Source organism: Tiliqua scincoides, chromosome 1 (assembly GCF_035046505.1).
Source record: "Tiliqua scincoides isolate rTilSci1 chromosome 1, rTilSci1.hap2, whole genome shotgun sequence".
Taxonomy (NCBI): domain Eukaryota; kingdom Metazoa; phylum Chordata; class Lepidosauria; order Squamata; family Scincidae; genus Tiliqua; species Tiliqua scincoides.
In genome coordinates this window covers 238933008-239005096 of record NC_089821.1, presented here as the reverse complement: position 1 = coordinate 239005096, position 72089 = coordinate 238933008, and the positions used below count along the sequence as shown (strand labels likewise).

The 72089-nt window shown below is 44.7% G+C and overlaps 1 protein-coding gene across 2 annotated transcripts; it reads right to left on the bottom strand.

Annotated features, from left to right (window-relative positions):
- Positions 1–29747: 29747 nt before the first annotated feature.
- VEGFA (vascular endothelial growth factor A) lies at positions 29748–62762 on the bottom strand. 2 transcript variants are annotated; one of them, XM_066618579.1, is made up of 8 exons: positions 61823–62762; positions 55362–55413; positions 48236–48432; positions 43472–43548; positions 42830–42862; positions 39714–39785; positions 38477–38608; positions 29748–36351 (listed from the first exon to the last, which is right to left on the bottom strand). In XM_066618579.1, exons 1-8 carry the CDS (start codon positions 61886–61888, stop codon positions 36330–36332), a joined length of 651 nt encoding a protein of 216 aa, XP_066474676.1. In that variant the 5' UTR covers positions 61889–62762; the 3' UTR covers positions 29748–36329. The 2 variants fall into 2 exon arrangements, with proteins under 2 accessions (XP_066474676.1, XP_066474684.1); XM_066618587.1 differs by lacking the exon at positions 39714–39785.
- Positions 62763–72089: the final 9327 nt, after the last annotated feature.

Here is a 72089-nt window from a genome sequence, read left to right as displayed (position 1 = left end):
GGGGAGTGCTCACTTGGAGAGACACTGGAAATCACCTTCAATCTCCCCCCCCCCCCACCTCGAGGATCACTTCTCAGTCTCAGGAACCACCTGTGCTCCCCAGACCACAGGTTGGAAACCACTGTTTTAAATAAATAAATTACATACTAAAGTCATTGCAACCACATGTGGACTTGTTCCTTTTGTAAATATGACACCTGAAAGGGTTGGCACCATAGGAGGGACCGATCCAATCCTAAAGTAACGTTATGCCGGTACAGGCCCCCTGCGCCAGCTCTCAAGTGTTGCAAACATGCTGTAAGGCATATTTGCATCAACTCAAGAGCCAGCAGCACTGGCCTGCTGGCACCAGATTCCATCCCTGCACCTGTGAAGATCCCATCCTTGCCTGAGAAGGTGAGTTTGTGCTGGGCAGCGAAGGAGTGGGAAAGGATGGGGACATTTCTGGGCAGGAGAGGGTGGAATGGGGAAGGATTGGCCCGCAAGGAGGGCGGGATCAGTGGCAGCAGCACATGCCATATCCTAATCCCCACTCCTAGGCCTCAGAGCCCTACATGGGCTTCTTGGATTTGCGCCAGCTAAATAGGTGCAAGTCCAAGTATCCTGATAGGACAGACTGGGGTGTTACATGGGGTAAGAAGAAACTTACTCCAAGATGACCTCCAGCCTGATTCTAACCTGTGTTGTTTACAGTGCAAGCCATGCACCCTGACTGTGCCAACACAGGTGAGGACTGCCTTTTATACAATTAGAGTGAAGATACAAGTAAGATGCTTCAATCCCATTCCACCTTCCTTTTTATGCCTGTGCAATATATGACAATTCACTCTATATTTCTTTTTTCTCCCATATCAAGTAATTATTTACTCTTTGCTAATGTTTTATCTACTTTTCCTAGGCTGCGATGGAATATGTTGATGTAACTAAAAAAAAAAATCACTAAGGGCACAATCCAAACCTGCGCTGGAGCAGGCAAGCCAGGAGGCTTGCACTGCATCCAACGCAGGTTCATTGGCTGCAGCAGCTCAGCCAGAGGCAAGGGGAAGTTCTTCCCCTTACCCCTGGGTAAGAGCTACTCACCCCTATGGGTCCCCTTGGACCTGCACCACCTCTGGAGGTGGCACAAGCCGCTTGAAGCCGCTCCGTTCTCCCCGGGGACGGGGGTCGGGATCTGGCATAACTGCCGGGTCCCAGCCCTGCCCCCAGGGCCACCCATCGCCTGCTCTCCCCTGCCCAGAAACACCCCTCCTGCTTCCTCCATGCCCCCCACACCCACCTTCGCTGCTTGTGTTGGTGCGGGTGCGCTGGCACAAGTGGCAGTGAGGAAGCTGCCGCGGAGGCTTCCACTGGCCTCCATGCATCGGCGCATCTAGATGCACCAATGCAGCTTCCTCTCACGGAGGCGCAAATGTGCTTTGCGGCACCTTTGCTACCCTCCCAGGGCATCTATGCCAGCCTAAGTGCTGGTTAGGATTACGCCCTAAAGTGCTTTATTTAATCTTTTAAGGTTATCTTTATATACATTTTCCTGATGAGAAAAAAATCCTATGCAAATGCAGGGCCCAATCCTATCCAACTTTCCAGCACCAATGCAGCCGTGTTAACACAGCATGTACTGCATCCTGCAGCAAGGGGGACAATCACGAAGGCCTCCTCAAAGTAAGGGAATGTTTGTTCCCTGTGGCAGCATCTGTGCTTGAGAGTGGGATAGGACTGGGCCTTTAAGTGGTACTTATCTCTGAGTTAACATGTAGGGTTGCACTGTAAGATTTTTTTCAATAGAAAATGTTATTCTCCCTTCTATTTCCCCTTCTTTTTTCATGGATGAGAGAGAGAGAGAGAGAGAGAACTCTATTACGTCTACAGTAATGCCCAGCAGCATTATCAAATTCTGTTACAGTGAATAATTTGCTTAATTTGTTGTGGTCAGTTTTGCACTTTAAAAATTTCTGATTCCCAGTTCCAAGGATGTGCCCTGTGATTTCATCAGTCTGGTGACTGATCAGCCCAATTCTGAGCTGTCCAGCTCAAAGGGTTCCTGTGGTGCCAAAATAGCTACTGGAGGATCCTGAATGCACCAGGCAGCTGCCAGTGGCTCCTTGGGAAAGGGGACTTTTATCCCCTCCCCCCCAGTAAGGGAAGTAGTCCTGCAATGGGGCTACTCGATTCTGCAGTGGCTATTTAGCTGGCGCAGAATCAACATGCCTTGTGTCGGGCCGCGTGACCTGACACAGGGCTCCAGATCTGGCAAAGTTGAGTTCTTCACACTGGGCTAGCTCTGGGCTAACTCTGGTGCTGGCCTGTGGTACTGCTTGCAAATGTGCCTTATCGCATGTTTGCAACAGTGTGTGTCGGTGGTGAGCTGACGCACAAAGCACAGGATCCCTCAGTAAGCAACAAAAACAATATACTACACTATACAGGAAACTTTCTACTGCCACAAATGATAACTGCAGAGTATCTCTTGAATCACATGCTTCAGAGCTAGTGTGGGATAACAAAATGTTTTGGGCTGATCCCTTATTGAATTGCCTACCTAGCATCAGAAAAGGAGACTTACTTTCAACTGGTCACACCTTTTCAGAAATAAAGGACTTGGCAAAACTGTGGGGTGTGGAATAATGGATAACTATTCATTTTATAACTATTTCTCTCAGCTTGGGGTGGTTCAGGGATGCATTCCCTCCCTACACAGCTAATTTTACCCAGATTGCAATGGCAACAAACAGCAATTGGATGATGTTCAATATGCTAATAAATCAATTCTGACTTCTCATCCTATGAGAGATATAATTCAAGAGGAACTTTACCCTACCAAACACAATGAACTGTCTGAGGATGCACTGTATTGAAAATGCCCCTCCCAGAGACTTTCTTTGTGTCAAATACATGACTAATGGAGGAGTGACCCACAATATGGAGAGTTTCTAATCATTAAAATAAACAAAAGTAACCACACCTGCCACACCTCAAGTCTCTAGTGGCTGACAGCCCAATCCTATGCATGCCTACGCAGAAGTAAGTCCCATTAGAGTCAATAGGGTTTACTCCCAGGAAAATGTGGATAGGATTGGGCTGTGAGACTCTTTCACTTCATGCTAGAGGAGACAAAAGAAGAGCAGTGAGCTCATCCTAAGCAACCTGATTTGCATAACAGCACTAAGAGAGGAGCCAGAAGTGAATAAAAGTTCTGCTAGTGCATTTCAATGGTACAGCAGCCACAGAAGTAGAATCATTGTTTTTGTTCCTGTGCAAGAGATCACTGGGGAAACATGGTCCAGCATGCATAAGCTCAGTCACGAACACTTTCTCCAGAGTCATTAGACAGAGGGTTGTCTAGTAGTGACTATTATATTGGCCAAACCATTTTCGGTTTTCTTCCCATGCTCTGAGGGGTGAAATTTTACACTCGCTGTCAATGCTGATTATGACAGAATCTTTCAAAACCTGCACAATTTAAAACTGCATTCTAGAATTTGGAGGGGGAGGGAACCCCTCACAATTTGGTCCTCCATGCGGATCAAAGAAGACTTAAGAATGAATGTTAGCTTAGCACACAGGGCTTAACCAAATGCAAAACCACAAGTAACCAAGGCCCTCTGCAATAACCCATAAGGTTTCTGCTGTTGTGAATAACTGCAGTTTGATTTATTCATGTAAAGCACTCTTGACAGGCTGTATTGCATCACCTTTCCAAAACTGCCCGTGCATGGAAAACCATCACAAAACAAAACATCAAATAAAGTCATCCTAACAACAAGGAGGCAAGTATTATTGTGGAGATGCTGAAGTGATTCTGCTGATTCACGCTAGCCGGTAGAGTTTAACAACATCAGTCTGCTAGGCTGAGAGCTTAAGTGTTCATGTCCCTTGGAGGCAAAATACATTACGAGGAGAGTTTCCCGTCTAGGGAAACCCTAGCAACTGTCAAGCGTCACTGAGTGGATACAGCTAGCCATGAAGAAAATGGAAGGTAAAGAATCCATTTGGTGCAATAACTGCTAATGTGTACACTCTATATTTAGAGCAGAGTGAGACCATCACATGATTGCATGTACACAGAGCAGGAGAACAGCAAGGTATATGTTACACTAGCTTTAAAACTCACATCTGAATCTTCGCTCTGCTCACTAGGGCAGTGTGTCCTAATATTATAAATACCAAGGTTGACAGATAGGGTTATATTAATAGTGTGAGAGGTGTTTATTGCTCAGCAACAGCAACTAGCTCGGAGGTTATGGATATGACATGCCAAGGTCTGGGATCTTTGTTGTTATGGAGCCAGCTTACTCATCGCATGACTTTGTTCAGCTCTCCGGAGCAGCATGGCCTTCTTTTTTGGAGTCAAGGGTGAAACTGGGATGCTCAAAGCTGGTACTCTGTTTTTAACCATCTCAAAAAGAGCTTCCAGTTACTGGATTATCCTAAGAGAGGTGGAGAAGAACTTGTAGTAAATAAGGAGGCTCTCCTAATGATAATTTTGGCTATATTCTAATAGGAATATTTTTAATGAAATGATGACAAGGATTCAAATTTACACTGTGTTGTGTGTAAATTTTGCAGTATAAATTTTTCATTTCCCTAGATACAAAAGGCCCAATCCTATCCAACTTTGCAATGCAGATGCAGCCATGCCAAAGAGACTGCATTGTATCCTTCACTGGGGGAGGGGCAGTCACGTAAGCCTCCTCGGAGGAAGGAAACATTTGTTCCCTTACCTTGGAGCTGCATTGCCACTGCATTGGTGCTGGAAAGTTGGATAGGATTGGGCCCTGAAGGCCTTGTCTGAGCCAAGCCCAGTCCCACAGATGCACCACCTAAACCAATCCTTGAGCTGCCACCTTAAAGAGATAAGGTGACTGTAACAACAGGGTTTGCAACTTACAGCATGCTTCTGAGGGGGTAGGGGTTGAGCCATGGTCCTCCACCTCTGACTCGTCAAAATGACTCTCCAAGAATCATAGTTGCTAACTAGGACCTCAGATCTAGAGCTTGCTCAGTAAGTATGCTGGATTTCAATGGGCAGACTGTCTCAGTTAATGGAAATCATGCTTCAGGCTGTTATTATTATCTTGCATATCACAGCTGTCCCTTCTTTAGCTGGACTTGGCGTTAATTACTAGTCGAGTTCCACCCAGGGGCCTAGGACATTGTAATTAACGCCAAGTCCAGCTCCAGAACAAGATGTGATATGCTAATAATAATAATAATAATAAAGTATTTATATAAAACTTTTCAACAAAAAGTAATTCACAAAACTATTTACATTACAAAATAAATCAATAAATGGTTCGCTATTACAAAGGACTGACCATCAGAAGAGACACCTGCAACATATGCTGGAAAAGATGTCCTGCTGGGGTGACGAGGGACAGTTGCTTTCCCCCTGGTAAATATATCAGGACACCACTTTAAAAGGTGCCTCTTTGCCCAATGAGCAGGAAAATACTACCTGCACGTTTTCATTCTTATCTCTGTAAAAAAACTAAAGATTTGCTTATTTAACAGATGAGCACTAAAAATAGAGAAAAGGAGCCTGGAATAGACCTTTTTGGGGCAGCCCTCACCCCACAGTTATGGCCCTACTGGCAGGTACATTTTACAGCTCATTTTTTCTCCACTGCTGTTGGAATACAAAACCATATATGAGGATAAGAACTTATGGTAAAAGGGAGGAGCTGCTCCAAAATAATTCCTTTTGTACTCATACCCATCAGTGTGGTCAGTGCAGGTTGGGATGGTGGGAAAGCTTCATCATTCCTGCCTGCATCACATATTTCCCAGGAAAAAAAATCATCATCATCATCATCATGGGGCCACTTCACAGCACAGCCAAGAATGAAACCTACCTTTCTGGAAGTAAAAGGTTACATTCCAAGTTGCCTGATTCACATCCCAGCTGCCTGATGTTTCTCTAAAAGTTACTGTGCAATTCAGTAACTGCTCCATGCATATTCGAACTAAGGAAAATCCCTCCTTTCCAGGAAACACTTTGCAAAATAACGAGGAACACTTTTATTTCTACCACATGTGGTTAAAGTTTTCATCTCAGAGTGATAGTAATTTGACACTTTGGGCCTTTGGCTTCCTCATGCATATGTTTCGTGCAGCTGCTTGTCATGGCAGTGCGCTCCACGCACAATTGCCCAAAGGATGTTTGGAGGCTGAAGGCAAAAATGAACACACAGTTGGTCTAAATCAGTGTTTCTCAACTTGTGGTACTTGAGGTGGTGTCTGGTAGTACCAGTAGGACTCCCAGACCCCTGCCACCTGGCAGTGAGACACAACAAGCAGTGGGAAGCTTGGTGGGCAGAGCTCTTGTGTGTGCTTTTCTCAAAAAGCCCTTAGCCTCTTACCAGTGTGTGTCATGCTGCAGTTGGCCTTCCAATCTGAACATAACATAAGAACATAAGAACAGCCCCACTGGATCAGGCCATAGGCCCATCTAGTCCAGCTTCCTGTATCTCACAGCGGCCCACCAAATGCCCCAGGGAGCACACCAGATAACAAGAGACCTCATCCTGGTGCTCTCCCCTACATCTGGCATTCTGACTTAACCCATTCCTAAAATCAGGAGGTTGCGCATACACATCATGGCTTGTACCCCATAATGGATTTTTCCTCCAGAAACTCGTCCAATCCCCTTTTAAAGGCGTCTAGGCTAGATGCCAGCACCACATCCTGTGGCAAGGAGTTCCACAGACCGACCACGCGCTGAGTAATGAAATATTTTCTTTTGTCTGTCCTAACCCGCCCAACACTCAATTTTAGTGGATGTCCCCTGGTTCTGGTATTATGTGAGAGTGTAAAGAGCATCTCCCTATCCACTCTGTCCATCCCCTGCATAATTTTGTATGTCTCAATCATGTCCCCCCTCAGGCGTCTCTTTTCTAGGCTGAAGAGGCCCAAACGCCGTAGCCTTTCCTCATAAGGAAGGTGCCCCAGCCCCGTAATCATCTTAGTCGCTCTCTTTTGCACCTTTTCCATTTCCACTATGTCTTTTTTGAGATGCGGCGACCAGAACTGGACACAATACTCCAGGTGTGGCCTTACCATCGATTTGTACAACGGCATTATAATACTAGCCGTTTTGTTCTCAATACCCTTCCTAATGATCCCAAGCATAGAATTGGCCTTCTTCACTGCCACCGCACATTGGGTCGACACTTTCATCGACCTGTCCACCACCACCCCAAGATCTCTCTCCTGATCTGTCACAGACAGCTCAGAACCCATCAGCCTATATCTAAAGTTTTGATTTTTTGCCCCAATGTGCATGACTTTACACTTACTGACATTGAAGCGCATCTGCCATTTTGCTGCCCATTCTGCCAGTCTGGAGAGATCCTTCTGGAGCTCCTCACAATCACTTCTGGTCTTTACCACTCGGAAAAGTTTGGTGTCGTCTGCAAACTTAGCCACTTCACTGCTCAACCCTGTCTCCAGGTCATTTATGAAGAGGTTGAAAAGCACCGGTCCCAGGACAGATCCTTGGGGCACACCGCTTTTCACCTCTCTCCATTGTGAAAATTGCCCATTGACACCCACTCTCTGCTTCCTGGCCTCCAACCAGTTCTCAATCCACGAGAGGACCTGTCCTCTAATTCCCTGACTGTGGAGTTTTTTCAGTAGCCTTTGGTGAGGGACCGTGTCAAACGCCTTCTGAAAGTCCAGATATATAATGTCCACGGGTTCTCCCGCATCCACATGCCTGTTGACCTTTTCAAAGAATTCTATAAGGTTCGTGAGGCAAGACTTACCCTTACAGAAGCCATGCTGACTCTCCCTCAGCAAGGCCTGTTCGTCTATGTGTTTTGAGATCCTATCTTTGATGAGGCATTCCACCATCTTACCCGGTATGGATGTGAGGCTGACCGGCCTATAGTTTCCCGGGTCCCCCCTCTTTCCCTTTTTAAAAATAGGCGTGACATTTGCTATCCTCCAATCTTCTGGCACTGTGGCCGTTTTGAGGGACAAGTTGCATACCTTAGTCAAGAGATCTGGAAGTATCTGGTGATGACATTTTTGCCAGTTACTTCTTGTGGTACTTCCAATAAGCAGACCATGCAAAGTGGTACAGTGGGGGACAAACCCCACCGTAACGCTGGTGGGGTTGAGAAACGCTGGTCTAAATAGTCTAGAAGTAATGTAGAATATGTTTCTACAATCAGTTATAAGACTGCCTAATGGGACACTGCCTGCAGTGTTACAGGCTGACATTTGCCTTCTCTCCTTCTCTTTTGCTTGAGTGCATAAAGCCCCAGTAGCATTGCTAGAGGGGTGCGGGGAGTGCGGGCTGCACAGGGTAAAAGGCACAGGAGGGTGTGACACAGCTACTGGCTAAAATCTTGGTATTTTCGTGTAATACCATCAAGTTATATATTACTCAATGTGTAATTTCATGCAGAATGCAATGAAACAAACTGTGTTGAAATATCTTTATTCTATCAAAGGTTATAGCCAAAAAATCAGCAGGGGCGGGACAATGGTACGTCACCACACCCACTGCCTGGGGCATTGCCCCACCCACTAAATCGGTGGAGGTTGATAATGGGAGTGACATGCTGGCCTCCTGCACTGGGTGATGCAAACCCTCGTGATGCCACTCTAAAGCCCTACTTGCTTCTTTGGTTAAATACCAAAAGACTGTTATAGATAACAGTTAGCCAAAGAAACGTCTGTTAGAACAAATGAACAAACACACGCCCCAATCCACCCTAGCTCCCTGTGCGGTGATGCATCAGCACCAACATGACTCCTTCTGCATCCCGTGGGGAAGTTTCAGCCTCTTTGGAGGAAGGGAACATTTATTCCTTAGCCCCAGAGTAAGCCCCTGCTGGGCTGCCAGATCTACTCAGACCTCATGGACCCGTGAAAATCAAGCCTGGGAAGGTTTCAGCATAATTTCGGCATGTACTGCTGCTACTGAAACAGCTCCCTTCCTGGTCCCGATGCACAGGCCTCCCCATGTCTGCCAGTGCCCTGTTCTACCCAGCCCCTTTCCCATTCTACCCATACCACCTCCTTCCCTCCCTGCATAGGGCAGAGAGCATCTGTCATCTGCAACTGAGCAGAGCTGGTTGCTCACTACTTCCGGTGGCAACTAGCCTCTGTGCTCCAGCATGTTACCTTTTGCAATAGCCAGAAAGAGTCTAGCACTAGGAACACTCATCCCTGCCCCTTTAATATGGGTTGCCCATATTAAATTGTAAAGTTCCTTAAGAAAGAAAGAAAGAAAGAAAGAAAGAAAGAAAGAAAGAAAGAAAGAAAGAAAGAAAGAAAGAAAGAAAGAAAGAAAGAAAGAAAGAAAGAAAGAAAGAAAGAAAGAAAGAAAGAAAGAAAGAAAGAAAGAAAGAAAGAAAGAAAGAAAGAAAGAAAGAAAGAAAGAAAGAAAGAAAGAAAGAAAGAAAGAAAGAAAATCATAGCACCAGCAAGAAAATTAGTATTGTTAGTAACAGATATAGCACACATTTTAAAATTTATTCAAACATTGTTTGGCAGATCAGAGCACCTCAAATTGAGAATTCCATCTTGAGAGCAATGTTTAGGAATAGACTAGAAGTTTATGGCACAGAATCAGTGGAGGGTTTCAAAAATATTCCATGGGAATAATCCTGTTTCCCATCTCCCCCTTGTCTTCTCAATGTCAGACAACGAACAAGTACATTTTCTGTTGTTTGAATGCATTTGCAAAAATGAGCATTGACTGTTCCTCTCACACCCTTGGAAGAGCTCAAAATCCTATTTTTAATCCTCACGTATTGATTTCTTGCTCTGTATTAGGAGTCACATGACTGCATCTATCCTATGGTTACTATAAAAATAAGACAATTTATATTTTAAAATAAATTGTTTAATTAGGTTTCTTGCAACTAATAATCCCAGTTTGTTTTGCCAATCAATTGCAATGTTCCACGTAGGACAAAATTATGGGCAAAGTTCCACTCCGGTTTGAGTAATATTATTACTGGTTCCAACCAGTCTGCTGGTTCAGGTTCACTCCCTGATTATGCCTGGTGCTATGTCTACCAGAACAGTCAGCTCATACCAGCAAACCTGGCCTCCAATTATACAGAGCTCAGATCATCAAGGATTTGTACCGGCATGAAACAGTTCATGCTGTGCTTGGCCTCACCAGAGTCAAATTAGACAATAAGACTTTTTAGCAACTTTTTCCAGGCAAAATGTGATTTGCTTTAATGTTTTACCTACAGTCAAGGCAGACAAACAAGCAGTGATATAGCCCAGTGTTTTTCTAGAGCGACTCACCTTCACTTCGCTGGGTTTGCAGTAGGACAGAACATGGGCCTCCTCCGTGCAAGAAGTCATTCCAACAAACATGCTGTCACAGAAAAGTTAAAGCCATTTCTGCCCAACATTGCATATATGCAACAGGGATCAAATACATATTTGGGCAGAATACATATTTGGGCTGGGCAGAAATGGGTTAAAAAGCAGCTTACTCTTTGGAAGCAGTCAGTATAGGTTAATGTAAAGAGGCTTATATATACCACCTGTGTATATTTGTGGCTAGCCACAGATCGCCATGACTCTGAGCAAGCCCAGTCCCCTCAGGTCTGTCTAAAGTTTCCATGGAGATGCCCATTGGTGGCATCATTGCCAAGCACCTTTACCATCCAACTGACCAGCAGTGAGCCAAGTGCTTATCCGCCCCAGCAGCAACAGCAGGGAGCTGATATCAGCCCATAAATGGGTCTGCTAGGCAGGGAAAGAGGGGAGGAAGACAGATGGAGACACAGGAGGTGGAAGGAGCCAAGGGGGAGAGCAGAGCTGACAAAAGCAGCACAGAGGAGGAGTGGAACACAATGAAGCAAGAGGAGATAGTGAGCAGGGAAAGAGACTGGAGCAGAGGAGGGGAAGGAGGAGGTTGATGGATCAAGGCAGAGCAGACTGGGAAGGCAGCAAGAAGGATGGTGGGTGGACAGACCAGGAGGAGAATGGCAGAGAGAGAGAGAGAGAGAGAGAGAGAGAGAGAGAGAGGAAGCAAAGAGGGAAGAAAGAAGATGGCCAACATAACTTGGAAAAAACCTTGGGGGGACCATGCCAGGTAACCAGGAGCCCAAAGTACAGGGGGCCCCAGTGGGATCTCCCTTTATAAGGCCAGCACTCCCATAGAGCCCTGTAGGGGGAAGAGGAAGGCCCAGCTGCTATGGCAGTCCATCTTGTTGTTTTCCCACACTGAGCACTCCTGTTCCCCTGGGCATGCAGGGGTTTCCACCTGAGACCTCTGTCCTAGCCGCTTGTCCAGATCCCAGTGCAAGTGGAAGGAAGAGAGCTAAGCAGAGAGGTGAAGCAACTAATTATATATGCTCAAGTTTTCCCCCAGAGGGGTTTGTGCTCTGAGTTAAAGTGAAAGGAAGACTGTACTGAAGTGTCTAGTATTTAGGGTGTCTGTGTTTTCCTCTGCCCGAGGATTGGGATGAGGTGGTGGGCGGTGAGTGCGCCACGATATGTATCAGCCCTGTGTCTACAAGTCTGAGAACTGTACATCAGATAAGCACCCCTGCTTATCTGCAGACCAGGTTGCACAATCAACCACACAGTCTTGTGCAACTGTTAATGTGAATGGCTTGGGAGCATAGGAAGCTGCCTCGTACCAAATCAGACCACTGAACCATTTAGCTCAGGGCTAACTGAGGTAGTAGCAGTTTCTTTTGAGCTTCAAAGAGAGGGGTTTCCCTTCAAACAGAGTATCTTCCCTGCCAGAAGATACTTGAGATTGAACTTGGGACGCTCAATGTGCAAGACATGTACACTCCCACTGAGCCATGGTTTCTGATTGATGGCAGAAGCAACACTATCACCATCAGGCCCAGCCCAAGGGGAAATGGCTCATGGAGACTACAGTACCTCTGCTGACTCCCCATTGCACCTGATGCCAAACCCTGAAAAGGGAGGGCATATCTGCCTGCTTGCAAACACATTCCACAGCCACCATTTCTGCTGCAGATCAGAAGTAAAGGGAAGAAAGATGGCAGTGGTGAGGGTTGTGGTAATGGTGGCCCTCTGAGCCCATCTGCTTTCCCTTTCACAAATGAGAAGTAGAGAGGACAAAGCAGCAGCAGAAGCCCCCTCCTTGATCAGGAATCAAGACCACCATCACTGCTGTCCATTGCTGCCTCACCCCCAGCTTGTACAGCTTGCCCATTTGCTTCTTGTCTATCTGTTTTGAAATAGCATTGCAGAGGAGGACAGAAGAAGTAAGCAGGGAGACAGGGAAGTGAGGCGGTGCTTATTCCAGATTCCTTGTTCTCCCCCACCCCACCCCCACTGATCTATGGAAAAACAAGAAGGGGTAAAGGAAAAATAGGAGCTAGGTGAGATGGCCAATGGGTGCTGCGTGCCACCTCCAACCATCCACTGCCTGAGGCAGGTCGCTTCACCTTGCCTTAGGGTTGGGGCCAGCCCTGTAGGTCATTCTGTATCGTTCCATTTTTTTACGTAAGGAATACAGGTTCTATCTCAAGTTTTCAACCTTTCCCAGGACTCAGCCAGTCTTCCTTACTAGATGAGACAACCACATTTCTAGGTGGAGTTTCAGATAAACTAATGAGAAACCATTATCACAACCACAATCATTACAATTGTTTCTGTTCTGAAAACAAACTCTTGTTCTTAAGTGAAAGCTGTCATAACACAAAGTTAAAATCCCCCCCATCACAGATGGGATTAACCAGTGGAGCATTTTATTCATTCTCATTCCATCCATCAGCCCCACTATTGAGCCCTGATCTTTCCTCTTACACTTTGGCACATCAGAACTACAACTTTAAGATATACAAATAGCTTTCCATGAGATAGAAGCCACCAGACAGAGCATTTTAACTAGTTTCCGTATGGTCTGCAGCCAGTCCTGAAAATCAGAACTGAGAGATACCCCCAAAATTATTTAATTTAATGCTTTTTTGAGGAAATTTACTTCCTTGGCATTTGTTCCAAGGTTGTCTTCTACTTGAAAAAGCAATCAGATGTTCATGGAATGGAGTTGTTCCCGCATGGAAGATCTCAGACAGGTCCCGCTTCTGTTTCCATCATCTTGCGAAGGTATGCAGGTCTGCCTTTGAGTACATGTGCATAACACTTGACCACATGAGTTTCCTATCCAAAGTTATGTGAACCTAATAGAAACAACTGAAATCATGGTTTTGGAGTGGGGGTGAACCCTTCCAACTGTGTGCAAAAAACAAGTCACAGATGAAGAAACCCATGAAGAATTGCACTTGGATAGCCAACAGAACATAAACAGATCTCAAAACCATGTGATAACGCAATGCTGGTTCTGAGTTCTGAGTAGTGTTGACCTGAGACCTCCAAGCATCTGAAGCAGCATGCCAAATTCTACCCCCTTTACCTACTGATGTATCCACTCCTCCCACTCCCTGGATTGAAAAAGTCAGAGGGCGCTGACACAGAAGAAGTGGAGAAGAGGAGAGCGGTGGCTTGAAGTATTGGGTCTAATCCAGTGGTTCCCAAACTGGTGGGTCATGACCCACCAGGAAAATCAGGGCATTCCCCCTTAAGGGGAATGGCCTTGCAGCAATTGCAGCAACAGCACTGCAGTGATTGCGCTGCCGCTGTGACCAAGGGACATCTTTACATATCTGGGGGGGGTAGTGCTGGCCTTTGGCAGAGTGCAGGGGGCTCGCAGCAGCCTATGTGGGCCTCCCCACTGCTCCAAACAGCTCTCTTCTCAGATCACAACCCAGAAGTGGGTCATGATCTGAGATAATAGCTGTTTGAAGCAGCAAGGAGACCCACAGAGGGGCTGTGACCCTCCAGCACCCTGCAAAAGGCCAGCACCACCCCCCAGTATGTAAAGAAGTCCCTTGGTTGCGGCAGCAGCACAATAGCTGCAGCACCATTGCCTCCTACCCCCGCCAAGACTTACAAGGTTCCCAACTCCCCTGTAGGAGTTTGGGAACCACTGCTCTAGTTCACTACTATCCTCTTCTTCCACACTTCCTCCTCCCATTTCCTTCTTCCCTTTCCAATCCAGAGAGTGGGAGGAGGAAAAAAGCCTGTGTGGAGGCAAACGGACAAACAGAGGGGAGCTCCTCCACCAGTCTGCTACCTGAGGCAACCACCCTGGTTTTGAGTCAGCAGGCTTTGGAAGTACAGCAGTCTGTCTTCTGCTATATATGATCTTCCTAATCCCTAGCAAGGTCACCAGCCAATCTGGTGTGGGGAAAAATACCATCACCACTTTCCCTGGTTCTCCTGCAGTGGTTCGCAACCTTTTTCACTTGCATATCCCTTGGCAGCCCATTTCCATAAATTGCACCCTTCATATTAGCAAAATGTTTGTAATTAATAATACAAGCCCTCATCTCCTCTTTATGAAAGCCCAGACTTCATGTATTTATTACAGTGTTTTCTCTTTTTATCTGTTTGAAGAACAGAAGACTCTGCCTTTGCACTATTTTGCACCAGAAGTGTGCTGAGAAATTCTGGGTGATTGATCACTTTCCATATTATGTTTCAGCTTTTTTACTGTGCTGGTTTTCAATCACTGGTTCATCCATTAATTGATGACCAAAAACTAGCTATTGGTGGGGCTTTCACAGCCAACTAGCTACCTCCCTTCCTGCCTTGCTGGTCCTTGCAAGGCATTCTGGAGCATGACCTGCCTTTTTCTACCAATATTCCATTCTTTTTCAAGTACCCCTAAAGGTCCTGTTGAGTGTCCCTGGGAGTACATGAATACCAGGTTGGGAACCACTGATTTACTGGTATGTTGTTTACAGTGCACTTACTCTGATAGTGCTTACAAAAAGGTGATGAAGACCAGAATTTAAAAAGAATAAAAATGTATCTTATTATCTTTTACTATGTTTTTAATAAATTAGAGACTACAGTTCTTAGGTAACAATTAGTGGTGGGTTATTTTTCAGAATCTGGCCTTGAGTAAAATCAGACAAAACTATAGTCAGACACCCCCCTAAGTTTAATCCCTGACTTATCTGAGGGTCATAGAAAATTCCATGATTGTTGGCTCAAAACCTGCCCTCGACTTATCTGTGGGATTGGCTTATAGGCGAGTGCCTGCGGTAAGTCCCACTGTGTTTAAGCCATTTCTGCCCAGTGTTGCACATATGCAACAGGGACCAAATGTGTACACCTGTGGACCAAGCAAAAATGGGTCTCACAATGAAATGTGTATAGGATTGCACATATGGGCCCTTGCTCTCTAGCTCCGCCTTCCCTTGCCTCAAAGCTTTGGCTTGAGATCTGCAGGTGATCCAAAAGCATCCATTGCATCTGCTTCAGACTAACTCCAAGACAAGGGCATGAGCCAGGGAATGTTACCAGATCAGCAGAGAGAATATTCAGCCCACACCTACCTAGAAGCAACTATGGCAAGAATGATGTTGGCTACATAGGGAGGAGTGCAAATGGCTGACACACTTCAGGAAAGGAGAGGAGGATCTGCAATCCTAGGCACACTTTCCTGAGGAAAGCCATATTTCATGCAGCTGGATTTACTTCTGAGTAAACAAGTATCCTTCTGGTGCTCCTTAAGAAAGGAAACCAGGCACAAAATATTCAGGTATTTTCTTCCAAATTTGGAGTCTCTCTAAGAGGGGGGAAAAAAATTAAGCCTAGACAAAGCAGGTTTTTTTTTGGGGGGGGGGAAGCGGGGAGAAGGAGAGAAGCATGGGTGAAAGGATTCAGCACTCACTCCTGCCTGCTTTTAGTGCACTTCAGAGTCCCTCCCACCCCTATTTGTGGGTGGACACCTAATTCTCGCACACATATCTGGCACTGTCTTACCTGGGTTAGCAGTTAGCAGCTTACCTATTGTAACAGCTGCCACAGGAAGCAGAAGGCATCAATGAGAACTGGACTAATAGCAACAGGGGGGGGATACAAATCAGGACTGCAGGAGGAGCAGAGTTAAAGCTTCTTCCCCATACACCACTGTCCTAATCCATGTTACTTCCCCTGCTCACTGCTATTGACTGAATAAAAACAAAAGCGGTCAGGGCCAAAGATGCATTAAATATGAAATGACCCCCCCCCCCCCGAGTCTCCATGTGTTCATCTGGACTGACTGCTATAGAATTTCAGCTTTGTTCTGTTTTTGCTGCCAAGTAAGAGTAATTCACCTGACAGCCAGCTGGCTTCATACAAGTACCAGAAACCGAAGGGACATCATTAAGATCTGAGCTGTGTCATATGAAAAGCTGTTGACCTTTGCAACCCTGACCGAGGTCAGCTGACTGAGGCCAGACCATAAAATCCCTTTTTCATATACATGCCACCTTTGATACATGAGGAAGGATGTGTTGAAGCAGAGTTTTTTTAGGGTTTTTGTGGGCTCCAAAGCCCATGGCAAATAAGCCCTAATTAAACATGGGACAAGGAGATAAGTGTATTTTATTAGGCTTTCCACACATACCATCAAGTATTTAAAAATGTGTAGGAACAGTGCTATGAAGAGACTTTGGTATCTTGATTTTATGCTCTGTGAGCTGGTTGTTGAGTTCTCCCCCTATGGATTTTTGAATTATCTTCTCAGGTCTGCAGCAAGGCATTCTGGGAGACAAATGGGTAAGGTTGCAATCGTGTGCACATTTTGTCAGACCCCATTGCACTTCCTTCTGAGTAAATAATAGGATTGCACAGCATATCAGTAAATAAAACTGTAACAAGTGTCAGAAAAATTACCCAAGATCATTACTGAGGAAAATAATGGCTACTGGGTAAAAAGTAGTAAATACAGAAGCAAACAGAAAGTGAATTACAGTAATAAACCAGACCTAATTAAAGCCAGTATTTGAAAATAGTTGAGAAAGCAATGAGGCCTGGTAAAGTTACCAAGATGTGTCTTTTCCAGAAGCGGAGCTAGAAGGGGAATGGCGCAGTAAGTACGGCAAGCTCCGCAATGCTGCGTGGAAGCGGCCCCTTCCCCTCGGTGTTGGAGCCATTCGTGGCAACCACAGCACTGTACTATTGCTGCCCTGATTGGCTCCAATGCCAAGGTGGGGGCTGCTTACATGGCGCTTTGTGGAGCATCCCATATCACGCCCCTCCCAGCTTCACTTCTGGTTTTTTCATTTGCTTTTTGGTTTGTAATAATGTTCTGTGAACAAATTCTAATGTTCTATAAAACCCTTATCCTATCTGACAATTATCATGATGATGACACAGCAAATATTACTTTTTGATTTCCTAGAGGGTCAAGACAGATATGTTAGGCATATTATTATGCCTAGGCCTAATTATTATGCCTATTATTATGCCTATATATTATGTTAGGCATGAACAATGAGAAGTTTCAAGAGCACAGCACTATTCAAGTTCTTATTTTATTTGGAAGGAGGAAGTACGAGACAATTATGATGTCTGTAATATTTGCTTTATTTACAAATACAGTATAAGCTGAGTATTGAATGGAGGTAGATAGCATTGTCTGGTCAATCCTTGGAAAATGGGCCTATTGCGAACCTCAGGGCCTAGCATCACGGTTCACTGAAGTATCACGGTTCACTCTTAGTGGTGTCCTCTTACATTTAGCAAGGGGAGAACAAGTGTCCCGCTTCACCCCAGCATGGCATCTTTTCCCTGTGGCTGTTGCTGGTTTCTCTTCTGTATTTTCTTTTTTAAAGATCGTGAGGACTTTGGGAATAGGGAACCATTTCTTGTTTTATTTCTGTGCAAACTGCTTTATAAACCACTCTGTTGAAAAGCAATATATAAATATTCTTAATATAATGTAATAATATTTGAAATTTGACATAGGACAAGTGAGAGAAATAGAGGCAAGAAGAGAGGGGAGTCTACGTATTTGTTACAGTTGTGCCTACTTAAGTTTTAGTTGTAATAGGTACTGGGGACTAATGAGGAATTGTAAAGACCACACAAAAAATTGTGGGGTTTGAGGAAGGATTTGAAGGAAGTAAGAATGGCGATAGCATGCCAGGGTTGTGGAAAGCAGTTCCAGACATCAGAAGCAGCCAGAGAGAAAGGGCAGAGTCATTTCAGGGGACAGGAGACATTTGGACAGCTGAGAGTGGCCAAGTTAGAGGAGCAAAGGTCATGGGCAGGCATGTATCAGGATATAAGGAAAGATAAGGGAACAAAGTCATGGAAGATTTTGGAGGTCAGAAGTTTGTGCCAGTTCTGGGAGTGGACAGGAAGCCAGTGCTGGAATTTAAGGAGTCAAGTTATGTGATTAAAGCAAGGAGAATGGGGAATGATTTTGGCAGCAGACACATGGTGCCAAAAAATGCGAGTGCCTTTATCGCTGTACAACTTTATGCTATTCAGTGGGGAGAGACTTTCACAGACTGGAAACGCAGTCATTTTACTTGCTGAAGTTTCTGGCATCTACTAAAGGCAAAAGAATCATACCAGAAAAGAGTGGCAACCCTGCTGAAATAGAATTCCCAAGGATTCTTGAGTTGTAGTCTGCATTTCTCTAAACGGAAGTCAAGTAGGCACAAGCAGAGACATGTACAGTGCAAATGTAACACGAATGCTATTTTCAGGGTTTTTTCCTGACCATTTGCAAGCCTAATGCCTTGAAAGTACAGCAGTCATCATCATCCACGTGGCAGCACCGTCCAGAGGGCCCTTGCTGCAGGAGGAGTCGCAAATGATTCTATAGGCATTCTGGAACCATGAGAGCTCTTGCCCTTAAGAAAATCTCAAGATAGCAAAAGAGAGAAATTGGCAAAGGAGATCTATTTGGAAACTAAGGAGGAAATTTACCTACAATAAGAAGTAATAAAAGTCAGGATTTCTGTACCCTGGAAAATGTAAGAAAGGGTTTAACAAGATTTATGACTGGGAAGGAACTGCTTAGTGCCCCTTTCATCCACTCACACCCCTACAATCATTTGATGCCATTGACCCCAAGGAAGGCTTCAACACTGAGGCTGAAATGCTCTGGGAAACTCCAATAAAATGAGGGCTGTGGGGTTACGGCCATCAAGGCTGAGAGGTGGGCTGCCGCTCTCAGTTTGGCGAAGGCACTGTCGTTTCCACGAGCAACATGAAGCATTCCTGCAAACCCAAACTGACAGTTTCCGGCTCTCAGGGCAATTTAGTCAAATGATAGTCCTCTACATGAGGCTGGAAAGTATTTCACAACTGCACAAGGGTGGCACTCCCTCTGCACGCTCCAGGCTGAAGAGGTTATTTTACAAGCACCACACCCCATTTCTGAGGCACAGGTCCCGTCAGCTTCACAGGCCACCCCTTTCCTTCCACTCATCACTGCCTTTTTCCTCTGCTCCTTCCTTCCCCCCCACTCCACCCACCCTCTTTTCTAGTTGCAACTGAATAGACTCCCAGCTTGTTTCACACAGAAGACATTTCTCTCCTGTTTCCCTCACCCTTCAGCCACTTCCCGGCCCCCCCCCCTCCCTGTGGGGCCTTCATTCTTAACCAGAAATCAGAGTGCAATTTTGAACTATCAGGTTCACAGTGATAATTATGCTCACATCTCTCTCTCTCTCTCTCTCTCTCTCTCTCTCTCTCTCTCTCACACACACACACACACACACACACACACACACACACACACCAGAAGGCACTTTTGCTCCAGACACTTAACTTGGAAGCAAGGTCTATTGAACTCAGTGGAGCTTAATTTTTAGGAAAAATGCCTCCATTCTAGCTGCATAAGACATCAATGAAAGCTTTTTCTAGATCAGTGTTCTTTGACCTTGGGATTGGGACCCCAATGGGGTTGCAAAGCCTCAGTTTTGGGGTTGCAGCAACTTAGGGGAATGAAAAGGGTTGAAGACCACTGGAATAGAGCACCACCAGATAAAGGGGGAGGCATCCAGTGTACTCCTTCAGGCACCAAGAGATTATGTCCCAGACCTGTTCAGGTTCTTAGCAACTGTGCTAAAACAGCTTTCACAAGTGCCAGATTTCATGGTAATTTTCTCTGCTCTCTCTAATACGAATATTTGGTTTCAATGAACACGGCTAGGAGGGCAATACAGGGTTGGGGAGTGGGTGGTGATGGGGGTGGGCAGATAGGGTCCTGGGAGGGGGGCGGGATCAACAGTGGGGTCCCCATTCATTCATTCATTCATTCATTCATTCATTTGGGTCATGGCATGAAAAAGGATGAAGACCACTGTTCTAGACCGGAGTGTCCAAACTTTTTGGCAGGAGGGCCACATCATCTCTCTGACACTGTGTCAGGGGCCAGGAAAAAAAAGAGTTGATTTACATTTTAAATTTGAATAAATTTACATAAATGAATACATTAGTGATGGAACTTATATGAATGAATGAAGGTCTTGCAATAGCTCATGGCCTATAAAAGGCCTTACACAAAGCAGGGCCAACCTTTCCTTTGCTGCCACTGCTGCAGCGCAGACATGAAACAGCAAGCAGTGGAGGGAGCCCTCGTCCCACAGCTCACACGAGAGGTTGAACAGTTGGATGTCAGTCACACTGACAGCAGTTGCATCAGGCCAGTGTGGGCTCCAGCAAGTCTCCAGAGAGCCAGAGCTTATTGGAGACTGTGGGCTCCCAGCTGGCCAGATTGGGAGTCCTCGAGGGCCACAAGTGGCCCCTGGGCTGGGGTTTGGGCACCCCTGGCATAGAAGAAAATATTTCAACCGGTGCAACTTGTCATCTCACAGATGACAAGCTGAACCTACTGAAATTCCCTCTTCCTACACAATTTTTAAAAGTCCAGGAGTCCTAACGCTGAAAGGTTGGCCACCCCTGGCGTAAACATGCTTAGGATCACATTGTGTAAAGTACTTAACATTGGCTGGATTGTACCTGAAGTGTGTATCTTAAACCTACTTTTTCCCTGTTACAATCCAGTTAAGACTTACTGAGTTCAGCAGGGTTTTACCCCCCCCCCCCAAACAAAGCATGGCAGTTGTAGCAACAGCAGGTCTATCAGACAGACAAAAGAAAATTTTTCTTTACTCAGTGTGTGGTTGGTCAGTGGAACTCCTTGCCACAGGATGTGATGATGGCATCTGGCGTAGATGCCTTTAAAAGGGGATTGGACAAATTTCTGGACGAAAGATCCATTACGGGTTACAAGCCATGATGTGTATGTGCAACCTCCTGAGTTTAGAAATGGGTTATGTCAGATGCAAGGGAGGGCACCAGGATGCAGGTCTCTTGTTATCAGGTGTGCTCCCTGGGGTATTTGGTGGGGCCACTGTGAGATACAGGAAGCTGGACTAGATGGGCCTATGGCCTGATCCAGTGGGGCTGTTCTTATGTTCATACGGTTGGGGTGGGAATTTCCATCAGCTCCATCCTGCCCTCCCTCCTCAAGTCTTGCCTTGGTTTTACGTTTTTATTTTTGTTCTAAGCTGCTTTTTAAATCTTACAGTTCAGTCTATGCCTATCTTCTCAGAAGTAAGTCACATTATAGTCAATGGGGCTTACTTGCAGGTAAGTGTACATTGGATTGCAGACTTACAGCCCAATTCTATCCACACTTTCCTGGGAGTAAGCGCCATTGACTTTAATGAGACTTACTTCTGAGTAGACATGCATAGGATTAGGCTGTTAGTAAGCTTTCTTGAGTGCCAGTGTGAGTAGAAAGGTGGGGTATACTGTACTTATTTTGAATGAATTGGCTCAGGGTGACCAGATACAATGGAGGATAGAGTCCCTGTACCTTTAACCATTTTATAGAACAGTGGTTCTAACTTCTAACACATTTAGCACCAGGACCCACTTTTTAGAATGAGAATCTGTCAGGACCCACAGGAAGTAATGTCATAACCAGAATTAATGACATAAGTGACGTCATCAAGCAGGAAAATTTTTAACAATCCGAGGCTGCAATCCTTTCCACACTTACCAAGGAGTAAGTCCCATTTACTATCATTGTTAAAAGAATATACATAGTAGCTTGTTAAAAGTACAGGTCTGTAACATTTCTCCAAATGAAGTCACACACCATGGTAGCATCAAGTCTAATATATTAAAAATAAAATATTGAAATGAATGGGAACCCAACTGAAATTGGCTTGCAACCTGCCTAGTGGCGCCCGACCCACAGTTTGAGAAACACTGGTTATAGAAGAAGGAATTTAGGCAGGTGCAGCTGAACTTGGAAGGCTTTAAAAAGCTGCACATGCCAGAATTTCCTCTTACCATGCATTCCCCAATAAATACAGCCGACAACAGGTATGGGATTAAATGGGCCACTTTATTAACTTACAACAAGCGCAACAAGGCAAAATAGGAAACAATACCCAAACTAAGTGCGGGGTTCTAAATGGGGGAAACGGCCTAGCTGTCTACGTCCCCCAGTCTCATAGGGCGTCCACCCAACTCCAGGAGTAGCTAAATTGTTATTAAGCCCGCCTTTCACTGTCGCCCAAAGAGGGTAAGCCAGCCAAACTACTCTGCCTTCAGGTCACCCCTGCAAGGCCCCAAAGTTCAGACCAGGGGCTAGCCAGCCTGCCTCCCCGAGCCAGTCAAGCATCCAGAGAGCGGTTCTGGTTCACCCCTGCCCTTGCTGGCTTAGATTGGATGCCGAGAAGGTCTTCTGGCTACCCACCCCACACTAAATGCAGAGCGCACAGCTCACTCCCGAGAGGCTACCCTCTGCCTCTGTGACGGGAGCTTGCAAGCGCAGATCCCCGCGCCTCAAGCCCCGTCGTGGGGCAGCCTCTCTCCGCTCCCAGAAAAGCGACCTGCCCGGTCGCTTCCAGGAACGGAACTGAGCAGGGTCTAGCGCCTGTGCGCTAGATCAGGCTCAGTCGTCCCACCCCCCAAGGCCAGCCAGCCAATCAGCTGGCAGCAAAGCCCTGCTCCCAGCTGATAGGGGGATCAGCCTGGCAATCATTGCTAGTGTGCCCATACAGGCACGCTAGCTGCCTTTCTATTTAATGGTTAAAGGTAGAGGCACTCTGTCCTCCATTGTATCTAGTCACCCGGAATGAGCTATTAAAAAAATCATGGGGGTACAACTCAAGAACTGCACCTCTTGAAGCTCATAAAAACTGAAGAACGAAATTAGTTGCGTTCATTTTTATCATTCATTTCTTGTGTGCATATTGTCATATCATTTTCAAGATCAGTGACTGCAAATATACGTTTTCAGGAAAGTGAAAGTTGTATCTGACCGTTTGTTGTACTGATTGCCTTGTGGTTTGCACTGATGTGTGTTGCAATGTACATTGTGTAATGTTATGTAATAAATTAACAGAAAGTTCTTGGGCTGGCAGGAGTGTTACTCAATATACATTTGGTAAAAAGTATATAATAAATATATTGGCCTTGAAGCTGCCAGAAAGGGCAAGAGACTTTTTGCTTTTTCCTCTGTGGTGCATGCTTCAGCTTTGACAGGGCAAGGTGGTTTCTGTTCCTATATAGTTTGACATTTAATAGAGTATGTTATATTAACATGTTTAAGGTTGCAGTCTTACTCTTCTGAGTAAGTTCCATTAAACTCCATGGGATTTAACAAAATATAGAAATGATCAAGCTCTCCATGTGCTGAAAGGCCACCCAAAGTCCAAGACCCTGCCCACCAAGAACTTGCAGTCAGGGGAGGCAAAGCCTCACCTATCCTACTTTTTACTATGGGAGAAACTGCCTTGTTGAGCTCCACAACATGTTCTTCAGACTGGGCCATTCTGATGGCCTTGTGTTCCCCAGTGGGTGGGCTACTCCTGAGTAATCATGCATGTGTGGCTCTAATTCACTTTTCAAAGTGCTTCAATACATTTTTCTTGTCAGCTTTGGGTGAGGGGACACTTCCTTCTTTAGAGTTTGTTGGTTCCTGCATTTATCAGATCAGGATTATTCTAGTAGTTAGTGTTCGAGCATTCCCCTCAGCCTGCCCTTCAGAGAAGACTGAGGCACATTCACCTATGTGTGAGTAAATGTGCATGTGCTGCTTTGTTTTGGCTTCCACAGTGCTCAATAAATTTTCCTTCTCAGCTATCAACTTGTCAATTTGGTGACCCACCAAAAATTGGGTCGCAGCCCACTTGTGGGTCCCAACCCACAATTTGAGAACCACTGGTATAAAGTAGTATTCCAAATGTACTCTACCATAGATTTATATAGAAACATTATAATATAAGCAGTCCTATTCTTGATGCCTTCCTAATAATCCGTAGCATGGAATAATTTGCCTCTATCTACATGCCTGGAGTACTTTCAGGAACTCTAGAAGGTTAGTGAGGCAGGATTTATCTTACTGGGAACCATTCTGATCCTCCTTCAGCAATGCTATACTCTTCATAATTTTATCTGTAATTATGATTTCCAATAGCTACACTAAGAACAGACATTAAGGCTGCAATCCTAGCCACACTTTCCTGAGAGTAAGCACCATTTAACGAAATAGGACTTACTTCTGAGTAGACCTGGTTAGGCTTGTGCCCTAAGCTGACTAGCCTGTAAGTCCTGGATTCCACCCCCCCCCCCCTTTTTAAATATTGCCAGTTTTCCAACCTTGTTTCACAGAGGCTGATTTACATTTTTTAAATTTTTTTATTTCTTATTTTTGTTTGTTAGAAGATCAACTCAAATTTCACATTTGATTTCCTTGGGTGGATACCATCTGGACCCCATGATTTGTTAATTTTTTCGTCACTATGCTCGAGAACAGGGTGGTCCAACATGGAGGCCACCTGTGGCCTTGAGGTCTGTTTTGGCAGCCCTTGAAAAGCCCTGCCACACCCACTGCTTCCACCTGCTTCTCCTACTGCTGCCTCCTTTGGTGGCTCAGAACCTGGAAGAAATTAGTGGTGACATCATCACATCACCACCAATTACTTCCTTGTCTGCATGCTCAGGGGGATGATGCCAGGGTCTTGCAGTCCCCTTGTTAAAAGTTGGACCGCTCTGCTCTATAACCTCCTCCCTTGTCATTTCTGTTTGACTCAGTTCTTCAGGTCCTTCCTGGAAAGAATCAGATCAGACACAGGTATCTTGCCCTGTGTGTTCTGAAGTGAAGGCAGATGCACGGAATTCATTCACCTTCTCTGCAACTTCCTTTTTGTTTTCTCAGCTAACAGTCCAACTGTCTCCCGTGCGAAAGGGTGGGGGAATGGGAATGAATTTGCAAACTGACTTGAAAAAACCAGTGTTGCCTGCTTCTATGCCTGTGTGAATAGTTTGTTCTGCAGATATCAACCAGTAAATCTTTTCACAACATGGTGATAACTATCAATACTATCTGTGCAGCACTATCTGCACTATCTGTGCAGCAAGTTGCTCTTAAAGACAGTCATAGGAGCCAGCTGAAATGCTGGAACACTTAGGGAGGAATACTAAGGAATATGGGGGGTCAATGAGCAATTTTCACAATGGAGAGAGATGAAAAGCGGTGTGCCCCAAGGATCTGTCCTGGGACCGGTGCTCTTCAACCTTTTCATAAATGACCTGGAGACAGGGTTGAGCAGTGAGGTGGCTAAGTTTGCAGACGACACCAAACTTTTCCGAGTGGTCAAGACCAGAAGTGATTGTGAGGAGCTCCAGAAGATCTCTCTAAACTGGCAGAATGGGCAGCAAAATGGCCGATGCGTTTCAATGTCAGTAAGTGTAAAGTCATGCACATTGGGGCAAAAAATCAAAACTTCACATATAGGCTAATGGGTTCTGAGCTGTCTGTGACAGATCAGGAGAGAGATCTTGGGGTGGTGGTGGACAAGTCGATGAAATTGTCAACCCAATGTGCAGCAGCAGTAAAGAAGGCCAATTCTATGCTTGGGATCATTAGAAAAGGTATTGAGAACAAAACAGCTAATATTATAATGCTGTTGTACAAATCGATGGTAAGACCACACCTGGTGTATTGTGTCCAGTTCTGGTCGCCGCATCTCAAAAAGGATATAGTGGAAATGAAAAAGGTTCAAAAGAGGGCAACTAAGATGATTACTGGACTGGGGCACCTTCCTTATGAGGAAAGGCTATGGCGTTTGGGCATCTAGCCTGGATGCCTTTAAAAGGGGATTGGACAAGTTTCTGGAGGAAAAATCCATTACGGGTTACAAGCCATGATGTGTATGTGCAACCTCCTGAGTTAATGGGCTATGTCAGATGCAAAGGAGGGCACCAGGATGCAGGTCTCTTGTTAACTGGTGTGCTCCCTGGGGCATTTGGTGGGCCGCTGTGAGATACAGGAAGCTGGACTAGATGGGCCTATGGCCTGATCCAGTGGGGCTGTTCTTATGTTCTTAATAGATTTTATTGAGGAGAGAAAAAGTCTTGAAAGTATAAATACTGAAGACTGGAATGTATGTGAGATGCTCTCTGATCATAAGTTTACATCATACCTCAGAAGATTATTGAAGCTGTTACGAAACAACTTTTCTCTGTTCCATGGTTCTGGTCTGACCACAGTTAGGAAAGACTGTGGTAAAAGACAGCACATTGTAACTCCAACAGGTGCTGTAACGGAAAATAGGGTTCCAAGCAGAACAAGGCAATAACTGGAAGGCCTGAGGAAAAAAGGAAATTTGGCAGTTTATTGGCAAATAGTGACTAAGAAGAGATGCTAAATAAGGGATTCTCAAATGTTCTGTTCACTTGAGCTGTTTACACTCCTAACTGGAGTCATGCGGAGCCCCTGCTGGTACTTGCACAAAGTGTCTGGGAGCCCCAGAGCACCAGCACAATTGCAGAGTGGTGCAGTGCTAAGCTGATGGTGGCCACTGATGGTGTGCTCATGGAGTCCCTGAAGGGTTCTCAGGGAGCCCCAGGGCTCCTACGAGCACACTTTGAGAAATGCTAAATGTCTATGATCAGAGGGATCAACATAGGTTAGTTACATTCATGGTGGCCAAGTCCCTATCTGCCCACTTGCATTCTGAATCAACTTGTTAACTGGAATATCTTCAAAGACAGCCCCACACATAAGCCATACATACAATCTAAACTAGACTATTAAAGCATAGACACAATGCAGACTCTTCTTAGGAGCCCATTGCCAACCCTGCTCTACTCTACTCTACTCTACTCTAGGAGGTCAATGGTGCATTGATCTGATTCACACCTCTTGATGTATGCTTATAATTGACTTCAGTGCAATTATGGTAGAACACATTGCAAAAGTAGGGGGGGGTTGTTTTTTTAGTGGGGGTGCCCCAGTTTATTTGAAAATATGCAGATCTCTAAGTAGATGGTCATATGAGGCCCTCGCAGGTCACAGTTGCATCACCTGTGTAATAGTAATTACCTATTTCCATAGTCTATATATAATACACATAAAAAGGCAACTTTCTACTCATTGCCTTGCTGTAGTCAGGGCTGGTATTATCATAAGGCTGGCCCGGCAGCCACTTAGCAGACCTCACCGCAGCACAGTACTGACCTTTGAGAGGGACAATTTTATACAGATTATCTTTTTAACCCATGTATAAAATGCAACTTATTATTTTTTAAGATAAATGCCACAATAGTACAATGGATTATAATTATAATCTTATGAACATAGGCTATCATAGGGCACAAAATAGCCAGGCACTGGCTCTGGCTCTGGCTGTCGTTTCCAGAGAATTCCAATAAAAACAAAGGATAAATGTTTGGGAATCAAGGCAGGAGACTGTATATTGCAGCATATCTCCCTCTCTTTTTTCTTCTTTCCTATTAGTGCTCTTTTTTTCAGGAATCACAACTCTGGTTCAGAAAAATAACAGATCAATCCCAATAACTTTGGCAGCCCAATCCTATCCACACTTTCCTGGGAGTAAGCCCCATTGACTCCAATAGGACTTACTTCTGAGTAGGCACGCATGGGATTGGGCTGTAAACCCTTTGATGGAAATTAGCAGTACAGTGATGTACACATCACAACGTAACAGCTACCCCCCCCCCCCCCCAAATGCAGAGCCATCTCTCTGTCAGCATACTGTTTTCAAGGTTAGATCCTTGGGCTGAAATAGGCCTCCCAAGGTGAATTCAAAGGATGAGAGAATATACAGGAACAATAAACAGATCCTGAGCAATGGACAGAGCAGGCCAGGGCACATTTTATTTTTTGAACTGAAACACAGTCAAAGGGCAGGCCTTCTGTGCACAGGTTGAGATAACATAGTCTTCAGTTATCTTCATCACAACTGGCAGCAGTTGTGTACCTCCCATAGATTTCTCTGGGGCAAAAACCCCAGGCGCCAGCTGCTAGGACCCCACAGAAGCCTCTCTGAGGCTCCCAACGGGTGGAAACTGCTTCGGGTTTTCTGGAAGCACAGTTTAAAGCATCAGGGAACCTCACAGAAGTTTTCCCGACACAGCTGGAGGTCACACGAGGCTCTGTGAGCCTCTGGTGAGTGTGGGGGGGTGGATTTCTGCACGGGGGGGACAGCGATAGCCCACAGGGGGGGCAGCGACAGCCCACAGGGGGCACCATCGTGGAGCTTTTCCCCAGGTGCGGGGCTGCAGAGGTCTGCAGCTGACTGGCAGTGCTTTGGCTTGGATAGGCAATCAGCCATCTTATGAAAATGTGAGGTGCGTTCCCTACTCGGTTCTGTGTCTCGAGGTGGGGTTAATTCAACTAAGGACTACTGCATGGTTAAGACTTCTGAAATTCTGGTTTAGGATTTTATTTAACCCCACCTCTTCTGATCTAATGCATCAATTATTATCGGATCGAGTCCTGCCTATAGAGATCACTGATCTTCTAACTAAAATTAAGTCAATAGGGCTGGACACTGCAGAGGTAGGTATGATTGGTTGTGATGCAGCTTACAGAATTGTCAAAGGAAGAATTCTGGATATCGAACAACAAGAGCTGTTTAGTGCCGCCAGAACCACATGTTCTCCACTCCATCTTCATATTCCAGTCAGTTTTGGGAAACCGGCCTCCTTCTTTTACCACCTGGTGTGCCCACAGGCCCGGAGAGCTTTCACACTGGCAAGGTGTAACGCTCTTCCATCAGCCTTGTTAACGGGCAGGTTCAGCGGTATCCCCTACTCAGAGAGGAAATGCAAGTGTGGTAGGGATTGCGTTGAGACTTTAATGCATACCTTTTTTTACTGCCCGCTACATGATGTGTCACGCAAGAAATATCTAGGTCCATTGTTAGCTAGGATTCAGGGCTGGGAGGAATCAACCATGCTCCAGTCTCTCCTTTCCACACCTGATTCTGAGACTCTGGATAATGTCGCTTCCTTTTTATCTGGGGCAATAGCCAGGCAGAGCCCTGGGACTCTGGGCAGCGACTGATGTTTTTGCTTATGTTGTGTTGCCTTTGTATTCCTGTTTTGTTTTGTTCTTTCTCTGTATTTTATGCCAATAAAGGTCTTACTGAACTGAAAAACTGAACTGAAAATGTGAGGTTGATCAATATTGTCAAGAGTCTGGAGCTTTCAGGACCGAGATCATGCCTTCTGAATATATCAGCCTCATTGTTAGAAGAGAGTAATAGATTGCCATTAAAGGGGGATTGAACAGATTTTTGGAAGAAGAGTTCATCACAGGTTACAAGCCATGATGGGTATACGCAACCTTCTACTTCTATAAGTAGGCTATCTCTGAATGCCAGATGCAAGGGATGGCAACCTGAGGCATCTGGTGAAATACAGGAAACTGGACTAAATGAGCCTTTGGCCTGATCCAGCAGGACTCTTCTTATGTTAAGACCCGAATGCCTGCTAAGAGCAAGACTCTGCAAGGTCATGCTGGGAAAGGAGGCAAAAAAGTAGGCCAGACCAAGATGCCCTCTTAGAGCTGTAATATGTGGGCCATGTTCTAACCCATGAAGCCCTAACCCCAAATAGCCCTAATTTCTTAGAAGTGTTTAGAATTAATTAATTAGAAGTAATTAGACGTGTTTGAAAATGGTTTTATTTATTTTACTCAGAAGTAAGACCATTGTGTTTAGTTAGACTTGGCTGTAATGCGATCTAACATATAATTCTTTAACGTATAACAGAAACAAACACCTCTAGTTTTAAATCATGTCTTCCACTCCCATTTCTTGATAGGAAAAACTAATTCAAATTCTGGAAATAATCAACAATTAGGTTCAGAATGAAACCTAACAATGAAAGAAGATTGCAAATGTGCCTCTATTGTATCGCTCAGTAGAATTTCCACTGAACGGAATTTAGGATTTGCTTTAAGGCGGTTACCTGTTTCATTCTTGATTCATTTCCCATGTGAGTTTTAAACAATTTAATAATTAAATTTGCACAGGATTAAATCGTTTTGAAGAAAAAAATAAAATGTGCTGCCTTTAGATGATACTAATCATCTGTTTCAGCAGCACCATTTTAGAAAAGACATTTCCTCCTAAGAGCACAAAAGGCCAATGTGCCCTCAAAGACTGTGCTTTCCATAGTTTTTATCTACCAATTATCTAACAGCACAATCCTATACATGTCTATTCAGAAGTCACTGGATTCAATGGGGCTTACTTTCAGGTAAGTGTGACTAGGATATCAGCATAAGGCTATAATTCTGATCTAACACATAATTCTTTAACGTATAACAGAAACAAACACCTCTAGTTTTAAATCATGTCCTCCACTCCCATTTCTTGATAGGAAAAACTAATTCAGATTCTGGAAATAATCAACTGTCAGGTTCAGAATGAAACCTAACAATGAAAGAAGATTGCAAATGTGCCTCTATTGTATCGGTCAGTAGAATTTCCACTGAACGGAATTTAGGATTTGCTTTAAGGTTGTTACCTGTTTCATTCTTGATTCATTTCCCATGTGAGTTTTAAACAAATTAATAATTAAATTTGCACAGGATTAAATCAATTGTTCTGAAGAAAAAAATAAAATGTGCTGCCTTTAGATACTAATCATGTTTCAGCAGCACCATTTTAGAAAAGATATTTCCTCCTAAGAGCACAAAAGGCCAATGTGCCCTCAAAGACTGTGCTTTCCATAGTTTTTATCTACCAATTACCTAACAGCACAATCCTATACATGTCTATTCAGAAGTCACTGGATTCAATGGGGCTTACTTTCAGGTAAGTGTGACTAGGATATCAGCATAAGGCTGCAATTCTGTACACACTTACTCATTAGAGCTTGCTTCTGAATAGTCATATGAGTAACAGCCCCATCCTATACTTCCTGTTTCCTCTGGAACAGAAGAACAGTGGCGCCAAAATGGCTACCGTTGTATCCCGTGGGTCACGGGAAGCTGCTGGAGATCTTCTTGGGGAAATGGACTTTTGTCCCTCCCCCCCCCCCCCCAGTAAGGAAGCAGGCCCTGCAGTGGAGCTACAAATACTGTAAGGGGGCTATTTTGCTGGTGCAGACTAGAGAAGCTCAGGGCTGGGTTTTTCAGTCCAACATAAGAACAGTCCTGCTGGATCAGGCCAAAGGCCCATCTAGTCCAGCTTCCTGTATCTCACAGTGGCCCATCAGATGCCTCAGGGAGCACACAATACAGCAAGAGACCGGCATCCTGGTGGCCTCCCTTGCATCTGGCATTCTGACATAACCCATTTCTAAATTCAGGAGGTTGCACATACACATCATGGCTTCTAACCCGTGAAGGCTTTTTCCTCCAGAAACATAGAAGGTAGATTCCTCCCTAGAAGGTAGGTTCCTTCCTCCTCCCACCCTGCCCTCCCTTCTGCTCTGTAAAGCCACACCGCTGCCCGGCAGTTCTACATACCACTAGCCAGCATCCTCCTGGCGCTGGGCCCAGCACCAACTGGTGTTGGCCCAGTGCTGGCACTCTCTATTCCCCCAGTGCTGTAAACATACTTTATGGCACATTCACGACACCTGGCACCGGGCTCCATAGGATTAGGCCTTAAGCCTTAAACCTCATTGAATAGTCCTACCTCATTTGACATAGTCATACATACACCTCATTGACATAGTCATACATACACAGGGTTGCACTCTTAACTGTTAATACTGGTTACAGAATCTGGATTTTAATTGGATAGAGATACCCCTGGCCCACTGTGTTGGTAAAACTCCAAATATCGCTTCTGGACATTGTTCCTTTCCAGAATACATTCTACTGGCTGGCTTGTATATGCTTTTTCTTTCCCACACAGAACTGATTAACAAAAGTAGTTCAAATACCAACAGAAAAATAATTGCAAATGAAAGGCAAAAAAATTTAAAGCAAAAGAAAACAAACGTCAGAATTAAATTCTTTAATACAAAAAAGTTTGCCGGTCATAGATGGTGTTTTTTAAAAGATATATGTTTTTTTGTTTAAAAATAAATATTTACTACGGAATATCTTGAAAAAAATTCACTAGACAAGTGTTAATATTTCCCCCCGCAATTATTACAGATAAACAGTAGCACCAATAAATAAAATGATAATATTAAAATTTTAAAAAAGATTCAGGGGTAAAATTTTCTATATTCCTTGTTGGATTTTTTTTTTACATATATAAAAAATCGTAGTGTCTTTAATCCGAATCACACATATACATAAACATATATATATATATTATATACACACACATATAACCAAATATATATATAGTATGTAAATGTATAACTCTTGTCTTAAAAGGAATGTGTAGGGGTGGGTGTTAGAGATATTAATTAAATAACTGATCATAGCATGCTACTGACTGCCAACAATTGCTGAGAGATGGGATGGAACAAAAGAGTTAAAATTTATACATAAAACAGTACAAAAAAAGGAGGTACGGCTTATAAATAGTGAAATTAAATATTACCAAAGAATACTGAAAAATCCCTACTTTTAATTAAATTATCTTTTTAATTTCTATTTTTAAAGGGATATTAAACAAGTATATAGAACAATGTGTCACCTCTCACAGCATGAATATATACATTTCCGTTTTATACACCCACGCACACATACACACAATGCACACCACATTTGCCGCTGGCTGGAAAGGGATTTCATAGCGGTTGAAAGTCACACTTGTTGCAGCTGATTTTAGGCCGGTTTTCCTTGTCAGTATACAATCAGGTAGTTTGGCAGCATTCTGACAGACCAAGTGTCTCTAGCTGCATGTTTTGGAAACTTTGAACCAGACACGCATCCCCATCCAGCCAGGGGAATTGGCACATGGACACAGGCTTCTATATACGGAAAAGGACACTGCAAATACAATTCCCAGTGCTGTAGTTCTATATCCAAGGACTGCATACATAGTACTGGATACTGATTGAGAAGAGGGTTTGCAATGCCAAATAGATGATCAGTTGTCAGCTTTCATAGTGCCAATAAGAATCCAAAACCTCCTCCTACTCCATTGCAGGTGAAGTTTGGATTCAGTGTCACCCCATCCCCCGCACAAGTATTCAGCATTTTCAGAGCTGTCATTTTTGACCATCTTTTGAGCAACCAGACCACCACAGATATGAGCATGCAGCAGCATGTGGGGCAGATCACTGCTGTGCATGCATTTTTGGTCTGGGGCCTCAATAAAACCACATAAAAATACAAGCATAACTGCATACACTGAATATCAGTATACCAAACATAAATGATATATAGGAATAAATCTTCACGAACAATGCCACTTCTAGTCTTAAATATCCACACACTGCAAATATCTGCTGAGAACACGGAAGAAGCTGCCCGCAACATCACAGATGCTGGGTACAATCCTACAGGAAATGGAAATTCTGCCCTCACAGGATCAATCCAGTCATGGATTGTACAGGATCACAGCTCCTATCTGCATCCCAGCTGGAACTGCAGAAATGTTAACAGGGGATTGTACCCCCAACTTGCAATTGCTCTGCTCACTAAGCAATCGGTATGGCCCCATTAAAATCACTCATTTGCTGGCAAAGCAACATCAGGCCACCAAGTCCTTGGATGCTAACAAATTTCAGGCACTTAAAGGACACAGATGCCTTTAAACTTGGATCCTAACAGTTCCATTCCAGCTCAAAATTGTTACTAAATGCTCAGTGGTTTGGGGTGCTTTAGTGTTGAAAGTGCTTTATCTTGCAAGGCACTATTACATAGCCTGATCCCACAAGAACCCTGATGTGCACATTCAAAGTAATGGATACCTATCAAGGTGGTTAGCCCAAGCCCCCTCCCCTTTCATATTTTAATGAGGTCCCTATGTACAAGTGTTAAGATGGAGCTCTTACTAAATTTAGGGCACAATCCTATCCAACTTTCTAGCATGGATGCAGCTGTCCCAACAAGGTGAGCACTGCATCCTGCAGTGGGTGGGGGGAACAGTCATGAAGGCCTCCTCAACGTAAAGGAATGTTTGTTACCTTTCCTCAGGGCTGCACTGTGGCTGCTTCAGCCCTGAAAAGTTCAATAGGATTGGGCCTTTAGTGTTATAAGGTTTTTTCTGCTGTCCTGAGGACATACATAGGTTTGTTAGAGGGAATTATGAAAAACTAGCATGCATATGGTTCTCAGGATTTTAGGCAATGAATATCACAGATTAGTGTAGATGTTTCATAGTGGCTTTTAGCTGGGCCTAATTTTACAATAATAATTTTTTTAAATTAATAATTTTAAATTATTAATTAATAATAGTTTTAAATATGATTCAGGTTTATGTTAAATTGGACTGTGATCTAAAAGGAGTTGGGTGATGCTGTCAAATTGTGTAGAGCCCTAAAATACTAGCCATTCTGGGTCCTACCAACCTTAATCAGGCTCTTACTGTGCAACCTGATGCATTATTTACTCAGAAGTTAAGTTCTACTGCATTCAGTGGGACTTATTCCCAGGTTTGTGGAGAATTGCAACCCTAACCAGCTTGAGCAGAAGCGGCTCAGTCCAGATCAATGAAGTTATATTAAGGCTGTCTTTACAGCACCTGGCCAGGTTGAAGTATCCTCAGAACATTACAACACTGTCCATTTAACAACTAAACTGATATCCCTAAACCAAAGGCCTAGACTTCTCAATGGTACCTATTTAGTGTTATGGAAAAACAGGCATCTTTAAAACATCTTAATATGGGCATCCCAAAAGGAGAAGCCTTGACCAGATGAGTTTACTTCAGATAAATAAGTTAACTGTGAACTCTAATGTTTAGAAAAGACCAGAAAAGGTTAACGGACAGCAAAAATAGATTGTTGCTTCTGTTCCTTTGATCAATGCTTCATAAGGTTTTGCTAAATTAGCACCTTTGACACAGAAAAAAGGTGGTGCTCTGGTGGGAGAGGCAACACAATCCCACGATTGCAGTGGTAGGATAGTCTGAAGACATCATGAAAATTATGATGGTTATGTTACTCCAACAGAGCACATAATATTTCAACACATTCATGTCACAAAAGCTGGAGAAGGTTAATGACTTCACAAAACCAGATGTAAGGTCTCACCTGAAAAGAGTCAGAGAACTCAAAGTGTCACTAACTAACTTTGAAGCTTGAGACACAAAAATGCCTTTATAGTTGATATGTCTATAACCCATACACAGACAATCATTCACACACACCCCTTATTGTACATATATACTTGAGATTAATATCCCTTTCCAGAGATGTTCCATAAGTATCTTGAGTGGTAGCTCTGTGCATAATTATTTCAGACAGCGCCGTTTAACTGCCTGGCAAATGCACCGGTCCCCATTCTTGCTTCCATGTAAGCTATATATGCAAATAGCTGACGGGGTGGAAGATTGCAGATTCCAGTGATGTTTCCTCAAGCTGAAAAGTCGTTGATCAGCCACTTTCCATCATTAAGGCCAGAATTTATATCCATGGCAGAATTCCTGCAGCAAGTCGATACAAAAACGTACACCAATGTCCCATGTCCCAGCAAAGCAGGCAGGTTGTGAGATAGGTCGGGGCAAAGAATGTGGGGAAGGAGGGGGAAGGATGTTGACAGAATCCTCAGTCCCAGCATGCCGAGTCATCTCCTTGACCTTTTGACCCATAATATTCCAAGGTGCCATCTTTGGAATCCCTCCTCTCTCCATCCAAGATGGGGGAAACTGAAGTTGGTAGAGCAGTGTGCTCGAGAGAGTCAGCGAGAGTACGAAGATTACACTGAGCACTTTGGCTGAAGTCCAATCGTTTTCTTTCGTATGCCCCAAGTTGCCCACTTGTGTCCACAGCAGTTGAGTATATCCAGTGAAGACACCAATAATGTTAGCAATGTTTTTAAAAGTCAAAATATATATGTATATCTATATATACACACGTATATATTATTCATGTAAATATGGGAGTCCGTCCCAAAACATACACCACTCTACTCTCCCTGGCTCTAATATTTAGCAGCATGAGAAGGAAAGTCTCTATATAAGACCAGTTCAAAGCCAAAAAGGTGAATCCTGTGCGGGTCTTGGGGAATGTTCCTTCCGGAGTCCATCGTCCGTACTCAAAGTGCTGTGCTCTAATGATTCTTCATTTTAGTGTTCATTTGGATTAGTGTTTTTTGTCCAGGCGAGAAATCAGGCTCCAGAACCAAGGCTGTTCCCCCACCCCTTTTTCTTCTCTGCTGCTCACCGTCTTGGTTTTTCACATCTATTAAAAGGAAAAAAAAAAACAGTTTTAGTTATTAGTGACATTTTGTCCCACTCTTTCCGTTATGGCATTTAGGGTAGCACACATGCTGCTCTCAAACAGTCTCCCATCCAGGTTCTGACCAGGTGTAGTGCTGCTTAGCTTTAATAAGGCAACTGCCACACAGACCAGAGTCTGGTCCAGGCCACACTTTTCTGAAAAAATTAGATTGGGATTCACTGAGGTGGCAAAAGCAGCAGTAAGTAAAAAAAAAAAAAAAAGACTAAACAAGACTGGCCAACCAAACAGGGGAAGTGATTTTTCACATAACTGATACCAACTGGGGGAAGTGCTGAGGGAACCAGGATTAATTTCAAGGAAAGAAGAAAAAACAACAACACTGTATTTCCTTCACATATACCCCTATTAGGAAAACAATCACGATACAAAACCTTCTTCCCTTCAAAGGTGTTCTTTCAAATTCTTGCACACTTCCATTCATACACACAAACTTTGACACATGCACAGAAGCAGCCCCTCCACCACCATCCCAAAGCCTTGTCTTTGTTTTTGAGGAGATGCAGCCAAACAAAGCTGTGAGTGTCTTGTGCAGGCAAGGAAAAAAACTGCAGAGGGTCTCATTCCACTGGTTGCCAAGAGGCAGGGGTTAGTGCCTGAACATAGCAGCAGCAACAGCAACAGTGTGTGGCAGAAGCAGGAGAAAGAAGAATTGGCTGGGCCCTTTTCAGGTCCAGATTTCATAACTCTGGAGGAGGGACAGGGAAAAAGTTCATCTGAAGCAGTGTCCAACACTGAGACAGACAGCTATGCCATTGTCAGCCCCAGAGTCTAACCTGTCCTCCCACCCAAAGAGTCAGGAAAGTCTAAGTTATTGGCATCTGTCCCATCCAGGGGAGAAACCAACAGTGGGGGTGGTGGGTTTCTCAATTCAAGAGAATTCTCCCCTCATTTGGAAATGCTTCTGAGCTTTAAGCTTTCTGCAAAGATAAGTTCAAGCTGTTCTTTGGACAGTCTGAGGGGAAACTATCAAGGTCAAGGGCAGGGAGCTGTCTGGTTTCTCTCCAGGAACTACTTCTTGCAGGGTGAATTGTAACTCAAGAAGAACTGGCTCTCCTCTTTCTGCAGCACCAGGCATCCACACTCAGGTTACAAAATCTCACAGGATTCCTCTGCACACCAGCTCTTCTAGTGACAGAGGACTGGGCTTCCTGGACACTGACAGCAAAAAAAAAAACACCCAATGCCATCAAGCCAAATAGATGCGAGCACTCTCCATTGCACTAGTTGGATCACAACCGCTATTCACAGAGATTTGGACAGCTTCCTTGCTTTGGCTACTGAGTACCTTCTTTTCACCAGCTTAAGCACACATCTTCCAAGTATAAACTGCATGTATGAATCTCTCAGTGACAGCAGGCTCTGGAATATTTGTGAATGGCAGGCTGTGATTTGAAGTGACAAAGCAAATACAGAGATGACACTACCTCACATGTGCAAAGCCTGATCCACAGGTGGTGTGAATCAGAGGCCTTCCACTGGCTTTTAACACAGCTTTTTCTAATTGAGATCACCTGGCGACTTGCTCTCATACTTAGCTGCTGCACTGCACTCTTCCCATCACATACATGCAATGTGGAGGGAAGGAAGATTTATTACAGTTTCCCTAGAAACACAGAGTGCAAGAGAGTGTGTATGCCTAGATCCAATGGCTCAGTCCAAAGCAGATTCACTCATTCAAAGAACACCGCAAAAATGACTTGTATCACTAAACAGCCTATTAGGTGTGTACATGGGAATTGCATAAGAGGCCTTGAGCCCTTTTCCCTGGCTCCTTGCAGCAGAGAATGAGCCATCTTGTTCTCTAAGAAGTGCATTCTATGCTAACACCACACCACACCACCTTCAAACATCCCAGCCCAACCCTATGAGAGCGCAGGAAGCTCACAACTGTAGACACACAACACCGTCCTTTGCCCTCTATCCCTTGCTCATCCATGTCAAGCAGAGGAAAGCAGAAATCGTGAGGAACAACGGGGCCAGACACCAGCAAGCAGCAAACTTTCTCTTGCTCTCTCTCACTGTATGTGCATGAGTGAGTTTCTCTTTCATTCTCCAGGACACAAACCTGCAAGTGCGCTCGTTTAACTCAAGCTGCCTCAACTTGCAACGCGCGTCTGTGAATTTGCAGGAACATTTACAGGTCTGGGCATCTTGTACAAACAAGTGCTTTCTCCTTTCTGAGCAAGGCTCACAGTGACTGCAAAAAGGCAAAAGGAAAGAAGTCTAAGCTACAGCGCTTTAGCAGAAAGAAATTTACACATGCAACACCCTAAACATTGAAGCAACCCAGCCCCCACCCCGCACACACCCAGCATTGCCCATTCAGAACATTGCTGGCTGGTGGACACTCCCAAAGGTGTTCCAATACTTGCAATAGCCTTGAGAGAGAGAGAGAGAGAGAGAGAGAGAGAGAGAGAGATGCGTTCTCTCCAACTGTATTATCCACAAATCCTGCATTCATTAAATTGGCAGAGGGAGAAGTTGCATGAACCTCAGCATCTTAGGGAACCCAAAGACTAATGTGACAGTGCCCAGGAGTAGCTCCTCCTACACAGAAACTGCTCTGAATGTTGACTGGGTGCCAGCTGTACAAAAGAGAGAGACTAGCTCCTGCACCCAGCTACTCCTGCTCAGTTTTGAAAAAATATTATTTTTCCCCTTAATCCAGACAGCTGCTCTTCAAATCTCCCTTCTCTCCAGACCTATTACTTGGCAATGCAGGATTGTGTAAATTACAGTGGGAGAGGCAGAGAAAGGAAGAAGAGAACAGCCACTAAAATCCAGCAGAGATTTCCCAGCAGCCTCTAGCTCCTCTCTGGTTAGCTCTCTCTATTAGATACCCCCCCCCACACACACACACACATACACAAACATGCACAAATGACAAGCACAAGCCCTGGTTGCCCACATCCTAAATGCTGAATGGTTTAAAATGAAAGCTGAGGAAAAACGAAGGGAAGAGAGAAGCGGGGAAATCACACAGATGCATTGCAGGCGCAGCAGCAGTGCAACAAATAAGCCTGACTGTCCTTTTATGTTGTTGTGCCTTCAGAACAGAAAGAATAATCCCAAGCAGGAAAGAAAAAAAAAAATCAGTGCTCCTTTATGATACTGCTTCCAATGTGCCAAAGCTATACCATCACCAATGACACCATCCCAGTGAAGTCAATGAGTGATTTGGCGAAGTGGTGGAATTTTGTTGTCCTTATTAAGTGTATTGCAAGCAGGTGTTTTGATTTGGGAGGGGTGATGGGAGGAAATGGGGAAAGGGCAGACTCTACAAGCACATGATGCAAACGTACAAGGTTTGTGGTTTATACCGGCCTCTCTTGCGCTTTCTCTTTTGACCCTTCCCCTTTCCTCGCTCTGATTTTCTGGAAGAAAAACAAAACCAAAAAAAGCAGGAAGAAAGAAAAAAAGAGAGAGAGAGAGAGAGAGAGAGGAAAGGAAAGGAAATGGAAAGGAAAAAAGGTACAGCCATGTGCCCTTGGGAGAAGGGGAAGTGTTCAAGAATGGAAGGCTGAAAAGTCTTTGGGTCTGTGTTTGTGTTGCCATTCTGGCGCACTATCCTTCACATGCACGCTGCACAACCTCCATCACATTTGCTGCAAACCCAAAACATGAAGTAGTAGTGCAACTTCCCTTGTACTTACAGGCAGGGAAGTAGTGCAACTTCCCTTGTACTTACAAATATGCCTCTCTCAGCATACAATCCTGCCATTTTTCCAGGAGTCAGGAGCTTTTTGTCTCCTCATAGAAGAAGGGCTCATCAACAAGGGGCCAAGAAGTCACACAGTGCCTTGATGCAACATATCACATCTATGCATTGTGAGAGACAATGCAGGTGAGCAGGCACCCATTACACTTGATAAGCCATTTATGCCTTGCCCAGTGTGCTCTGCATCTTGGCATGCAGAACTTCTGACTTCAAACATTCACTTCTAAGAACTCAAGTTGGCAACTCGGAAACACAGTGGCTGTTCAACTGCAGGCAGCTACTGAGTGGAAGGAGAGGGGCTCTACAAATTCATCATCAATCTGGCCATTACTCCTGGTGGCTGTATGGAACCTCCATGTTCAGAGGCAGTGTGCTGCTGTATGTTAGCTGCTGGGAGGCAAGAGCAGGAGACAACTATTGCCTTCATAGCCTGCTTGTGGATTTCCTGGAGACATCTTGTTGACCACTATGGGGAAGCAGGATTCTGGGCTGGGTGAAACTTTGGTCTGATTCAGCAACTCCCTTATTACGTTTGTAGATTCTATGCAGAAGAGGGTTGCCTTAAATCTTGGCTTCATTGACCTCACTCTGAAGACCAAATTGTTATGGCATCTCTTAACCCAGGAGACGGTTCCACCACTGCACAAACCAACAAGAGCACAGCAGTCAGGTGTACTGCCTTTTGTGCCAACGCTGTATTGACAAACTGGAGTTGTAATCCATGAAGGCAGGTGAAGATGCAGGAAGAGGATTAACTTGCTGTTCAATCTCTCTTGCCTCTCAAGCCCTCTCTGGGAATAAAGACCTGCCAAATTGTGAATTTCTTTATGACAGGCCACTGAGAGAAGAGGAAGCCTTTTCTAGTTATCACTCCTTGGGAGGCAGAAGGGTCTTTTGCCAGTGAATGTTGGAGCCATTCAAAATTGAAATATAATTCCCATTGAAAGATAAGGCACTGCCAATACATGGACATTTTTCATCCCTGAATCTTCGTATGTCGTTTTTCAAATGTGGACCTGCAGCTAGAGCAGCAGGCGCCAACCCTACAGCCAAGGGAATGTCAGAGGAAATCTGGGGCCCAGGCAAGTTGCAAACTAAGGGAGACATGCATGAAGAAAGAAGGCAAAGCTCAGGGCAGGAAGCTTTTGTAATAAAAGCGCTTTGAGAGGGCTTTTCCTCATTCTCTCCTTCTGCCTTCTTCACTCCAAAAAGCAGTCCACCTTGATTGGGTGGGAAGGGGAGACTTTAATAAGAAGGAGGCCCTGAGGGAACTGACAGGATGCTTCCTTGGCCTTGTTCAAGCCTGCTTGTTGGCACCAGTTTCTCTCTCCTGTCTGTAAGCAAAGTAAGCATCCTAAAAACACACTATGACTACAAGTAGAGAATAGGGGCAGAGGGAGTGATATTTAATGCAGGGAACTTTTCCACAACTTTCAATTTCTATTAAGGACACACACATCCAGAGGCAGGCATCAAGCACAAGAAGGATTTCAGTGGAACCCAAACCAGAGTGCCCCATGTGCTGGAAAATGTGTACAGCAGTGCAAGCCACCTAAATATCAGTCAAAGGTGAAGAGCAAGGATGTGAGTGAACAAAGAGGGGCTTTGACCATACCCCATCAGCACCAATGCTCACCCATACACAGCACACTCTCACAACTTTGAGCCATTTTGCCACTCAGTTAAACAACAAGCGCACCACAGACTCCAAACAGAACAAGCCAATCTGTGACTATTTCTTTGGACTAACCCTGGGACAACTCTACAAAGTGAATTCTGGGGCACAGCAAAAGCAACATAGCTGGTCATTAATAAGCATGCTCTCTCTCTCTCTCTGATTCTGCCTAGCTTCCGTACCAAATTGGAGATCATGGACTGTATTGCTAATGCATATTGGGATGTGTGGATGTGGAGAGGTTTGATTTTAAACCAGAAATGGAAGACCATTAATTTGTCCATGTTTGTTATTGTCTGGAAGATGGGCAGAGGAAGGTGTCTACGTGTTCTGTCACCACCGGTTTAGCTTGTGCAAAGCTGAAAGCAAAATTTCCATTTTTTTTCATTATATCATTGGCCAGACTAATTCCCAACAGGCAATCTTCCTACTGTCAGGAAGATTAAGAGGACTTTTTTCTACTTACTCCATGCTTCACAATCAATCTGCAAACTTCACTCACACAGAGATGCCCTTAGTGGACTTCTACTTTTAGCTTATCCAATGGCTGGAACTCCCTTGCTCTGAGAGAGGCGACAAAGCTCACATGCGTTGTTTTGAAGTTAGGAACCTATGCAAGCTGCTGTGAGTAAGTAAGCAAAATTTCACCCAAGCAGTAAGAAAAAGAAAGGCAATCGTTTCCAGTGATCACAGCAACAACCGCACATGGGTGAAAACTTTCACCTAGAATCCATTCCTCGGGGGGGGGGGAGAGAGGAATTATGTTATTTCCTTGCTATTCTTTATAAATCTGAATAATTAAGCAATGCCAACATGGTGTCAGGTAGGAAAAAAGAATAGCCAACAAAAGTATGCATTTGTGTGAGTGTATGTCCACAAGGAATGGATTCAAGGTACAGCCCTTAAGATGACCACCCAATTCTTTCTTTTAATAATCAGCTCATTTCCAATGACCAAAGAAAGAAAAGAAAGAATGAAAAGAAAACCACCATCACCAAAGGAAAATAATACACCAAGTCACTTACTTTTCTTTTATAGTTCTGGTTTCTTTCTTTGGTCTATAAGAAAAGAAGACAAAAAGTCAGGAGAGAACTGACATTACAAACAACCCACATCATACTGGGAGAGGTTGTTAGCTCAGTTTCAATCCCTGGTATCTCCAGGTAGAGCTGGGTAAGACCCTTGTTAAAAACCCGGGAGAACCACTGCTAATCAGTTAGTGGTGACAATGTCGATCTAAGTAGGACAGTGGTTTCACTCAGTACAAGGCAGCATCCTTCCCTCTCACTGTCTTAGCTCCACTCTCACCAGAAGACAGACAGCTGTCACCTTGCCCTGCCATACCAGCCAAGCACAAATAACAGCCAGCACTCTCTTTTTCCTGGTAATTTCACAGTGGTTTTCAACTAGTTGTGCATTACTGAACCTTATGGATTCTCAGTGTGTACCACCATACTCAACAGCCTATGAATATCTTACAAACATCCTATTAAGAACTCAACTGCATCAATAAATTACATTCCTTTGGTCTTGCCTACAGCTATCATGCACAGCCCCTATACTGAAAGGCCTAGGGATTTTGTGCATTTCTTTGGAATGCTAGATGCCCCCGGGTACAGTTATCAAGTTATACTCCAAAGATAGCTGGGAAGGTTCTCCATCCTCACCTGCAGTCACATGTTTTGTGCTGCTGGAAGCTCATTTTGCTTAGGTGCTGGCCCTGACGATTTTTAAGTCTTATGACCTAAAAATGACAGGAGGAAAAAAAGAAGAGGGTGAGTCACATTCACAGAATGATAAAGTCGGAGCAACATTTCTCAAAAAAAACCAAGCAGCAGCAGCACAAGGGGCAAAACACAATTTCGTGCATGATGCTGAAGTGGCACAGAAATACAACAAAGAGCAATTCCTGTGCTGGATGGTCAGCACAAGAAGCCTGAACACTGTCTTGAAACATCCACCAGAATAAGCTATTCATTTAATGGCCAACACCATTATAGTTCACCTGTACAAAGGATACATAAGAACATAAGAACAGCCCCACTGGATCAGGCCATAGGCCCATCTAGTCCAGCTTCCTGTATCTCACAGCGGCCCACCAAATGCCCCAGGGAGCACACCAGATAACAAGAGACCTCATCCTGGTGCCCTCCCTTGCATCTGGCATTCTGACATAACCCATTTCTAAAATCAGGAGGTTGCGCATACACATCATGGCTTGTACCCCATAATGGATTTTTCCTCCAGAAACTTGTCCAATCCCCTTTTAAAGGCATCTAGGCTAGACGCCAGCACCACATCCTGTGGCAAGGAGTTCCACAGACCAACCACATGCTGAGTAAAGAAATATTTTCTTTTGTCTGTCCTAACCCGCCCAACACTCAATTTTAGTGGATGTCCCCTGGTTCTGGTATTATGTGAGAGTGTAAAGAGCATCTCCCTATCCACTCTGTCCATCCCCTGCATAATTTTGTATGTCTCAATCATGTCCCCCCTCAGGCGTCTCTTTTCTAGGCTGAAGAGGCCCAAACGCCGTAGCCTTTCCTCATAAGGAAGGTGCCCCAGCCCCGTAATCATCTTAGTCGCTCTCTTTTGCACCTTTTCCATTTCCACTATGTCTTTTTTGAGATGCGGCGACCAGAACTGGACACAATACTCCAGGTGTGGCCTTACCATAGATTTGTACAACGGCATTATAATACTAGCCGTTTTGTTCTCAATACCCTTCCTAATGATCCCAAGCATAGAACTGGCCTTCTTCACTGCCGCCGCATATTGGGTCGACACTTTCATCGACCGTCCACCACCACCCCAAGATCTCTCTCCTGATCTGTCACAGACAGCTCAGAACCCATCAGCCTATATCTAAAGTTTTGATTTTTTGCCCCAATGTGCATGACTTTACACTTACTGACATTGAAGCGCATCTGCCATTTTGCTGCCCATTCTGCCAGTCTGGAGAGATCCTTCTGGAGCTCCTCACAATCACTTCTGGTCTTCACCACTCAGAAAAGTTTGGTGTCGTCTGCAAACTTAGCCACTTCACTGCTCAACCCTGTCTCCAGGTCATTTATGAAGAGGTTGAAAAGCACCAGTCCCAGGACAGATCCTTGGGGCACACCGCTTTTCACCTCTCTCCATTGTGAAAATTGCCCATTGACACCCACTCTCTGCTTTGTGGTCTTCAACCAGTTCTCAATCCATGAGAGGACCTGTCCTCTAATTCCCTGACTGTGGAGTTTTTTCAGTAGCCTTTGGTGAGGGACCGTGTCAAACGCCTTCTGAAAGTCCAGATATATAATGTCCACGGGTTCTCCCAAATCCACATGCCTATTGACCTTTTCAAAGAATTCTATAAGGTTCGTGAGGCAAGACTTACCCTTACAGAAGCCATGCTGACTCTCCCTCAGCAAGGCCTGTTCATCTATGTGTTTTGAGATCCTATCTTTGATGAGGCATTCCACCATCTTACCCGGTATGGATGTTAGGCTGACCGGCCTATAGTTTCCCGGGTCCCCCCTTTCCCTTTTTAAAAATAGGTGTGACATTTGCTATCCTCCAATCTTCTGGCACTGTGGCTGTTTTGAGGGACAAGTTGCATACCTTAGTCAAGAGATCAGCAACTTCATTCTTCAATTCCTTAATAACTCTTGGGTGGATGCCATCAGGGCCCGGTGACTTATTGATCTTTAATTTATCAATGAGGTCTGAAACATCTTCTCTTTTAACCTCTATCTGACTTAACTCCTTGGTCAGGAGGGGCCGTTCGGGCAGCGGTATCTGCCCGAGGTCTTCTGCCGTGAAGACAGATGCAAAGAACTCATTTAATTTCTCTGCCATCTCTAAGTCTCCTTTTATCTCCCCTTTCCCTCCCTCACCATCCAGAGGGCCAACCGCTTCTCTGGCGGGTTTCCTGCTTCTAACACATTTGAAGAAGCTTTTATTATTCCCCTTAATGTTGCTGGCCATGCGTTCCTCATAGTCTCGCTTGGCCTCCCCTATCACCTTCTTACATTTCTTTTGCCACAGTTTATGTTCCTTTTTATTCTCCTCATTAGGGCAAGACTTCCATTTACGGAAGGAAGCTTCCTTGCCCTTCACAGCCTCTCTAACTTGGCTGGTTAGCCATGTGGGCACTCTCCTGGATTTAGTGGAACCCTTCTTTCTTTGCGGTCTACACCTCTGCTGGGCCTCTATTACTGTTGTTTTAAGCAGCCTCCATGCACTCTGGAGAGATTGGACTCTTTTTACCCTCCCTTTCAACCTCCTTCTAACCAGCCTCCTCATTTGGGGGAAGTCTGCCCGTCGGAAGTCAAGGGTTTTTGTTAGAGATTTGCCTGGTATTCTTTCCCCAACGTGCATGTCAAAACGGATCGCAGCATGATCACTGTTCCCCAATGGCTCAGTAACGTTTACATCTCTAACCAGGTCCTGCATACTGCACAATATTAAATCCAGAGCCACCTGTCCTCTGGTGGGCTCCGTGACTAGCTGCTCTAAGCCACAGTCATTTAGCACGTCAAGAAATCCGGTTTCCTTATCGTGACCAGAACACAAATACGACTTCTATCCCTCCTCCCCAAATGATTTGGCCTTGGATTTTAAGCAACCAAGCCTTTCCCTCGTCCAGAGTAGTGGCTGAGATCCTTCAAATGGGGAAGTGGACCATTTCTGGAGGCTCGTTGGTGTGTTTGATTCTAGAAGCTGGATGCCAACCCGAAGAGATACAATTTAATTGGGAAAATATAGACTTTGATTTGTGACAGGGACTATGCTTTCAGATGCGTTTGTACACATATAGTGGAACCTGAAATGCAAGTTGTTTATGCATATGCTATTGAAGAGCAATAAATTGCAAAAGCAAAGAAAGTACAAATCATGCACCAGGGGCAGACCCACTAGTAGTTAAACCAATCTAGGTCTATTAAGGCAAGAAGATTAAACCAACTTCAGCGTGAAGTGTGTGGTAGATAGGAACCTTAGATTATACATGCTTATGCCCAACCTGTTGATTTGGTCTGTTAAACACCACACAAAGACAGCACTGCAGAAATGACAAATGGCAGGAATGCAAGTTTAACACATAACTACAGGCTTCACCAAAGTCATTAGCAGAATTGGTTTTCTTGCAATCAACATAGCCGCTTGTGGTCTTAGATCTACACCACAAAACTACCACAGTATTTACACTCTCAGTTTTGAGAGGTCAAAATCTGGAACAGTCAAGTGACAGATGGATAAGATGTCTGAGGAAATGCCAGGAGGAAAGTGGACTTGGTATGGGTCAGGATTAAGAAACCCTTCAAAATTTGAGAGGAATAGTCAGGAAGTGCATCGAGCAGAAGCCTACTGGCAGTGCTCTGTGTAGAAAGTGTGCATCCTCACAATGTGTTTGACCCTAGCTATTACTTCTACCTGCTTCTTTTCAGGATGACTACTTTCCAAATAAAGAGAAAAGAAGCTCTTCCATTTGTCTCTTCATCACTGTTCTTCCAACTCCTGCAGTGCCATTGCAATTAATAATTTAAAACTCTGGCTCAGCCAGTGAAGTGTGACCCAGTCAGCTCTTGAGGAAAAGGCAATTTACAAGGAGTTTTCTTTCACGCCACAGTTACTGTGGTGCCACAGTCACTTTCATGTATCAGGACATTGAAAAGTAAGCTGAAGAAACCAAATGCAACTAAGGTGGAGCCAGCATGCAGGAATGTTTGGCCAATCCTTACCCTTCCAACTATAACAGCAAAAGGCCACTTCTGTAATAGTTTCTGAGCATTAGATAACATTGGAAAATAGATTCTCCTACAAGACTCAGTGGAAGCAAATCACATTTTTTTGGTGAAGGGATAGTGTGTCCTTTCACATCATCCTACAAGGGATGACAAATGTCTTAAAACCAGGACAGGAGGATTCTCCCCCAGTCAAACTGGTCATTTCAATTGAAATCATTGTCAATCCCCGATAAGAGGTATGCCTAGCGACTGAATGAGACGCTGTATTTCATATGCTGCTTCTAGAACCAGCTGGCTGGTTCCCCAAGTTCATAGGAATAGCACTAGTGTAGCCTCTCACTCACTGCCCTGGAGAATAGAAAAGGCCTGCAGAGACTCCTGAAAGATGCAGGAGCTACTGTAACAATTTTCCATTTCCAGTGGGAAGGGTTCCCAGCAACAGGACAGGAGACACTCCCCCACATTTGGCCTCACCAATAGAGAATTCACTCAGATAGTGGCACTGGCCAAGACAAAAGAAGGGCTCCCTCTGTGGACAGCACACAGGGATGAAGGAGCCTGTATATAGCCCAAGATGAGCCCTGTGGATCATCTTTGAGTTGAACAAACCAGCCACAGTCCACTAAGACTTCTTCTTTCCCAAAAGAAGAGGCTTTCTTCAGGTGAAGATTCTTCTGCCCTCTTCCCTCACCACAGACTCACCTCCATAGTAACATTGTGCACCTCTATGGGCACGCACTCCAGTGCTTCATCATTACAGCACCCTGCACATCTCATTAGGGGCACACAGGACGGCTTGAAGATGTACTCCACCTCATCAGGATACTCCTGGAAAATATCCACCATGGTCTCAATTGCCCTGCAGGAACTTCGAGCAAATACCTCCAAAAATGGGATAACTAAAAATAAATAAATAAAAAGAGAATATGAATTAATAAATTCTGGTTTGGTTTTTCTCTGTGTAGTCTAACAGCATCTCCCTTAAAATATTTCAAGACTGTAGAAACATCGCTGTATGCATGTGGACTAATGACTGTTCACTTACTGCTTCTTCCACCTGGATACCTCCCCTTATCATCTCATGGACTCACACACACATACCATCAATAAATTCATTAGCTCAGTTAAAAAGGCACTTAAAGCCCATGACAATAGAGTTCAGGGGTTAGGAGGAAAGGAAAATATGACTGAATCACTGACAAGTTTAGCATTTGCCCTGTCTGAATTTTAACCAGCTAAACTCTGAATGCATTTGCCAGGCAGATATTGCAGCCGCAGAATACCATATCAGATCTTGGAAGAGAAACATTCCCCTGCAGTTAATGGAAGTGGAATAAAGTGTTTTTAAATCCTCTATTGACAAATCAGTTTGTCTAACCCAGACCACCCAATCCAATATCCCTTTCTTCACCCAATAAATGTGCAGCTTCTTACCAAATAGCACACTTTTCCACTGTATGTAGAACAGTGTTTGTCGCAGAGGAAAAAGTGTTTCTCCATACAACCAGCGAGCCTACTCCAAATGCCAGAGCAATAGAAAAAATGACAGAGCACGTGTTCTGCATGCCAATAAGGATAGGCTAGAACTTGTGCATTTCTCAGTTACAGAACATACTAAAGTAAGTTGATAGTCATATGGCTATGCCTCATCCCTAAATCATTTTGTATGCCTTTCATCCTTTTTCTATTTTTTTAGCGACCCCCCTTGCATACATTACACATGGACAGGATGTTATGTCATTGCATTGGGGCCAGGCATAGTAATGCACTTTTCCTTTTGCTCCTCTTCCTTCTTGTCACTTTTGTCTCACATTTTTGACTTTTAAATGCTTGCAGGCAGGGCCCTACATTTTGCTTCTATTCTTACTATCTACAAGCTAATAATAGTATTACCTTGCTAAATATAAGCTAATAGCAACAACAACAACAACAACAACAACAACAACAACAAAGTGTTTCATCATTTGGAAAGCCACTTGAACTCTGCATTCAACGTCAATGATGGGCCATATTTTCAGAAACTAGAAGCTCTGGCATACATCAAGAAATTGTATATCATATTCCATAGCACAGAAGATATAAAAAGGGTAACAAACATCTAACTGGTGAAAGTCAACCCCTTCACTTACCCTCTACCTCAGATCTAGATTTTTTGCTCTTTATATACCAAAAGAACATAAGAAAAGCCATGCTAGAATAGGCAATCTAGTCCAGGGGCCTATTGGCTGCACCTCAAATGCTGCAGCTTGAATAGACTTCCACTCAAATATCTCAGTGCTTCCAATCTAATGCCAAAGGCTTATCACAACTTTCAGTCACAAAGTGGACAGGCTGCAAATTAATGTGGAAAGGACAACTAAATGGAAGTCTACAAAGTTATCTTTCCAAAATTGCACTGCATACTTTCAACACACTGAAACACCATGGGATCCAGTTGGTGTTTTTCCCCCGTGTTTTTTCCCAAGGAAGCTTCCAATGGGGCTCAGCTCAGCTAGCATATACAGGAAATAGTAGCTAACCTGAGCTTTGTTGCCTTCTGATCATATGCCTGTGCCTTATTCAGAGCTCTCTAATAGTGGGGTTGATAAGTCTGTCTGATAAACACAAACTGCTTGCATCATGGAAAAAACAGAAACCACTAAGCATTTCCGAAGAGGCCAGAACCTGTGACAAACTGGCATAAAGGTTGCTTCACTAGGAGGAAAAAAAAGAAAAAGAAAAAAAGCACATTTACAAAAGCTGCAGGGCTTTAAGCTCAGAGCTCTCGATTAATTGTTGAAAGTTAATTCTCGGTCATGTGGAGCTGACAGTGTCACAGTGCTGCTGGCAGCAGGTACAACGGAGGAGGAGCTGGTGTCTGAGATTTCTACAGGCAGCACAAGCGCCTATTTAAAAAGACAGTTGCTCAGGGGGGAAAAATGTGGCATGAGAGGCAAGGAGTAATGGCTGACAGTTCTCATTTAAAAGAGTCCCCATCCCCCCGTTTCTCTCTCTCTCTCTCTCTCTCTCTCTCTCTCTCTCTCACACACACACACACACACACACACACACACACCCCCCTCCACCACAAACCTCCTGTCCATTCCAAAGTTGTATATCAGGCTCTCATATCCTTTCTTGCCTGGTCTGTGCCACCTTCTCCTTGTTCCCCTTCAGGGTGACCTTAACCTTAAAATACTGCTATCTATAAACTGGAGTATTAAACAATTTAGCACCTGGGAAAGTCGCAGGCATGCAGCCAGACACGTAACCACATTGCTGATTATTCACACCTTTCCTAGCACGAAGAAGCAAGAAACCTATCATGATAAAAATAATTTTTAGTTCAAAACTTTACCATCCTGACCATTCCAGTTGCTCAGCGTAGCGTGTTTTAAAGGCGCCGGTGTGTGTTTAAAGATACCAGTGCCAAGGCACAGGGATGGAGCAACTCAAGTTCCCTACTTTCTGTATTCATCACAATTGGGGGGGGGGCTCACTTGACTTACTTATTGCGCCTGTAATTAATACGTAATCTACATATCACTCAAAGGAACATGGCAGATGCCAAACTCTAATTGGTGGCCAACCTGCACTCATTCCAAAACATAATTGTTCTGATGCTGCTGCCTTCAAATATGGTGGGTGGGTGAGTGAAGGGGGAATGAGGCATTCTTCAAAAACCTTGACATAAACGCTCAGAAATTATGAGAACTGAAAAAAATAGAGAAATCAGGACTCGCCTTAAATATTTTTTTCCCCATTCAATTTCAAAACAATCTCTACAGTAAAGAGCTTTGGATATGCTGTATGTTGTTGGCAACGTTCAGTCTCGAAAGACTATGATATCGCGCTCTGAAAGGTGGTTCTGGAACAGCATCTAGTGTGGCTGAAAAGGCCAATCCGGGAGTGACAATCCCTTCCACGCTGGGAGCAAGTGCAGTCTGTCCCTGGTCTGTCTCCCTGGCTATGGGCCTTCCTTCCGCTATATGCTGTATACTGTATGCTGTACATGCTGTACATGTACGTGCTGTACATGCTGTATACTGTATGCTATACATGTTGTACATGCTGTACATGTACGTGCTGTACATGCTGTATGCTGTATGCTTGTTTTAAAACTGGGTTCTAGAATCCTTACAAGAGGTTTTAGGACAAATAAAAATGCATCAGGAAAAAATTGCGTTCTCAATTTTTGCTTTGCTTTGGAATGGGAAAGGTGGTACATACATTCTTTAATTAAACAAAACAAACAAACATGTGGCCTAGGGAGCATATTTTGCCTATGTACTGCCAAGGGTATACTGTATCTCATTACATATCTTTTGACTATCAGAATACAAATGCACCTGCAGTGTACATGGCATGTTCTCATTAAGATAACTTCAAAGAAACTGGCTTGTTTCCATTGCCCAAAGTGAGTTAGATTTAGATAAGGAACAAAATGGGGGGGGGGGGGCGAGTGTGAAAACTTGAATTGGTACCTTGAAGTTCTAAGACATCATTGATTCAAGGAAATTTAGGGACTTTGCAGAGACACCCACACAAAGGAAAGGAATTAACAGGCTTGCAGAGTCTCTCTTTTAAAGCATCATATATCATGGCAATGCTTTATAAATGGTGCATAAAGATAATTTGCATTTCATTATTATTATAGCAGGCTATTTCAGTGGTCCTACAGTTAACTAGTGAATGAACAAGGATTTGAACACAGCAGTTTCAAATTTAATTTGGCAAACTATTCACTGAGCCACATTTGCCCACCAGCCAGTCTCTTGATGTTCAGTTGTATAAATCATGAAAAAAAAAAATTATCGATAAAGGATGCTGTTGCAATGGATCTCCTAAGAATCTAGTGCTTTAACTTATGACCATTTGAGCCATCGCATTGCTCACAAACGTCTGTGATCTTTTAACTGGAATTCAAAATGTCATCTGGACAGCAGGCAAAGAGCATGCTTGTGCCAGCAGTTCTGAATTTGGAAGACAATTCCAGTCTACAGCATTCTGTAGAACTGGTATCACTTCAGAACTAATGGAGGAAGGACTCCAAACCACGGTCTTGCAACAGAACAGCACAACCTCTGCCAACAAACTTGGCAATTTTCCTTACAGATATACTGGGGTGGGAGGGGGGGAATTATTCACGAATCAAGCAAATGTTCATGATTGAAACCTAAATGAAAGGGGTATGTGCCTGGGCCCATAAAATGTACAGTGGAACAGTTACTTTCTATCTCAAAGCCACTATTTCATGAACTCTAGTGAGTATGCATTTGCATCTAATAATACTCTAAAACTTGGAAGAGAAATTCTTGATCTTTTGTCCTACTCCTTGCTGTGATTCCAAGTCTTGAAATAGTTGTTCTGTTTTAATCCATAGCCTAACAAATATACAGTAATCCCAACCTAAAACAAGGTGACAATGTATATGGGTATGTTGTTACAAACTTGGTCTCCCTTGTCAGCCTCTGGCAAAGTTCCTCTAGTCTGCCAAACCGAAAACTCTGCTGCAATTCAAACCTACTAGTGTCCAGTCCCTGGCTGCACTTCTACAGCCCCCTGGCGCCCTGCACTAAGAACAGCAGCAAATGCCACTCCCTGAGTGTCCCAAAGTAAGTAGGTGACACAGGAGACATTAACACTGTCTTGGTTGATTTTCACATGATGATGCTCGAAAACAAGCAGTAACCTGAATAGCTCAGGTGTGGGTGGAGACTGCACAGCCAAAAGGTCCAAAGTTTGCCAGGCCTAATCCCAAGATTGAATTGAGCCATAGGTACATGAGGTATTGTAAAAGTCCTCAGAACTATAGAACAAGTCTCCTTGGGGAGAAAAGTCTCTTTGCCTTCTGAACTTCCTTGCTCAGTCCATTCCTACCTCTGCTCAGCCCATTCCTACATTCTGTAAATCCTTTCCTTCACTTTGCATGTTCTTGCAACATATGTGATTTTCAGTACACAAAATGTTTCTATGGGGTATAGGGAGGTGTAACTGGCCCAATTCAGATGTCACACAAAACCATGGTTTGCTGCAACAAGTGTGAGTTATGAGCTCACACTCTTTTCCTACCTCACACACAATGTTGGAAGAGCGACAGACAGCATGTGAACAGTATATAGTCAGTGGGTGTGGGTATATATGTTAATCCCCACTAGCAGGGGGAGCTGTAACCTCTCATCTCTAGTTTAAAGGTTTGTGGGTTGTTCTCTCCTACCTTGACTAGGTCTCTCATCAGTTTCTTTTTCCTGTCTTGTGGTCCTGCCTATGTAAGAACAGCTGCAATTCTTTTGTGGTTGCAGTAACATTCTTAACAAAACTTGGCTTTGCTGTGTGTGGGAATGATCTATTCCCTCAGCTCTGCTAACAGGAGTGAAAACTTCTGACTTTAGAACAATCCAGTTTCCTATTACATCTAATTACAGGAAACTATGGTTTGTATAAACCACAGTTTGTTAACAAGCCAGAATATCTTTGATATAATGGTTTGTTATACCTGCTGAACCAGGCTACTCGTTCTCTCTCAGTCTCATTATGAAGTTGAGACCCCTTGCAATACCTAGAGGTCCTCAATCAGTAAGAAGTTCTCACACTCAAGCAATTACAGGAAGTCTAACTTACAAGCAAATGTATTCAAACCTGCCATTCCCTCCATCAAATTCAGAACATTCTGGCCCCAGATGCAGTGGAATTACCCACAAAAACTATAACTAAGGGAAGCACCAAAGTGCTTCAATTAATTCTTAACTCCCATTCCCAGGTGCATGAGACTCATATCATGCTGTTCCTTGGACTGACCTGCTGGTCTGAAATGACGCATTTGCAATGGGGAATTTCTTTGCCCCAGGCACTAAAAAAATGGAACCATCTTCTGAGGAAGCTACTGCTGTTGCAAAAAGAAAAGCAGATGCATGGATAAAAAGCCCCTCTTTTATTTCCTTATCCAGGGTTTACAACAGCATGATCTTTGGAAGATTCAAAAGCTGACTGATAGTTCAATGCCTTGCTTTTCTGTCTGAGCAGTACAGCCAGGGTCAAAGGTCTGCCAACAGGAAAGAGGCGAGGGAGACAGGCAATAAAAGATGCCAAACCTTCCTTTGAAATTGTGGCAAATTCCTCCTGTAGTTATTCACTGGGTTGGAACTTTTTTTAAATTCACCCCAAAATAAAATGCAAACATCCTAGAAAGTGAAAATGAAACTCTGTACAGTATGTTTTTTGGCATTTGGGAAAGACCAGGTTACATCCTGCCCCTCCTCCAAAACAAAGTAGTATTTAGGTTAATTGGGATGTTTCTGAATGAAAAAGTAAAGTAGAATAACCTGAAGCCAAGACAGGGTTAAATCTAGCAGGTAACATTCCAATCTCTGTCCCCCATATACCTATAAATAGCCTCACATAATTTACACCTACTTTCCATGTGGTAGTATTGATGAGGTGCTTCCCGAGCAGCCCAGCTAGGACCAAACTAGACATTACATCAATAACATAATTAGACTTTGTAAGTCTTGGGTGGGTTGGTTGGTTTAACTGCAAAGATCAGGTGCTGGGCAGGGGGTTTTCAGGACTGGGGCAGTGGCACACAGGAAGGCTGGATTTAATGCTTTCCCCTGGCACCATGGTCTCTATGAAAATACCTCCCCTCTGCTGCTATTGTCTCTGTAGGTAAGCTGCCACTGACAGCATTTTCATCAGGACCATAGCAGGGGATAAAGAGTTAAGCACCCTCCCAAACATGATCCTGAGCAGTGGCTGCTATTTACAGTTTTAAAGAACCAATGACAAGTGATCATCATAGCCCACCTCCCACAATGTCTTCTCACTGCAACTCTGAAGACAAGCCACTTACCATCACCATGCGGCTTCTCCCCATCCTCTTGGGCAGGAGCAGCTTGTGATAACTGCAAAGACAACAGAAAATTAGTCAAAACACAAAATCATTATCTTGTTCCCAGATGCAGAGCCGCCAGTGGGGGATCTGAGCTTTCCAAGAGGCAGTAGCATGGCATAAGCTAGGAACTGTAGTAATTTGGAGCGTAACTATAACAATGTTTCATACCACCAGCTGTATTCCTCAGTGTGCTTTCTCTCTCTCTCCCACCCCACTGGAAAGCAAAACACCCACAAAAGGGGCATGTCTGAATTTTCAACAGCATAATTTGGCAGAGGGTCACTGTGGGGAAATGGGTGGCAGCTCCTGCATTTGTGCTTGCCACAGAGAGACCTTTGTTTCCTCTTCCTCGCAGCATAAGAAAAATGAAATTAAAACAACTCCATAGAAAAATGTAGGGGGTGAAGAGGGGAGAGAGCAAGGAGCCCCCTCCCAGGCACAGCAAGAAGGCAAAGGCAGTGTGGCCCTGCATCTGTGTGGCTGTACCTGAGAAAAGGGAGACTTGGGAAGACCGTTCTCAGAAAGCAATTAGCACTGTCACTTTAATAGAGAACAGAACAGAAACTAGCTGCTCAAAGGCATTTCAAATTATTAAGGTCAAAACACAGAGAGCAAATCTGAACTGAGGAGGGGGGAGGCAGAGGAGAAAACAACATTGGTGACCTTCTAGCGCTGACATGACAAATATGCCACGAGATTTGTGCACGTCCCTGTTCCAAGGAAAGTTAGTCAAAGGTATTTCGAAAAGGGGCCTGCCTCTTACAAAGCACTCCAGCAGAGTGCAGAGGGAGCTGGTGGAACAATTAAAGTGACCACAAGCCAATTCTCTGGCTAGCTTCATCAGGGGTTACAGAGACAAATGCATTCATGTGAGCATACTGTGATGAGGGGGTGGGGTGAATCAGGAGAAAAAATGCCCCCCAGTTTTGCTGCGCCTGCATACTATAGTGGTTCCTAGCTAGTCTTGACTGACAGGACTCCTCTTTTTGGTTAGTCCCTCAAAACGGTGCTTTCTTCTGCCACATGATCTCAAAATTAAATGTACCATTCAACAGTAGAGGTACTACTCCTCAACATCCCTGCAAGAACTTCTCATCTCTCTCAGTCACTCCTTCCTTGCAAATAAACCTCTCCAGCAGTTTAGATGTGATAGAGGCACTAATCTGCCTGAGAAAAGTTTTTAATCTGGTTATCAGAGAACTGTTTAGATGGGATTCTTAAAACCTAGCTCTTTTCCAAAGAGCTCAAGCAATGAAAGATTTAAATTATCACCTCATCTTAACTGCTCCACATTTTCCAGCTTAAGCATTCCCTCTGTCAGTGTACAGTTTGCTGGTTGCCATTTCAGTTCTCAGAGTCATTTCTATAATGGGGGCTTAGCTTCAAGAGTGGGGACGCTGGACAGTGGGAAGCCACTTCTACATTCTCCACACATATCCTCCTCTCCCTGACTCAGGGCCCAATCCTATCCAACTTTCCACCACTGGTGCAGCCGCAATGCAGCCCCAAATGCACCCATACCTTGAGGAGGCCTCTGTGACTGCCTCCCCACCACAGGATGCACACCCCATTGGCACAGCTGCACCAGCACTGGAAAATTGGATAGGATTGGGCCCTCAGTTATCAAACAGTGCACTTACATTGCAAAAAAATTGACAAATTCATTTTAAAAAGAAGATATCAATGGAGATGTAAAATTAGGAGGGAGGAGAATCTCCACATCTATTTTTTCCCCTTAGGCTTACATTCAGCTCCTTGTCTTTGATGACAGGACTCCTAGCTTTCACCCCAAATTCCTGTTTTCTCAAGCTTCCTTTCAGATCTCTGAATTACCCAGCCATGGTTAGTCAAGACCATTTTCCTAGTGTTTCACGCTGGCTTGAAAACAATGGGTCAGAACCCACCAGTGCTTTACAAGAGTTGTGCAAGTGACCCACCAGGCTAACAGCAGAAAGTAGGCAAAATTGTCAAGAACTAGCACTGTGATCCTGTGAAGTTAAACAGCTTAATGTCTATTGATGTGTGTGGAATATAAGCAGCCTGTGTGCAGGATTTCATCCTAGGAGAATTTTGCTTCCAGGTCAAAAGGGTAGAATCACTTGGTCCTGATCAGAAAAAAAACTCAAACCAGTTGGCTCTCCTTTAATAAGAGTTTGAAAAACTGCAGGCTACAGTGTTACTTTTTAAAGCCAAGAAGAGGATTTCACCCCCTTCCCCCTTACATGAAGGGCACAACGGCAGTGCAAACAAGATGGGGGAGACAGAAGCTACACCTGGCCTCTGAAATTGCCCAGGGCCAGGAGGCAGCCGCAACAGGCACAGAGTCCTTAGTTGAGTCTGAAGCCTCAGTCACATCACTCTCTCTCTCTCTCCTGGGGTGGCAGCATGCCATAGCTCTCCGTCAGGTAGGTGTCCACCCACCTTGCTAGCATCGCGTAATGCACGTAGCCTTTATGAGCAAGTGGCAAGTTGTCCTGGGATGTGGTCCAGTTTAAGACTTGATGAATACCACACCTGTAGCCCTGATGAACAACAAGTAATATAACACAGCCATAACACATTTAGGGCCCTAGTGAAAGAGAGAGAGCTCTAATCTTGTCCTCCTTTATTTCTCTTAATACTCCAAAGTCCTCTTTGGGTAGTTTTGGATCAGCTACAGCCTGCTCATTACTTTTCACTCTGACTGTCTGTGAGCTACTTTTGCAGGTTTTCAAGGCTTCTGACAAAGTTTCTCTTCTCCACACCAACATTTAAAACAAGGAGGAAAGACCCTACACACCCTACAAACAGCAACACACCACACTTTTAAACACTTTGCTCTGTAAAACCTCCAGTCTCAAAGCCACCGGAAAAACCACTAGAAGCCATTTAAACAGGATTTACTATGGCATTTTTTTGAAGTGCATGTCAAGACCAGGCTGAAGATTTCTGAACGTTTTGCTAATCAGAAATGCTGTATTCAAGTATTCCTCTAAACAGGATTGCTGTGTCCTTCCACTGCTCACAACAGTGACAAGCTACCATGAGCCATCACATGAAATATTTTCATGGTATTGCTCACGCCATTTGCCTTTGGATCTAGAAAGTCTCCAGGAGCTATTTATACAGCAGTGTCACCTTGAGTCCATCCCAGAAAAATAAAGGTACTTCTCTTGCTTAAGCTGCTGAAGCACACAGAGATACTGCCAATTCTCCACTAACCAAAGCGGTGGTGCGGGAGAGGGGGGCAACATCTCCCAGTCTGCAGAGGGCTGTTCTCCATCCCCAGCAGGACATGCCAGAAGAAAAAACATATTTCCAGGGGACTCTAAGGCCCAGTGCCCTTCTGAAGGTCACACTGCCTCTGCTCATCTCCTCTGCTGGCTGTGGGATTTACTCATTGTTTCTATAGTATGTTGGCTTTCCATCTCATTTCATATTTTCCTATGACATCTGCCTCAGGGGAAAAAGGAGAGCAAGCTCAGTTCTAGGATAGCAGGAGGAAAGCTTCCTTGAGGCCTTGGGCTATCTGCAGGTTGCTGTGAGAGAAAGACTGTTCCTGAAATCAAATTAAACACCACCTCCTGCTTTACGACAAGGGGCCCAATTTTAATTTGAAACAAGGAAGAGAAAAGGTTAATCCAATAATTTTCACACACTCACTCACTCACTCTCCTTACTTCTTCACATCACAACCACCCTTTCGCCCTCTTCCCCTCCCCCTAATCTCTGCAGCCTCATTAAAAGAGCTTTGTAACTGTTTAGGACTGGAACAAACAATCCAGCCACTTTGGGAGGGCTCCTGGGACAGGAGTTAAAGCCCTTTCCGTCTTAGGCGCTAGAAAGTCTTCTCCAAGGTTTCAGCTTCAGAAACAGGCTTTGCTGCCATCTTTCCCCATTGTGCATGGGGAGCAAAGAGAGAGGGGTCAGTAACCCAGCATCAGCCAGAGGGATCTTTGACATGGTACAAAGGAGAGAGAAAAAGAAGCCTAAGCTGTCCAGAAATGACAGGGCACTGTCTAGTGGAGGGACTCTATCTCTGGGGGGTTTATTCCCCCCTGAGAATAACTATTTTTCAGTTGCATGCCCAGAACTGAGAATGAGGACGCTCTGGTGAAAGGTGACCCTCTCCATTCTCATCAAGTTAGCATAAGGAGCTGGGAGGGAGGCACATCCCCAGTGTGGCCTGATCAATGGTAAGAGGCTAGTGGCTGCAAGATCATTAGCAGTCTGGTCACAGGCTCTTGTTCCCTCCCTTCCCTCCCTGTTTGATCTTTGCCTGATCCCACTGGCAATACATCTTGGGAGGGAGCTCCAGCATATGCTCACTACACCTAACTAACATCAAATCCATTAAGCAAGACAATAATGGAAGGGAACCACAGGCTGCCAGTTTAATTAAAGCCAAGGGCAGAGTAGCCCTGTCCAAGGTTTTGGATCTTAGATCCAAATCCTGCTAGGAGTCTTTGGGCCAAGGCAGGAAAAAGTGCAGAAAAGTAGATGTGTAACTTGACAAGTTTGGCACAAATTGCCTAACTCTCTGAATAGAACAAGAAGACTAGTTTGGTTCAGAGGGCAACACTTTCAGAACTAGCTAATCATGGGGGGAGGGGAGGGAAGAGTAGTTAGTAGAGGGACACTATGACTGCACCATTGTTACAGCCAGCTACATACTTTGTGAGTGGAAACCAACACCTGCGCTTCCTGTGCCAGGTCACTGGCTCACAATTTCCCACTGTCCCAGCCTCACTTCGGAACACTAAAAGCCTCCATGATTAGTAACTGTATCTTTCCCTTAGCACTGCATCTCCCCAATTGTGTTCACTTAAACCGACACGCTGTATTACCTACACACCTCCTTCATTTTCCTCCTAACCTCATAGGACAGATCTGCATTATATCTTTGGAACTACCAAGCTCATAAACAAAAATCATCCTTCATCTCTCTCCCCCAAGAGAGAATCACCCCCAATGCCAGAATTACAGCTAGCATCACTAGGAATGCCTTGACTGGCATTCCAAATACTTCTATTATCATAATTCCATACAATCTACCCTAAGGGACTCTATGGTCTTCCACTCCCAATCTCCTTGTAAGAAAAGAAGCTGTTCCCCCCCACCCCAATCCCTGGTTCTCCCATAATTATCCCTATCCTACTGTTCTTTTGCCCTCCTCCTATTGGTTCTTCTTGCACCTCTTCTGCAAAAGGCCTTTGGCCTTTTCACTTCTTTCGTAGCACCTAATATTCAAACTCTGACGTGTGCTTTAAAAGGCAAGCATGACCATGATATCACATTGACCCAGTATATTCCTGTTTTTCCAAGGAACTACAGCCTCATTTCCTATCCAGCAGAGCCTCATGAGCTGCTGTCACTTGGCAAAAAGTAGCAGCCTAACAGGTTAGCAGGAGAGCTGTCACGTCTGCCCTTATTTGCAATGGTGCCTGTCTGCCTTAGGTAACAGGTTAGTTTGCACAGAGCTTTGTAACTCTCGTTGTGGAAATGGAGATCCCGCTTGCTGTGGAGAAGATCTAGCTAGCCCTTGTCCTACCTCTCCCCTCAATTCCTCAAGACAAACGGCAGAAGGAGACTAACCTTGGTATGTCTACCTAGCAGCACACTTGAGCCATCTCAACCTGACACTGTCCAAACTCTCAGACACCGCCATGGACCTTCCAGGCATTCTACTCCTTTCTTAAAAAAAGGGGGAGAAACTGGGGGAAAAAAACTCTCATCTGTTTTTTTCAGGGCAAGCGACTGACTTCCACTGTCAGGATTACAGGAATGTCCCGGGCGAAGAGGGCTTGGAGCAGCAACTCGGATTTCTGGGAAGCCAGGAGGGTCGCTCATTTGGAAAGCCAACCTGGAAGGAACACAGACCCTCTTTTCCTGCCTTTGATCTCTGTTTGCTTTTGCGAGCTCGGAATTCTGAACTCCGGTCAGCAAACCTGCCTGGAGCTAAAGCAAACAGGCCGAAACACCCTTTTGCAATGTCAGGAGGGAGAGCGGGCGTGAGTGCGAGAGGCTGATGCAAGAAGTCGGGGAGCCTCCGTGCCCGGGGATCGGTGACGACGCAGGCAGCGTCTGCGCTCCAGCCAGGTTCCCAACTCCTGCGCCGCGCTGCGGGCGGGGCGAGGCGGGGCGCGGGGGGCACGGCCAGGCTGGGCTGGCGGACGGGCGAGGGGGCAGACCTCTCCCCGGGGCTCGCTTTCCGCCTCTCCCCACGCGCGCTGTGGCGTGAGCATGTGGCCACTCCGCTCCCTTTATCGGGAGCCACCAACTCTCCACCTGGCGTGGGCGCCCTTCTTTCTGCCCGGCTCTCGCCAGCCGGGCACGTTCCGCGTCGCCGCCTGCAGCCAGCAGGCCATGCGGCAGCGGGAGGGAAGGCTGCTGCCGCTGCCCCGCCGCCCCGGATCCTCCCGCCCGCCTGCCCCTTTTACCTTGGCATTGTGCAGATAGAGCAGCGCCGCCAACCCCCAGTGGAGCCAAGTGAGCAGAAAGTTCATGATTCCTGGTGCGAGGCGAGGGAGTCGGGAGGAGATGGCTGGCTGGCTGGCTGGCTGGCTGGCTGGGCGCGCTCTCGCGGCTCCTCTTCTTCCTCTCCTGGGCGATCAGGGGAGGCTCAAGGGCGGGGGCCACGGGGGGCGCAGAGGTCTCAGTCTCCGGTTTCACCCGTCCATAAGCCCGGCTCCCAGGGCGCCAAAGACGCAGGTCCTCCTCTGCGCGCACACACCTCTCGCTCGCTCTCCCCTCTGCTTGTACAGGTTCCCCTCGGAACAATCCCCGCAGCAGCAGCAGCAGCACCCCCGAAGGCTCCCGCTTGGGAGAGATCTGCACCGCTCAGTGGCCGGACCCGAGCGCGCGCGCGCCCCAGCACGGGGGAGAGGAAGGAACAAAGTTTGCCCCAAAGTTTCAATGCATGTTCTCTCTCCGCCCCCCTCTCCCCGCAAGGTCTCTCTGTCCCTCGCCTGCGCTCGGATCCTGCGGCTGCAGCGCCCGGAGTTGGAGAGGGGCCGGTTTGGCTCCGGGGGGGAGGCGGTCCCTGGTTCGGCAGCCCGAGCCCAGTCCGAGTGGGGCGCCTTCTCCAGGAGCTCAGGAGAGAAAGCGAGAATCCGAGTCTCCCAGCAGGCGGGGGAGGAAATAAATTAAGGGGCGAAGCGAAGCCTGAAGAGCAGATCCTGGTGCGCAGGGAAGGAGGGTCTGTTCCTGCCTAGCCCGGCTCCTCGTCTCGCCTCTGCCTCGGCTGTGCACTTGCCCTTCTGCGCTGCGTGGCTGGCTGGCTGTCCAAGCTCGCTCCCTTGCTCGGTGGCTCGCTCGAATGCCGGGCAGCCCGAAGCTCCGGCTCTCTCTAGCCCGTGTCTCTTTTGAAGGGTCGCTTTTTCAGGCTTCGCAGAGCACGTCCCTCCCCGCCTTCCTCTGCGCGCCGCGCTCCTCCCCCCGGCCCTCCTTCTCTGACCCAAATGAGTAGCACTCGCTGCCTCGCGTCCAAAGAGCCGCCCGCCTCTCCCCGCGCGCTCCTCGCCGGAGAGAAAACCTTTCCCCCAAATTAGGACTAGCAGTAATAATAATAATAATAATTGATCGTCATCATCAAGACTCTCCTGAAACCAAGCGGGCAGCTTGTAGCCAATCAAGGAAGCGCAGAGCTCTGAGCCTTCCTCCCCCTCCCCAGGCACGGTCCAGAGGGAGCTTCTCTTGCGCAACCCCCTCTTGGAATGGGAGGCACGGGGGATCCATTCATTGGGGGCGGGGGCGGTGCGCAGGAGAAGTCCCCGCGGTGGTCACCGATCAGAGAAGGGCCATATAGGTACAGCCGCACCTGTTCAGGATGGTCCCTTTCCAAAGGCTGATGTGGCTGAAGGGCTGAGAAGTCAGTTTCCTGGTCTGCCTGGCTAATCCACTCCCCCTCCCCATTTTTCTCACTTAAGGGTTAGGATTTTGTAAAGACTTGGGCTGTATTTCTAAGCCACTCCTTTCCCACCAGTTTCTGCTTTTGTCTGGAAAAAAAGGTGTGTGTGTGTGTGTGGCATTATTGCACATGTGTGTGGCATTATTGCACATGCCCTCCTGGAAGGCTTATTCTGTGGAGAACATTAGTAGATAAAATTCTCATCCCACTTCCTGGGGAGGTACATGAAATGTATTGGTCTCTCAATACATATGTTAGCATGTTGGCAGTTAGCTAACCACATAGACAGGGTGACTAGACATTCTCTTTTTCCAGGACATGTCCTCTTTTTTTATCCTTCTGCCCTGGAAAAGAACTTAAATGGCCTCCTTTTCACTATGAGCAGGCCCTGCAGGCAAGCCATACCCTTTTCGTAACTAATAAATTGTGTGTAATAAATGTAATATAGTTTTAAATTTCATAATAAAATAGTGTTTAAATCAACCACATGAAAACAATGTACAAGTATTTTTAGCTTTTATTTTGTCATGACCTACATTTTTCTTGGATGTCCTACATTTTGGGGTGCCTTGTCCTCTTCTGCAGTTATGACATCTGGTCACCCTGTGCATAGAACATTCCCTGCCCAAGTTCTTTCAGACCATTCTTGACCTTGCAATGTCACCACAACATTTCACTATTTTTTTTTTTCCCCTCTCTGGCAACCAATTGTTGAATCAAAATCTATCTGTTCTCTCCCAAAGCTCCACACTTAGCAACACAGAACTTCAACCCCCTGGGGAAATTTCTGGGTTTGACACACACCTGAAGAAAGGGGAGTGCAGTGTCTGTGTTGGGAGAGGGGGGATATTATCATGAGAACACATGTCCTCAGAGCTGAGTGGGTTGTCCGGGGCAAGTATCACAACTCTAAGCCTCATCTCTTTTTTTTCAGAAAGCACCTATAGAGAGAGGGGAAGGGGATTTGGATTGGGGCCGCAACACAGGGGGACAATGTTTAACCCCTTTGCCCTGGGTTGATTCCCCTACTTAATCCCCACCCCCACGCCCCAGCTGCTATTAGCTGCAGAACTTAACAGACAGGCAATAAATGTGAATGAAACAGGAAGAGCTCTAGAGTCACCTGGTGGTGGTAATTTGAAGAAACTTGAAACATTTACAATTCTGAAAAATTATTTTCACCGGGTACATTAAATGTTTATATGTTTCCTGCATGGAAAGTGCTTCCAGGTAGGGGAAAAAAAGTATGAAACTGTCTTCTAGTTTGCCATATGTGGTGCTCATACATGTATATTTCTCTGCATGTACATGGAATATGTGTGCATGGGACAACTGCAAGCAGTATGTGCTCCAAGTATGCGTACATGCAGCAAACAGCACACTTGTAGAATTTACATAGTTTATTTTAATTCCAAAACATTTTGTCTTGCCACTAACGCAATCCAATGTAGTTTACTGCCAAATAAACACAATAAAACAAGCAAAACAACAAGAAAACTAATTAAAAGGCAGCATAAAACAAAACCAAAATCCAGAAGTGAAAGCCATATTATGATTATACCTGCTACCACTCCATTCATCACTGACCCCTCCAAATACCAAATGAAAAATTCAGGTTTTTACATCTCTCTTGAAGGACTGCAGAAGAAGGGTCAAACAGGGTCAACCATGGGGAGGGTGTTCCCTAAAGTCAGAGCCACCACCAGGTTTTCTAATGGAAAACCAAAAGTACTATTAAGGGTCCTCCAAACACCTCAGGCAGCTTTTGGGGCACCAAGGTGAAGGGCACGCTGGGCTTTGCCTACCCCCCAGAATGGCTCCAGAGGGCAGGCAGAGGCAGAAGTGGCAGTGCACAGGTGGAAGCGGTACTGCTGTGGGCACAAGGGTGTTGCCCCCATAGAGACCACAGATGCAGTGTCTAGGGCTCTTCCCCTCCCTGGGGGCTATTCCTCCAGGCCCACCACTAGGCCTGAAATCACAACTGGAACTCAGAGGGAAGCACATATGGGAGGAGATGGTCATTAAAGTATTCAGGTCCCAAACTGTTTATAGCTTTAAAGATCATAACCAGCATCTTGAATTGAGCCCAGAAACAAATGGTTAGCCAGCATAACTCAGGCAAATTTGGACTGATATGATCATATAAGCCCCAGATAAAAGCTTGCGGCCGTATTTTTCACCAACTGAAGTTTCCAAATATTCTTCATGGCCAGCCCTATGCAGATCGCACTACAACGGTCCAAAGGAGATGACCAAAGTGTGGATACCTGGAGCCAGATACAGAAAAAAACAGCAGCTGGTGAATCAGCCGCAGTTGATAAAAGGTGCTGCTTCTCATGGGACCAGCCAGGCCTCTAGAAGACGCCCTGGATGAAGAAGCAATTTTAGCCTGTGAACATGCTCTCCAAGGGAAATTGCAATCCCATCACCAACCCTAGCGATGCCACTGCATTAAGGCTGTGTGTATGATATTCTAATTTATTTTGTCTGGTCTGGTACGGGAGGAGGTCCATCATGGGGGTGATGCAATGAACTCTCGCCCCAGGTGACACTAAACCCTAGTGACGCTTCTGGGTAGGTAGACGGGGCTTGGAGGATGGAAAACTTGACTTATTTTCAGGATTATCTCAAATAAAAATGTGGCTTTAGAAGAACTTTCTGGGTTGTAATGCTCTCCTCTTCAACACGGAAGTAACCATTTCAGGCTGGCAACCTTCATTTTTCTGAGCCAGAATATACAAGGCATGCTAAAATCTACTATGGAGGCTCCTCCACATTGCTCCAACACCTGAATTGCAGCTCATTGGGAGGTGGGAGAGAATCTTATAAGATTATGGGACTCCCTTGCAAGGGAGCTTTGGCAAGCACTCTCTCCATTAGCTTTCAGCCATCCTACACAGAAAAACCTTTCTTTTCAGCCAGGCCTTTGACCTGTCTGATTAGTGAATTTCAATTCCCTGCTTTGTTAAGTTTATTGTTCTGTGTTTTTATACTATAAGTGCCTTGGACATTTTTTTTTTTCCAGATTGAAAGGTGCAATTAAAATATGTATAATGCATAAAATAAAGAAAACACTACTGGGGAGTGAAGCCCATTGAACTCAGGGGGACTATCGCCAAGTGAAGATGCATGGGAGCAGGTTACACCAGTTACAAATGGCCTTTGGGGCTAGAAGTTCCATATTCACATTGAATCTGTCCACTAGTTCAGTCCTTCTTTACTGATAGCAGAGCTCAAACACAACTGGTTGAATTCAACGAAAGTTTAATTTTTGGACAATGCATAAATACAAAAAGGAGGAAGTTCCAGCATTCCTCAAGCACTAGCAAATTGTACCAGTCAGCTTTTTTTTGCAACTGCAACTGCCAAATATTTATTCCTAGATGTCTTTTTTTTTCCCTTTGGAAAGTTGTTTTTGAAATTCTGAGGCAATATTGCATCTATTACTGTCAAGGAATAATAACCTCTGTAAATGTTTCCAAGTAAGGGGGAAGGGTCAAGCATAAATTAATTTTTTATATTTGATGTTAGAGAAAGAGTCTTCACTATGGCCAAAACAAGTAGGTAAAGCCACTATGTAAGAATTACTTGGGTGGTTACATATTAATAGAGTAAGAATCTCCTCTTTGTGGCAACCTTATCTGTTAGCCACCTTATTTATCTTGTTTTCAGCTGTTCCAAAGAGCTTAGTACCTTCTGAATGTTAGTCTGCTATGGAAATAGTCTGCTATTTCTAAAGCTTTCTCTTAGGATCAACTACACTTCTGTGTACTTACAGAATCCCGACTTTAATAGCAACCTAGAATCTGCTTGTACAAGCAGCTATTTCACTTTGTAAAATGAGATGAGCTGGCATTCATATCTGTCCATCACTTATGGGGAAACTGTTGCTGATACGTCTGATCTTTCCTTTCCCTCATCATGGCTTTCCTCTCTGCAACTTTCTCTTGTTCTCCTCCCACTATTTCTGTGCTTTTGGGAACATCATTAAGAGGGTGAGAACCTCCAAGAATTAGACCTAGAGAGTACTCAACAAATAATTTCAGACAAATTCCCAGTAAATTCCCACTGTCTATGAGCAATTTTCAGGAACTGAATAATGGGTCAGATTTCTCAAATAAATTCCTTATGTCAAACTGTCCATGGAAGTGGCTACAAATAGGAGAGAAATCAACATGGTGGGACACAGTTCTTGTTCAGAGCTGCACCCAACAGGGGAAAAGTTCCAGCCAAGTAATCCATCATAACAGCATTTTGTCCACCAAGAGGTTATGTCTCTGTTGAGCTTTGGGGCCATGCACTAAAACCTCTCTTCTAAAATTACAACTATGGCTTTCCTTGGCTTGTTCTCTGTTTCATCTGGATCTGGAAGTCCAGACACCCGCCACAACATCCTGTGCTAAATGTGTTCATGTATTTGTATGAATTCAGATTAAAGCAATGAAAAGCCCAATTCTTTCATTTACTCCAAATGCCAGTTAAAGCTCTGATGTTGGAGATGTTGCAATCTTTTCCAGGAATCTGAAGATGCTGACATCATGCATCAGAAAGTAAGTAATGTCCATCTTTTATATGGCATGCATTATTTCTATACTCTTCCCCACAATAATTCCTCAGTTAAATAATTAACCGAGAGCTGGTACAGCACAGTGGCGTGGAGCCCAGTCCTATTCATGTTTAATCAAAAATAAGTTCAGCTGATTTCCAGATGAGTGTGCATGGGAGCCCAGGAGTGTGGCCTGTGAGCCAAAAAAAATCCCCAAACCCAATGTTAGGTGCTCTTGGGCAAGTAATTGTTTTCTCAGTCTCATCCCACAGTTGCAATATAGTATTATACCAGGCTGCTTTAGTGGGCTGTTGTAAAGATGATTGAAATAATGTATAAGTACTTCGAGTCCTCTAAAGCAGCATATAGAAGCTAGAAGTTATTACTATTCAGTTATATATTCAGTTGTTGTTGGAATCATTTAATAATAATCAGAAGTAAGATTTGCCATTTGGTTTTGTTTTTTTAATTGCAGTGATACAGGGTGGATCCACACAAGCAACATACCAGTCTTTGTCAAAATTACCCTGGCTGGCAATTTGAGTGCTGAACACTGACCTACAGCCCAATCCTACGTATCTTCAAGTATGGTGATGCAGCAGCACCTACGTGGTGCCCGTTGAATCCTGCAGGAGAGTTTTGACCTCTGGAGGCATCTCCGGGGTAAGGAAAAAGTTGTTCCCTTGCCCTGGGGTAAGCCTTTGCTCACCCACTGGGCTTACTTGAACCTGCACCAGCTCTATAGCTGGCGTAAGTCCACATGGACCCAGGTCAGGGGAATGAGGCTGGGAGAATATTAGTATGTCAATACTTCCCCTTCTTAGCCTCTTCCCTGCTTCATCTCCTTCCTATTCTACCCTCTCCCCGCTCTGTTCTGCCTCCCACCCACCCACCCCCACGCTAACTTACCAGTGCTGGCAGGTTAGTAACTTACTGGAGCCAGCAACAGCCATAAAGTGTTTTACACCATCAGAACGAGCATTCTAGGTGCACAGTGCCTGATTAGGACCAGGCTGGAAGCCTGCAAGCATGCATCCAGTCTATTTTCACCCCATTTCTTTCTTTAAAATTATTTCCTGCTTTTTCCTCTCCAGTTTGAAGGCATTCAAGGCAGTGAACAAAACCACACAGACAAAAGCATAACAATATTAAAATATATATTTAAAACAAACTATCACCAAGGCAGCACAGAAACCATTCAGAAGAGCCACTAAACAAAAAAATCACAATTTTTTTGTGATTATTTGCCAGAATAATTATTTATCATTCTGGCAAATTATTATTTGCCAGAAAAAATTATTTGCCAGAATAAACATGTCTTCAACAGGTGACAGAACACCCCCCCCAACCCAGTGTGGTAGCAAACCAAACCTCCCCTTTGCAAAGGTTCCAGAGGCAAGGCAACAGCAGAGAAACTTTTTTATTATTAGCTGACTGATGCCCAAACCTATTGCAAACTGAGATGTATAATTCAACCTTAAAAATTCAGCAAAATCCTTTATTTTTTTTTTTTGAAACTCTTAGGCTTTGCATAAGAGCAACTTTGACTCTGAGACAGTCTCAAAAGAAAGATATACATTCCAGACTATAGGAATAGCTCTGTGTCCTATAGAATGAAGATCCTATGGCACTGCACAATGCTAGTGGATCTCATCCCAAGAACTGTATTCTCCTTTACTTTTTTTTTTTTTAAACGGCCGAATCTGTGAACTCCAAAGAACAACCTGAACATTTTGAAGGGAACCTTAAAGCACAAGTTCAAACATAAATGGTTATTTGAGACATGTAGGTTAGAGACAAAACCAAACAAACTGCAGTCCAAATCTGAATTTGGACACTCTAATTTAGGAGCAAAATCAAGGAAACCAAAGAGTAATATGAGACACATTTTTGAACCAGTGCCATTTCTTAACACACAAATCACCTCTGATTTCATAGAAAATCTCTCAGGACAAAGTCCAAAGCTCCAAATTAGAAAAAGCAATGGATCAATTAGAGTTCCCAGCAGAACTAGAGAAAGAGCCAGAAAGCAACCATTTCTTAGGACAAGCAGCAGTTCAGTTTGCCTGTTTTAGAGTTCAGTAGTTCAGAGGTTCTGCAGGTCACTTACACCAAAGCAAGCTGCAGAAGAAAAAGACACAATTGTGCAATGCCAGCAGGTATATTTAGAAACATTGGAATGATGTCAAAAAGGAATTTTCATGTCTCCTTCCTTGCACTTGCAGGAGCTGCAGCAGCTTTAGATATAGAGAGGGTTCTCCCTTACACTGCTTTGCCAACACTCCCTCTGGTGTGATACAAGTAGAATACACCCAGCCCTTGCTGACAGGATTTGCTGCTAAGAGATGTCCATGTACCAAACATAAGAACAGCCCCACTGGATCAGGCCATAGGCCCATCTAGTCCAGCTTCCTGTATCTCACAGCAGCCCACCAAATGCCCCAGGGAGCACACCAGATAACAGGAGACCTCATACTGGTGCCCTCGCTTGTCAAGAGTTCAGGAGGGACTCAAAAGTCCAGGAGGCACAGGGCAACTGCTCAGTTTGATGATGGGAATGAGGTTGAAAAAGAGGTCCCAGTGAAGCCCGCATTGAGTTAGTCAGCCTAAAGGCAAAGCACTGCAGGAAATGTGAGCCAGGAATTCAGTTCAAAGGGGCTGACTGCAAGGTACAGAGGGCAAATGGTAGAGTTTTGTTGGAGCAACTGGTCAGTTTGGTGATGGGAATGAGGTTGAGAAAGAGGTCCCAGTGAAGCCCGCATTGATTCAGAGTCAGCCTAAAGGCAAAGCACTGCAGGAAATGTGAGCCAGGAATTCAGTTCACTAGGGGCTGGCTGCAAGGTACAGAGGGCAAATGGTAGACCTTTGTTGGAACCTAAGAGCAGGGTCTGCTACGTGAGGCACGTAGGAAACCCAGCAGTGGGGATCCATTTGGTTTGATCATGTGGTTGGAAAAGAGGCTTCAGCAGGCCTGGCAGGCACCGGGGTCAGGCAAGGTAGGTGATGTTCAGCTTCGAGGATTATTGGCCCAGCTCCAAGTTGTGTAGCATAAACTACAGCAGAGGTGGTTAGACTTTGGGCTTGCAGTATTAGTTTACTTTGCTATAATCCTGAGGACCACCAATAAGAGCTACCCACAAAATAAGAGTCAGATGGGGGGGGGGGGTTTTGAAGTCAATTACTGACTTCATTCTATGGGCCCAAGACAAAGACTGGTGTGACTCACAAACAAAAGACAGAAATGTACCTTATATCCAGCTTACAGATCAGGGTTGTAAGACAAGACTCTAAAATGGACCAGCAGAGCTGCACTAGAAGCTGCTCAAAATGCACCCACTGGCATATGACTGGCATAGGTCCGAGGAGATTCATAGGTGGCCTGTAGGCTTATGTGGAGGTAAATAAAAATATTTTTTACTTCCCTCCCATTTGTCTTCAGGATGCCCCCCATACCTTAGCATGCAGTGTGTGCCATTTTGGCATGGCTGCATGCTGTAGTCAGGCAGGGGAGGTAGGATTGGGCTCTTATTTTCATTGTTGGCAAGGGATGCTAAGACATATCCCTTCAAACCAATTATAAGAGAGTTCTACCAAGTCCAAACCAATGTGATTCGTCAAGTCCAGCAGATACTTTTACTCTCAATGCTATTCCCAGTTTGTCATGTCTGATTGGGAAAAATGGAAACAGTCAAAACAGAATGTGCCAATATGCTGCTAACACAGCAATACTTATGGGTGTTGGGGGGTGATAAAATATCTAAGAGCTCTGCACTTTGTTAACAAGCACTACTTATTCTTTACTCCTTTGTCTCCTTCTTCTGCATTAAGTTTCTGCATTTAAACTATGGTATAACCCCTGCACGTATTCAGTGCAGTAACTACTGAGCCAGCCAAAATGAATCCTTTGGGCAGCTGCATGTTTATTAAAGATGTGCTTACCCCATGCAGGAGGCCTGCTCATTATACCAAAAGAGCAGGTGGAGGGGAAGCAAAATCTGTCCCTCCCATCTTTCATGGCACTCAGATGCTTTCCAAAGATTTCTCCCTTCCCGGCTCACTTCCTGTATTGGAGCCAGGCTGGAGAAATCTGCTTAATAACAGCTGAATACGGTAGGGGATGGGATGGCCTTCACTATGCTCTCCCATGTGCACCTATAAAAGGTAGACCCCCCCTCCCCAAGTCTATGTTATAGGTGAAAAAGCCAGAATGTGCTTAACAACTACATGGTCGCCCCAAGCATCTGGGCCTGTC

What these genes read in the sequence shown, in the direction of transcription:
- VEGFA (XM_066618579.1), bottom strand. Translation starts at nt 61,888, where the DNA reads ATGAACTTTCTGCTCACTTGGCTCCACTGGGGGTTGGCGGCGCTGCTC. An exon ending in CACAAAACATGTGACTGCAG is followed by an intron (nt 42,863 to 43,471) that starts GTGAGGATGGAG and finishes CTTTTCTTATAG; the next exon opens with ACCAAAGAAAGAAACCAGAA. An exon ending in ACCAGAACTATAAAAGAAAA is followed by an intron (nt 39,786 to 42,829) that starts GTAAGTGACTTG and finishes TTTTTCTTCCAG; the next exon opens with AAAATCAGAGCGAGGAAAGG.